Raw genomic sequence first — 61,501 nt, forward strand, 5'->3', positions numbered from 1 at the left:
CATATAACGTACTGTGATATCCGTCTAACTTACTGAATTTTAAATACATATATTCTGTGTAATGAAAGTGTGCAGACATCAGCAACATTTTGCTAATTTAATTTTGTTAATACCATTGTGCTGACCAGTACCCTGGAACATTTGTATCCATTTAGGTAAATGAATGCCTTTGTATCTCATCAATCTGTCAACATGAATTACTTTACCTTGTGCCACTGTTGATTTTTTAATCATGTATACAAGGTCGTCTATCTTTTTAGTGAGCACATATGGGCATTTCCACTGAGGAGACAGTTTGCTACATATAACAGGACGGCGTGTGGTGTCGTGCAACCATACAGGGTCACCAATGTTGAAGGGTCGAACTTTTTCATGCAAGTCATAATGACGCTTGCGATAATTAACTTTGCTTTTAAGACATTTTCTGGCTAGATTGTGAATTGTTATGAGATTATCATGAAGATCCGTTACGTATGTATCAGGTTGATCGAATGCATTGTACTGAGGCATCAAACCAATATGTGCATGTCAAGGCTAGATTATTTCATGACCGAAAACCATCCGGTTCGGTGTTTGACCAGTGCTGGAATTATCAGAGAACGGTATGCGCTCATAACTTGAGGGAGGAAGGTATCCCATTACCTTTGGTTTGAAGTACAATACATTGTCAATATTGTCTCAAGTGTTCGATTAAAACGTTCAACCATGCCATTCGATTGTGGATGAAGAGCAGTTGAAGTTGTGTGCTTTATTTGAAGCAAGGTACACATATCGTTGAACAAGGAGAAAGTTAAATTGCTACCTTGGTCGGATACATAAGTATCTACAAAAGCCTTTGCAATGGTTTGCGCTGCTTGGTTGGGCAATGCCACAGCTTAAGTCCAACGTGTAAAACAATCACAGATGACCAGAACAAACATATTACCGGATTCTGATCTTGGGGGTGGTCGATAAATGGCAACAAAAACACGTTCAAGTGGACCGAACACAACCGAATTACCCAGAGGTGACTTTCCTGGTTCGCTTGTTTTACAAGCTGCACATTTTGTACACTGAGTGCAATATTTTTCAACAACCTCCTTTGTAGCTGGCCAATAACAAGTTTGACGCACTTTGGTTAGTGTCTTGTCAGCACCTAAATGACCACCAGATGGTAAATCATGAAAATAGTGAACAACATATTTTTAACGATTTGCTGGAACAACAAACTGCATTTGATGTTTATCATCGCTTTCGAACCAAGTACGACAAAGAAGACTCTGCGACACACTCAGTCTATCCCACATGCGTCACAACGTTTAAATTGTAGATGACTTGTCTCTGACTGCTTGCCATTGCGGTTGGTCTTCAGACTGTTGCAGTAGTTGAATGATAAATTGAAGGTCAGGGCTATGAAGTTGATCAGTTTTAATGCTGAATAATGACCGGAACTACGTCCCCAATAACCCCACGGTGAGCCTCAATTTTCATTCATGGGAGACTGCTCTACTTGAACCTGAAACACAAATTTACCTCCCTTATACATAATTATTTCGTCCGCTAAACTCTTAACAACAATAGATGAATTGGAAAACAATGAAATAAATCTTATTTTCTAAAATATCTTTGACTTAGATTACTTTTTTAATAAAATTAATGAACAAGATAATGACAGCGCTTCAAAATCGCAAGAAACCACATCAGCAGCACCAACAGAAGGAGCCGGAACATCAGCACCACCACCACTGGCACCAGCATCAACACAGGAAGAAAAAAGAACAAAACCTAACATCAACACCAACAAGGAATATCAGATCTGTAAGTGTGGATAGCTATCTGCTTGAAAACGAAAATTTAAATACAAGAAAGAAAACCGACAATTACATCAGACTTTTCAAAACTTTCCGAAACAATCACAAAAATTAGGCAAGAAATATTGAGAATATACCTCCTCAGGAATTTAACCGTCTGGTCTTCGAGTTTTTGTTGGGTGTGACTAAAAAAGATGAATCAGAGTATGCACCTACATCTTTGAGGGCATTTTTAAGCTCAATGCAAATGAACTACAAACACTATTTGATAAATGATTCTGCATTGAGGAAAGAATTAAAAAGTAAGCAAAAAGCTCTTAAACAACAATTTTATGGAAATAAACCGCATCAAGCATAGGCATTAACAAATATCGAAACTATGTACGCAGCTAAAACTGTGGGAGAATCGAGCCCAAGAGCTCTATTACACTCACTGTGGCTAATATGTACAACCCATTTTGGGAGGAGAACCGGAAAGGAAATTCACACACTTTGCTGGGGTGATGTCAGCCTTGAAGTGGATTATGAAACTTGTGAAGAATTCATCACCTTCGACACTGAGCGTAAGACGAAAACCCGTACTGGTGAAAATTCTAGGGATATAAGGTGATTTTCCTACTTAAATTTCTTTGGAAAAATCTGAATTGATCATTTATATAAAAACTGGCACCGTTTATAAAATATATAATGGATTTTTTCTTTAGTCAACATAATACAAACATGGAGGATATTTGTTGGTTTCGGTAGAATATCGATTTTATTTCACAAGTGATCATAGACATTATTATTTTCACGAGTGGCGAAGCCAGGAGTGAAAATATATTTTTTCTATGATCACGAGTGAAATAATAGATATTTTACAGAATAATTCTAATTTGTATTAGTATACAGTATACTTCACTTTTGGTGGAATATTATTTAAACAAAACATTTCATGCAACACACATTTTTACTATTCATATGAACGTCAAGCCAAGGGCATATGCAGTTCCCGAACAACCTGACAGAGACCCGGTGCATCTCTACAAGCTATATGCCGACAAACGCTCTGTTTACATGATGACATAAGACAGCCCCTTCTTCTTAACTCCTGGCAACAAGACACAGCAATGCTGGGTCAGGAAGTCAGCCATGGGAATAAACAAGTTGCACAGCATAATGACCGAGATGAAAACAGATGATGGTATTCAAGAGCCAAGAATCACCCCATACAGGTTGAAACCCTATATACTACTGGCATAACAAGACTAAAATATATAATAAAAGTTTTATTAAATAGCTTTTGTTTGTCCAATTTACATGCTAAAAAACTTAATTCATAAAATCCCCTGTACTCTACTACTCCTGTACTTTCCGGTTCAATTACATCCAGTACTTGACAGATTACAGTATATTTATTGAAGCGTTTCAAGAGCACACAAAACAATTACAACTTATATCTTGTGTAATATGCCATGTTTACAGTTGAAATGTGATTTTATTTTTTACCTTAGAAATACCCTTTTTTAGTGCAAGAAAGCACTTGATATAGAAGATGAATGACGAGAATGTTCCTGCTCATCAAATAATACAGATTTCAGGGCACATTAATATAAGCAGCTTAAATAATTACAGCCGTTTGAACAAGGAACAGTAAAAAAATATTTCAAAAATACTTTCTAATTCAAACCAGTCAGTTGAAAAGCACAACCGCACTGCGACTGCGTCAGCCACACCTGCATCAAGTGATTTTCCGATGGCATGAGAATTTGTTGTCAACTCACATTTCCAGGGCAATGTAACATTTAATTTTCACAACTCTAAATCTCACATGGGTCTTTCCCAGACGCAGAACGTAGTCAATCAACAGAGGCAATCTCCTACCCGTACACCGGCGGTAACCGTACATTCCCCTTTACAGCGACGCTAGAAGCGAGTCCGTCTTATTGCAGACAGTGACAGTGATTGATATCGAAACCATTTAGCCCAAGAACACTGTTGAAATATGTTTGCGTCCCTATTTCAATCCAGTTATGTGTTATTAATCTAACCAATTGGAAAAGTGGTGTTCAAAACGGCGAGCACTTTCGTAACTTTGAGTTTAGTTGAATACACAAATCACTACGGTAGTATATGATACACTATTAATTTCATAATAATTTAAATTGAACTGGTGTTTGTTCTGAAATTGAATGTATAAAAAAATGTTATTTGAAATAGAAATTGAAATAAAAGATATATGTTGAATAAAACATTGATGTAAATACACTTAGATATTAACTATTTTCTTGTGTAGCTAGTTCTTTGTGCGTTCTAAAAATTGCGGCACCCCACGTGGAAACTTTATTAGGCAAATTGGGAAAATTAACAAATCTACAAGAATAAGCATAAAATAAAAAGAAAATTTGTTGGTTTTGGTAGCATATCGAATTTAATTCACTCGTTATCATATAAAACAAGATATGTGTTTGTCAGAAACACTTTGTACCCTTTTGCGCCGCTTTGCAGCTATATATTTGACCTTTGACCTTGAAGGATGACCTTGACCTTTCACCACTCAAAATGTGCAGCTCTATGAGATACACATGCATGCTAAATATCAAGTTGCTATCTCCAATATTGCAAAAGTAATAGCAAAATGTTAAAGTTGGAGCAAAAAAACACACAAACCAACCAACCAACCAACAGACAGGGCCAAAACAATATGTCCCCCACTATAGTGGTGGGGGACATAAAAATTCACTCGTGGCGTGAATTCAATTTTATATGCTAACGAAACCAACAAATATCCTCTATTTATTGCTTAGTTACATTTTTCAACATATAGGTACGTCTAGTTCTGAAATGCAGAATGTTGTAAGTTAATATCTTCATTTAAGCACACATCTTCTGCTGTATTAAAAGACCCATTCATTGTGTTACTATTTCACTCATCAAAGGCAGAACCGAAATATACGGAATTAATACACGACTCGTACTCATTACACGAAAATCATTCGTACCTTGGGCTTGGGAACATTAATATGATTTCTCCATGGTCCCAAATGCACATACATCAATACAAGGTCAATTATCACAATGAATACCCTTTTTATAACCCTCTAAACGATTAGAACGTAAATACATTTACATATGTGTTAAGGTTACTGCTAAACAAAATCAAGGATTTTCTGAAAAAGTCAATAGCCATTTTACCGCGTGTTTAAGGTAAAGTTGGAATCATTGATTTTTCAAGGTGAAACCTTTCATCGAGGACTTTCCAAGGTCTGTACCAACCTTGTTTTTCTCTCATCGCATGACTATAATAATTTACGTAATTGACACTATGTGTGTAACAAATGAAACAGACAAATTACATATTTTGGTATCACTAGGTTGTTTCGTTATGAAAAGAAACAACAACGACAGAACGTTTGGCATCACTCTCTTTATGTTTTCCCTTGATTTGCACAACTGTTAATTAGCTGCCATTCAATGTAATAATCAACTCTGTATGTGTATCACGAGCAGTTCTGTATAGCTGCCATATTGTATCGCCTTTGACCCAGCACAGTTTAACTGCAGGTTTCCCATTGCAACTCACTGTCGAACGGACACGAAGCTACACGATTACCGTATTATGATGTCAATACACTAGAGTACAATATTCAACATTTTATGGAATAGGGATACACACCTTTCTCTATGAAAACTTGCAAATCTATTTTAAAGTATAGACAACTTAGCATAAGTTGGGAGGGGGGATCATCACCCATTTGAGACTTGATTAACACTATGAATACCCTAACTTTTTCACCAAAAGTAACCCTGTATCTTGAAAATAACCCCACACCCCTGGACAATAGAAAAAACACCACTTGCTTATATGAGCAAACACATGTCAAGTCGACTGTTGGACTAAGCTAGCTAGCTCTTCAAACCAAAACCAGTTTGATTAATTTGGAAGGAACCTGACATAAACTGAACCGAATTTCGTTATACACCCTTTCAGTTATTCGCTTTTACTAGTGTTAGAGTTGTGTCCCTTAGCCGGATGTGACGTCAACGGGGGATAGAAATTCGCCAGAGAAAATAAAATTTTACTGTGTCGCTGAAGAAATCAACGTCTTTAGCACAATATATGCGTAAGTTGCACACATGTTTTATTTTTATTATTTTATTGACGCATATAAAAGCTATCGCTTGTTGTATATTTACTTTTAAGTACGATGAAGTGAGAAAAAATGCATTAAACATTCCGTTTTGTCAAGACACATTTCATGTTCGTACATATACCATTACACCTGGATTGGAACCTAAAAGTAAATATTGTATAAAAATGCCAAATTTTGAAAGCAAAGCGTATTACGAGTTATTTTCAGAAAGTTTATATTTGTAATCATGATTTTATCATAGGAATTATATGATTTCGGGGCTTTTTTTATTCTTAAATAGAACTAGAAAGTAGAAGAATGTGAATGAAAACCAATCAGGAGAACGGGTCATTTAACTTTCATGTTTTTTACACCAAAATCTCTATATTTATAAACTTTCAAAACCGAAACTATCCTTTGTTTCTTTGAGTGTTTGACTGAAGATTCAAGTGTTGAAATAATATAAAAATCAGCTGCAAAAAAAGCATTATATGTGGGTTTTTTTCAGGAATCATCCCAAATGCTATGTTCAGAAACAGTGAAGTACCATGGCTGAACCAGATCCTGTAACAGAAAAGAAAGTACAACAGTACACGACTGTGATTGTCATAAGGTTTGTTTTTTTGTTTAAAATGTGAATTCACTATAATAAATACTCCTAAGTTTATTATTAATATAATTATGCAAATACATACACATTGGTGGCATGAATATATCCGGACATAGTCATGTACCATAAATACACTCTAATAAATATTGACTCGGTACAGAGACCCAACATGAAAGCATACAAGTTCAGCTGTCAGGTTTTAAGCATTATTGCCACTTAAAAAAAAAACATGTAACTTACACTACATTCAGTATCAATCATATTTATTTCAAACCATTTTCTAAAAAAATAATATGATGAATTTTGTATGTTGTATAAGTAACATGATTTTTTTCTAAAGAAGCAATAATGCTTAAAACCTGCCTTTTTATTTTTTGTAGCTGTATGCCAAGGATGTCCCTGGCGCTGTTTTACCGCAACTTCAACCAGAAAGATGCAAAGTTACAGAGTTGCGAATATGGTTGAAATGCCGGGGACAAGCTGTGAAATCGAATGAGACAAAAGCCGAACTTTGCTTGAGGTACTTATTTTATATCGCCTTTTCAGGCCTTTTCCTGGTGTATCTACGGGTCAGTTAAACGGACCCATTCCCTAACCTAAATTGTAATTTGAAAAAAATAATTTTTTAAAAAGAAAGAAGAGGTTATGATTATTTTAACTCAATTATATGTAAATGACATCTAACAAAGTACATTACCATGAATAATATGATTTTTCATCTAATTTGAATGATTGTGAAGGGTTATTTTATAATAGTTTTTCCCAAATCAGTTGATTTTTGGCACGAAAAATTCACGATCCTGCAATTGCTTTTTTCCCAAAATGGCCAGGAAAAAGCCTGCTTTTTATATTAAAAACGCACATTCATGTTGTGAATTTTTTTCTATGTTTCTGTCAACCAGTCTGTTAAAAATAAGTTTTATCTGTTTAGTCAGCCTGACTCGACCACACAGCATATAGTACTTTACAATGTATAACATGCATAGTGGCACACAGCTTTCTGCTTCAATTAAAATCCCTGACATAATAAGTTACATTACTCTCTTAAGTCTGCATTAGAAATTGGATGCCACTAGTTAAATTGTCTTTATACATTTTTTGGTCACAAAGAAGGTAGGGGTGGCGTTTATTAGGTGGAAAACAAGTATCTGAAACAGACTCTGGAGTAGTGCTTTTTTTGTAACACCTTAAATCTTAATGTTCTGTTACAAAGTTTAAATCTTTACTTTTATATATTTTCCAGGGTAAAGAAATTCAGTGACAACCAGGATAACATCCTAATTGTGGATCCTTATCCAGACCAGCCATTTGCAGCTAAGCAGAAGTCGTCCTGTATGAACTGTCAAGGACAATCAACAGTGTCAACAGCGGAAGAACATCTTAATTTGGAAGAATGCACATGGACCCAAAGCACCAGACCGATCTTCAAAGACTTTTCGTACATGAACATTCTGGAATGGACCAAAAGTTCTGGTAAAGGTTCAAAACTGGGTGTTGAAAAGCCTATTCAACGAGGCTATGTGTTTTTTCATGACGGTTATGTATTCGACACATGGACATCTGAACGTAACAGTTCAACAATTGTTAGATGCAAGTGTTTCCGCTCCATGAAAAACCGGTAATCAGAAATAAAGAGTATTGAAATAATCTAAATTATATTTGAAAGTATTCAATTTTGTGTTATTTTAGTGTCAGTATTTGTGAGATTCACCTCAAATCACATTTATTCATTCAATATAATCATAGGATCTCAGCTCATTTTGGTGCAATACCTGTATCTGCATGTTTGTAATTTTCAGATTGTGTTTCCTTAAATTAGTTTATGATTTCTAGCTTTCACATGTTGTCTTTCATCATTAATCTTACAATTAATGATACTTCATACTGTTTTGTGATGAACTATGCTACTCAAATGTGCTTATCTTGCATTATTTCTGTTGTAATAAAGCTTATATCATTGATTACAAAGTGTTTTTACTCAAAGGATTACGCAAATCTGTAGCAGAGTCTTAGTGAAATAGTTGCTATGGTGTCTGCTAAGCAATCTGGAGCAACCAGTTTTGATCCCCATTGAGAATCAGTAATGGTTCTTCCCAGGAAACGAACTTAAGTACTGATTTGTCTCAATATGCATTGGACTTTCTTAGTTTTACCTAATATTTCCCAAAAAAAACTAAAATTTCTATTAACAAAATTATTTATTCAGTAGTCATACAATCAAAACAAATTAACAAACATGATTAAAAAGATGAATATACAATTTTTATGTAAAGGCCACACACCTTATTTGGCATAGTAAATTTAAGTATGAGTGACATATTTTATCTATGCCAATTAGAATATATCTGGTGGTTACAAGGTAGAAATCCATCTTTTTTGCACTTTACAACTTAAAAATAATCGCGTTTGTCGAAATGGATGTGTACGTCTGGAAATCCTACTTTCGGTTTTAAAAGCAGTACTGTTTGAAAAAAAAAATAACTTGCTATTAAACTAGGCTATAGATTTAATTTTATTATGCCAACTAGAATATATCTGGTGGTAACAAGGTAGAAAGCCATCTTTTTTTGCGCTTTAAAAAGTTAAAAATAATCGTGTTTAATATAGAAATCCTTCTTTCAGTTTTAAAAGCAGTTATTCCTGTTTGAAAAATAATTAATTACCTGCTAACTAGACTATAGATTTAATGAATATTTTGCACACTTTCAAATTGCATCTATATGAACATGTACTTTATTTCAAGGTGTGTAGCTTTAAGTACTCTTTAAGCATTAATCTGTAACTAAATCAATGCTTATATCAAGATAATTATCAAAAACTTTATACAAAGCCAAAAAATGTACAAATATTACATGAACAGCCAATGGTTTTTCATAAGCCTACATGTAGTATGATGTACACGAACAACAAATGTTCATATAAATGGTATGTATGTTAAACACCAGGACATGGTATAATTGGGTCTTGGAAAAGAGTGAGCAATGAGCAAACTGTCCAAATTTGATTAATTATCCCAAACAGAGAAACCAGAATGACCTGATCAAATATGTGAAAACTTTTAATCTTGTTAATTGCACGTTCCACTTGAATTCGCTTCAACAGATGTGGTTTGTCCTTCCAGCAGTCGAATAGTGTAGGGATGGCTCCTGGTTTTAGATACCTCCGCTTAGCAAATCCAGATTCATCAAGACAGTCACGTTCAAAATGGAGAAAACAGACAACCGTATTGTGACTTATCTGAAAGAAAAAAAAAGAATAAATAAATATGTGTGCTTTTTTTGAATCACATCAACACTATTTTTCTGACATGAAAATGTATAGTACTTAAAGGGATCTTTTCACGCTTTGGTAAATTGACAAAATTGAAAAAAGTTGTTTCAGATTCGCAAATTTTCGTTTTAGTTATGATATTTGCGAGGAAACAGTAATACTGAACATTTACCATGGTCTAATATAGCCATTATATGCATCTTTTGACGATTTTAAAACCTAAAAATTATAAAGCGTTGCAACGCGAAACGATTGAATAATTTGGAGAGTTCTGTTTTTGTCGTTAAATTTTGTGAAACTACGAAGATTGCTTATATAAGGTATAAAATACATTAAGCATGTGTACTCGGCGGAATAGCTCAGTAGGCTAAAGCGTTTTTACTTCAGGACTCTGGCAGGACTCCAGGGGTCACTGGTTCGAAACCTGGTCCGGGCAATGTTCTTTTCCTTTTTTAATTTTATTCTTGATTTTTTACTGGAGCTTTTACGATCCAATGTTTACATTTATCGATATAAAGCATTTAATGAATAAGTTAAAAAAATGCCAAAATCTGTGAAAAGGCCCCTTTAACATGTTTTATTTTTCTTTATACAAAATCATTTAAAGTTTTACTGAAACCACTAACAACTGACCTTAAAATGTCTGTCTTCATCTCTTCGTATTTTATTCAACCAAACAGCTTGAACTGGATCATCTTCAGCTGGAAATGCATGATAGCTGGGCTTTCCATGGCCTTCTAACAATCCTTAGCCAGTGGTGTGACATTTGGGCACACAGCAGATCCTGTTAGACTGAAATTTTATGAAGATCAACTAATAATATTTAAAAAAATCAAGTGAATAACAACTTTACCAATTATTTTGGATCATTAAAATCAGTATAACAAAGTCCACAAACGTGGTTAACAAATAATAAGATGTGTTTTTATCCTATTGGTTAAGAATTTCATTTTATTTGTATTGATATTAATTATTATATGTCTATAAATGTTTTATTCCCAAATGTTATTTAAACAAATCAATTGACTAAACAATTTAATTTACCTTCAACTTCTTCTCGAGTGATACAGTAATGTCTTGAATCTGTTTTCCATCCGGTTTTGAGTCGAATACTGGTGTTGCTGTGTAAAACTGGACAGCATAGTCGTGGTCATTAATCTGTTGAACAAAATTCTGTTTCATAACATTCATGATAACTGATTCATTGTACTTTACACAGTAATACACATTACGCCGGGTATAGCTTAGTACAAGCTCTAATCAAACAAATAGCTTTTTAACAAACCATATGTTGCATTGGATGCCGTTGGCTTTCAATTTAAAAAAAATGGTCAATTGGTACAAAAGCACGGTATGACTAAGACCAGTACAAGCGTCCTTTAGTTGCTTCAAAATATAAATGCCAACGAGTGTTCATACTTTGACGAATACGAAATGTCCTTAGATAAAACAAGTCAATATTTCCACCTATTTAATCTATATCAACATTTCTGAACAGGATTTATTTCAGTAAAAAATCCTTCGTTTGAACGTTTCGTCCTCGCGAAAACATATAACAGACAAAAACAATACCGCTGCTTTATCAGCATTATAAACCGAATATCAAAATTGCATAAGAAAATAATAAATTATTAATAATAAGGTCAGTACAAACCTTTTCGTTCATATTTTAAGTCCATTTACACCGTTGAAAACACACATTGTCAAACAGACATCTCTTTGTTTGCTTACAGTCGATAATCGGGTATCCCCGGATGACGTCATTCAGGGGAGGTAATTATAATCAGTTAATAACTGAAAGGGTGTATAGAACAATTTTAATTAAATATAATGATTAAGCATTAAACAAGGAAATAATATTCCGAAGACAACTGTTCAGCTGTTCGTCTGCAAGTGTGGCGAATATGGTTAACTGTTTGTGGTGTTGACGTTTTGCTTGCAGACAACAATATTTGTTATGTTAATGTGCTTTATAAAATTAGAGCTTTGTTCAATCAGATAAACTTTGATGCACAGGCAGCAGTATCATACAAAAATTGCCCCCCCCCCCCCCCCCGGACCATACCCCCCCCCCCCCCCCGGACCATACCCCCCCCCCCCCCCGAGCTTACCCCAGGGGTTCCAGATTCTTAAATGGACACCTATTATGTATGGTTTAACTTTCCAACAACAAATATTGACAAAAAATAACAGTTTTAAAAAATACCCCTCTTATAGGTATTATATATACACAAGGTATGAAACGCACTATATGCCTATTGCTGAAAGATTGTGGAACACTGGACGTGAACTTTTTCATCGAAAACACACATGTTTCCATGCACTTGCCGGACAAAGGCAATTGGATTCAATAAATGACATTAAAAGCTTCGTAATTACACACCTTACCGATCATCTCTTCGGCAAATAACCTTAATGTTCAATTAAATTTGACTTTCTCTCTATATGTCTCTCGGTGTTTTATCAACACATGTACACCATTTTAATTTTATAACGCGTCATCTGGTTGGTTGTTCTCATTGTGTTGGCCAATGATATGGCGTTTTAGAACCGAGTATTCGATCGACAAAATATGACAGCAAAACACAGACATGTAGCGAGAAAGTCGAATTTAATTGAATATTAAAGTTATTAGCCGAGCAGGAGAACGGTTAATAGTGTAATCTCGTTTCTTTTACTGTCTTCTAACGAATCCAGTTGGATTTTGTCGGCAACTGCACGGGAACATGTGTGTTTTCGATGAAAAAGGTCACGTCCAGTGTTCCACAATCTTTCAGCAATAGGCATATAGTGCGTTTCATACCTTGTGTATATATAATACCTATAAGAGGGGTATTTTTTTAAACTGTTATTTTTTGTTATTATTCGATGTTGGAAAGTTAAACCATACACAATAGGTGTACATTTAACAATCTGGAACCCCTGGAGTAAGCTCGGGGGGGGGGGGGGGGGTATGGTCCGGGGGGGGGCATTTTTTTATGATACTGCTGCCTGTGCTTTGATGAAAACAAGAATAAACGGTTAGAATAAGTAATTCCAGAACATCAACGAAACAAGAATTTTACAGAATTTCAGTTTTTGAATAATAAAACATTCATTCGTGTATAGCTAGCCAATATCAACATTGAACTTACCTTATGCATTAACATATTGAAGTAACGTTACTAGGAATACATGTGGATTGATTTAAGCGTACGGCACAAAGTTAACTTTTAATATTGTCCATTGTATACGTGTAAAACGCGCACGAACGAACCGAATGTAAACATAGGAAACATTCCAAGCTTTTAAGGTATGCCAATGGATTTCACAAGTGCAAGGTCAATGTTATCGAGCTATACAAAAGACATGTATATCTTTTTCGGAAATTTCCAGTTTCTGTGTAGATTTGTCTCATTTTAGATTCGTTACAACGAAGGCAAAAGAGTCGGTATTGGCATAAATTTAATCGTGATGAATTTCATTGAAATAAAATATTTTATATACGATATATTATACCAATAAAAGATCATTATTTTAATTTAACATTAATTCTTCAAATCCATACGCTGGCTTAAAATTTTAAAAATAAAATATTGGTATATAAATCGCATATAATCACTGTAATGTTTGTGAATAATGAATACATTTAATACTTAAATGTGTCTGCCAAAATATCATGCATACGTCAAACAAAGTTAACTTCTATACAAAGCCTCACGCTTAATTAACAACAATATTGAGGTGTATTGTTTTGTGTTATTTCTATGGTTTATATGCATTATGTAACAATGTGAACGCAAAAGAATAACATTATGATTCTTATCTTTGCATAATTTTCTTCTTGACATTATTTTTGTTTATGAAGTTAAAGCGTGCGTCTGTAGACCGTTTATATTTTCCATCTACAATAAGGCATACATTATATGATATTTAAGCACAATATCACTAAAAATAATGAAAACAGCATATAACAACAACAATAACAAAAACAAACAAAAGCAAACAAAAAGTATCTTGCTTTCAATAATGAATATAAAAATACTTCTGACTTAGAGGACTGTATTTTTTACTTGATAAAAGAGGAAGCAAACTATTAATCATTATGAAATTGATAAATAGTGTGAAAATGTAATATTTTTAATTAAAAGATTTTAATCCACCACAGAAAATAAATGAAGTTCTCGTCATTTTGCAAATAATAAACGTATTTAATAAATGAAAGTCAACATCGTAAAGGTTTTGGTAAAACATTGCACACAACTTGATGTATGAAATGAAGGGCGGGATTTTGAATTTTCGGATTAGCTATCTAAAATTGGTTTTCACTTCTTTCGATAATTATATATGTAGCATAAACTCTTATTTCAAAAAAATTGCGCAAATATGATTGATTAAGCGAATGCACAATTACAACCACAATTATGTGTATATCAACAATTTTACATATGTTTGGAGATTAAGTTGCATAGTTGTTTACATTTGCCATTCAAATAGATTAACAGAAGTATAATTGAAATGTATACTGACTATACTTAAGAAAGTCCGTCGTTTTATGGTAACAATGTTATATTCCTCCACAGGAAGACTCTGTCATTAAGCTTATATTAACGACACGCTTTTTTATAATTCACGGGTAGTGAGGTATTGTACCATGTATAGGTTGTCTCAAATATTCATATAAATAGTTCTCATCGTTAATTGTGAAATTATAAATAAAAATATCATTCTCAATCATTTTCAAGATTATTCATCGTGCTTAGCATCCATAAACATATTATCATTTTTTTTTGAGACAGTGTTTAATGTATTAAATTTGCCAGACAATAAATGAAACAAGTATGCCCTACAAATAACGTACTGTTTTTTTCCAACACGTTTTATTACAAAACTGAAAAAAAAGATGCATATATAAATACATATGCAACACAATATACCATAAATGTAGAGTCAGCGACATACAAAAAAATACATATGCAATAAATCTAAAGTCATACGCAAGTAGAATAGAAGGTGGACTAAATCCCTTACTTTACCATATGAGAAAGAATGACTTACACATAATACACAGAATTTAGAGTTAATGCTTAATGTCTTAGTCCATGTTTAATTTTGTATTTAAATATTCTACAACATCAAATCATTTCCATTATGCATTATACTCTTAAGGGTGTAAATATTACTTTTGCTTATAAACAAAATTAAAAATGTCTTTGTTAGCGACTACATACCAAATAATTATAAGGAAAAAAGCACAGCTTCATGTCAACAGACATTTAAAGTTTACAAACTGAAAAGAATGCTGTAAGTATAAGACAGTTGTATGCAAGTTTGTGTTGGAAAAACTTTTACAAGTATTTATAAACAAGAGTTGTGTTTGTCAGAAACACAATGCCCCCTAATGCGCCGCTTTGAATTTTTTTTACCTTTGACCTTGAAGTATGACCTTGACCTTTCACCACTCAAAATGTGCAGCTCCATGAGATACACATGCATGCCAAATATCAAGTTGCTACGTTCAATATTGCAAAAATTATGAAGAAGGTTAAAGTTTTGGTTAAAGTTTTGGGACACACGGACACATACAATGACAGACAGGCCAAAAACAATATAACCCCGATCTTTCGATCCGGGGGCATAAAAAACAAAAGTAAACAACTAGATGTTCCAGTATATATACGTTTTAAAAGTGTGTATAAATTCTAATAAACACATAGTATCTGCATATGAAGATGAATACAAAGCAATAAAAAGCAATACTAGTGACATTTTCAAAATAAAGACATTTTCCAGGATGTATGTATAAATTGTAGTAAGCAACTAGTATCTGTATATTCAAATAAAAAGGCATAGACAAAAAACAGGTACATGTTAATGTGATTTATGACTCATAGGTACTACCTATAATTTCTTCAAGGATTTCAACTTGGTTCTTGGAGTTCATGTTTTATACAAATTTGTGAAGAACTACAATATTTATTAAATTCAACTAATACGTTTGTTCTACAATGGTTGTAAACAATTCCCATTCAATGTTAAAACATTCTGAATTATTTTTTTAAATTGATATTTTTCTTAGGTTATCATATTCCTACTTTATGTAGTTGTTGGCTCCTGTAATGTTTGGGACGTACTGTTAATTTAGTTTTCATTGATGAATACATCAGATGGTATATTATTGCATAATAGTATTATTAATATTTACAGTGTAATACACATGATTACACCCATTAAGAGAACCGCATAATGATTTCAATTCTACTATTACCACAAGCGATGTTTCACTTTTTATTGGCTAATTTGATATCTGCATTCTTAAGAGGTGTAGTTAACATCATCATATTTGAAATATGCTATAAACATGTTCAAATCATGAATATATGTCCCACTTCCACCAAGGCAAATAAAACATGCTGTTTGTTTCCATTCATATCTACAAAACATATGGTAGTTAGGTCTGACAAACTGTGTTTCGTTACTTTTTTATTATGCAATATACAATATATATTCCTACTCATTTAATTATGTTAAATGACACATTTACTTATGCAACATTTATTTTGTGTCTTATGTTAAAGTTAATTTCGCGAATGAAGAATACAGAAAATATAAATAAACAAAAACAAACTTGGAATACGAAAAGACGAATGTTCACTGTCAGTACGAACTATTAGAATCGGTTGGGATAGTGGAAACAACCGACTGTTTTTACTCCCAAATAAAATTTAAGTTAATGCAAATTTGTCCGCATGTTATATATTTACGACGAAAATGTCATAGATATTAACCATTTCGATGCCGATTCAAAAACAAGTCTTCTTTATGTTCCATTTGTCAACATTAAGCAGAAATGGCTTGTGCTATTTACTTATTAAAATTATAAAGTTGTAAATCTTATATTTGTCATGTTTGGTGTTAAGTATGTGATATTCATTGTCCCAACTACTTGATTATTTATTAACGCATCTTGTTAAATATATCCTGAAATTGATAAAAACAACTAATCAACATGCTATCTTTATTGTGTCAACATATAAATTATTTTTCACAGCTACATCTATATATCTAAATTATTTTACCGTAAAACTAAACAAACGCATACTCATCAGTTGTGATCTAAAACTATCCATTTTGGAGGAAAATATTCCGGATAGACGAATTGCTTACTAAGAGGCGATCCATTTCCGGCCTGCTGCTTAGAGATGATCGTTGTTCCTCCCGCCAGCCAGGCTGCGCACCAACCAAAAGTCCCCGTGGAGACAATTCTATGGTCACACAAACTCAGAACGGCCATATCCACGGCGGCAGAGTTTCCTTCCAAGAAAGCTACCTTCCAGTTGTTGCTGTTGTTATAAAAGTTTTCTTTTACCCACTCGATACCATTAGAACAAAATACGAAAATGGTCTCGTTTCCAAACATTTTAGTGCTCAACTGAATTGCACGAGTAATACATTCTTTTGTTACATGGTAATGACCGAACTCTATTTCCCCTTTCTCAAGGAAATCGCCTCTTCGGACATGTACACCGATAAATGTGAAAAGTATTCCTGTGACATTAAACTGTTTCGAAATGTCATGTTTAATTCTCCTTGCCTCTGACAAGGTACTGGGAACAAATGCAAATTCGTGTTTAATATGTTTCTCAATATTGCGAAAATACATCCATGATAGTAGGTATCCGTTTACGAGGATATCCTCTGTGTAATTGAACTTGGTAAGCCGTTTTTCAAAACCACAACAGAGAAGTTCATTTATAATTCTCCCCTTGGTAGATACGCAAGTAAATGTGACTTTGTTGTCAGACAGTTGAAATGAGGTCAAAAGATCATTTCCACCTTCTATGACAATCTGTGTGAAATTCATCATGTCGACTAGTCCAAGTATTGAAGGATATTGGAACATCTGATTTCCTAGTCGACTTTTCAATTTAAGACTCAAAGTTCCGATGTGACTTACCGTGTTTCTTTTGGATTGTCGGTACGCAAACATCTGAACTAGGACAAACAGTATGATACACAGAAACACCCATCGTTTTGGTCTGAAAAAAACAAAAACAAAAAAACCCATTGAGGATGTTCTTTTCTCACTAACATGGTTATATTGCTCTTACCATTAATTATTCGAAAAACACAACATGCATCTTATTTATCGTTAATAATTAAAAAACACATATAACATAATTACCTATTTTTTCATACTTACGTGGCATTTCCGTTGTTTAATATCGGAATATTTCTACATATTTCATTCATTTTATTGCATACAATCCTCGGAGCTTGTACAAGCATTTGCTTTAAACCGTCATCTGTAAATTAAGTTCATGTCAAAATGTACATAAGTGAATAGCAACGAAAACGTAACAGTAAGAATAATTTCTACCTTTGTGTATTGTGCAAAAAACTGAATGCGTAAATTTCATTGTAATCTAAAACAATCAAACAGTACTGTATAAATAGTCTTTTCCTAAAACAGGCAATGCGATAACATGACAAGTATTTTCCTGCAATAAAAGCTACATGTGATAGTATAATAGAATATGCATTTATGTCGATAATACAAATAGTTGTTTCTGGCAGTGACTTCGAGCATTGATTGATAATAAAACGATAATATACCATAGAGTTGACGTTCGCGTAAGGACTAAACAATCAACGTAAAGCAATAAAGCAATAAACTATTTGAGTAACATTCACACACATTTTGGCATGTATTAAAGTGTGTGTGTGTGAATGTCAGAGTTTATTTACAGGTCTCGCTGCGTCTTCACGACTACCTTATGTGCTGACCTGCCCCTGTTACCTTTCAGCGGAAAATATTTTAATTTTGAACCAAAGTAGGTCAAATTTACCCCAACTGCTCGGGTTATTTTTTTATACAAATACATCAGTGCACGGTGGCCAATGAGACCTTGTCGTTCACTGGTATTAAAAAAAATAGAAAAAAAAGAAGAATTATATTACAATGATAAAAAACGTTAATCATAGTAGATCCGTTATATTATAAAATAGATAAATGATAACATGTAGGTATATCTTTCGTTAAGTGTACAAGTTTTGTCCTATTATAACCATAATCAGTATTGTTATCATCATCATCATTAACTCCAACATCATAATCATCACTAACATTAACATAAACAACCATTCTCATCATAACCATTCTTATCACCACCAGTATTATTATCATTATTATAATTATTACCATTTATGAATTTTTGTTTATAGTTTGTTTACTAAATTGAGTGTGATTTTATTAAGCTCTCCACCCTAGCAGAGGTGTTAGTAGGGGTTCGAGCGGGATACAGGAAACGCCCCATTTCCAGAAGCGTTCCTGGTTCTTTTGAGTGCCCGGTGTAGAGCACCGATACACTGCATCCCCGTTTAACGTCCCTCGCGGATGACATGTTAGTCAGATAGGTTAGTGTTAACAGTATTAGTTAAATCAATGTAAACACACACAATAATAACCAGATATATGAGCAGTGAGTGAGAATCTAGCAAATTGCAGAGTAGGTATAGAGCTTCCTTCCTAAATTAGACTGTTTACTCGTCGCCCATATATATCAAATATCATGCACTATAAACAAAATAATATGGAGAATATAAGAGAGCATGCGAGAGACAAGAGAAAAAACCTCCACCGTTGGTTTTATGCTTGCGTTTGGTTTGCATTCATGGGTTAATTAGAATTTCCTAACTTATTCATTTAACACTCCTGTCATATAATGGGCACCATGCACTGTTTACACTACACTACGGGAAAGCATCATCTACACTACAGTAGGGAGAACAACAAAAAAAAGCGTCACCATTCTTTTTTTGGTCATGATTGGTGGGTCATTTCAACAGAGCCATAGTGCACGGACGAGATGGTATTTCGCCAAGCGTGCCCTACTAGCCCTGCCGACAAGCTCCACCCAACATGTTTTAATAGTGTGCATATGGGAAAAATTATTTACTTATCATATTTATTTACAACATTATTTACAACTATATGGGTTGCACTGTGAGTAAATGCGATTTGCCCACGTGCGCACTTAATATCTTCCGATACTGCGTGGAAGTATGTTGTCTGTGTGCTTTCCCCTGCCTTCGTAGTCGGTAGCTGTTTACAGCTTGAGAGAAGGAAAAAGAGGGTCTCGCGGAACCCTGGGTTTTGTTATCTAGAGCTATATTTGGTTTTAAAAGAAGGATTAGAGCTTATCCATAGTGGTCGAAAAAGGCCGAGTGACATATGTATTAAGGGGAACGTACCCTCCCGTCGTAAAAAGGCTGAGTGACCTGCGTGAAAAACGCACCCTTCCGTCGTTTTAGCATTGTGGGTTGTTGATGTTGTACTGAGATTCTTAATTCTCATTTGAATTTATTTCAGCTAATATGTATATGGTTTCCATTTTGTGGGGGCTATACTGTAGCCTGATGATCACAATGTGATATCGTAATCCTCACAAAAATCTATTCCAGTCATTTGGTAGTGGTATTCAGTATATGAATCATACATTGCTAATTATCATGTTTAATTGAATCATCTCCAGCTAATATGTAGATGTCTGGTTTCAATTATATGTGAGGGCTATACTGTAGCCTGATGATCACAGTGTGATATCGTAATTATCACAAAAATTTATTCCAGACATTTGATAGTGTTGTTCTGGGTTATAATTAGACAATATACAGGTTATATTAGTCTATGACTGTTTTGTCCCTAAATTCCTAAATGTATATTTATCCTGATTACCTATTTACCGGGGTTGTAGTTAGTCGAGGTGTGTCTACATAGTTTGAGTTTTATTTAGTAAGTCATTGGAGAACGAGTGGCACGGGCTCGCGGTTTATAATCACGCTTTGCAGGGTACACGTTTTGTCTATATACGTATTTTTGATATTCCGTTAAGCTTACGGGAGGTAATTTATTCAAGTAAACGCGAGATTTTTAGAATGCCTTTTTATATAGCTCATTTCATTGCATGTATTGAAGTTTCTCATTAAATGCTTTATATTGATAAATGTAAACATTGGATCTAAAACGCTCCAATAAAAAAACAAGAATAAAATTTAATAAAGAAAAAAGTAACCCTCAACTGGGCTCGAACCACTGACCCCTGAATTAAAAGTCTATAGCTATATTCCACTCGGCCATCCGTGCTCATTACAATGGGCGATGTATTTTATACTATGTATAAGAAACCCTCGTAATATCACAAAATATAACGGTAACAACGGATCACTCCAAATTATTCAATTGTTACGCGTTGCAACGCTTTATAATTTTCAGGCTTTTAAATCGTCAAAAGATGCATATAATGGATATTTAAGAGAATGGTAAATGTTCTGTATTACTGTTTCCTCACAAATAACATAACTACAACGAAGATTTGCAAGTCTGAAAGATTTTATTTAGTTTTGTCAATTTACCAAAACGTGAAAAGACCCCTTTAAACTTTTGAACGTTGCTAGTTTGATTCTTTAAGCTAAATATTAAGTATGTAAAATATAATTTAGGTTTTTCTTAATTACCACCGTCTACAGTATAGGTCTAATTTTTGCTTGTGATTTAGCAAGTATATAGTTATGATGAAACTTCAGAAACTTTTCCAGGTCAACAATTCTAATTAACATCCTCTTGTCTATAATTTAAGACAAGTGACCAATAGCGTGTTCAATACAGGCCAATACATACAACATGACCTAACATATAAAAAAGTAAAGGTGGGGGTCACCGATTTAGAACAATCATTGTAAATCTTTGGGAGTTTAAACCGGTTGAGATGAATGACAAACCTAACACTTAGCCTTAAAATATTTTTAAAAAACACACAAGTGTAGAAAGTTTTCCAACCATGTCACAAACTTACATTTCTGTTTGAATTATGTTAAATTCCGTTACTGTTACAACACAAAAATGTATCAATTAGTGTTTTTTTTGTTAAAGTCTAAATAGATAAAAGCACAATCGCAGCAAAATCTGCGAAAAGCAAGGATATTATGTAAAATATATAATAAGAGTCACGTATTCCTAATTCCTGAATCTTTTTTTGTGTAAAAGTACCACTGGTTCATTTATAAACAGAGAAAAAAATGGTAGAACGTGTTATGTCCCACTTTCTGGTACCTATATTATTGGCAAATAACAGGTGACCCATTTTCAGTCCTTGAACACGATTTTAAATTTGCATACAATTTAATAAGAATACGCCAAATATTACATTTATACCGATTCGTTCTAAACATACAACCAGCTCTTTATAAAATCCACATAAATACAATTAAAGCGCCCACCTCGTTGTCAAAGATACTTTTGTATAAAAACTTTTAATAATAATAATAAGTCAACAGTTAAATAACCACGTATAAAGGCTGCGTGAAATTCGTGAATTGTATCATTCATTTCAGCCCACTTGTAAATGCTGTAATGAAACATCCGTGTACACAAGTGTCCATAATTAAAATTAGAGATATGTCTTGATAATTACAAGTTTTGTAATGTGAAACTGATTGTTGGATACGGAAATTATTACTTTTCGCACCAGCATTTAATGACTACAACCGTTATAATTACAACGTTTAAAATATTGCATATAATCGGAACTTCAAGTGACTGCGCAAGCTTAGAAAACTAAATTCCTATTTATTGTCAACACAACAACTGTTTTCCGTGGGTAAGACTTTAATAGATGTTTCAGTTTCATTGACACTAGAGCTCTCTGTTAAGCATTTAGTTATTATCATATTCAGATTAAGGTGGCTGTTGATAAACTGTTGATAATATCGATGGCATTACTACCAAACAACGAACTACAAAAGCATGCAAACCATGTTTTATAATTTATAATTGTTCCTATTGTCATAATTGCTAGCTCAAGGTGATTTTTACAACGTCCACGTCATTCGTGGAGTTGTTGTTTTTAAATTATCGAATTTAATAATTTAATTCTATTTACAATTTGTTGTTATAATTTCTTACTATGATATGTGCTCTTTCTTCTTATCTTTATTTGCTCACAACCATCATCCCACATCAGATCATCTGATGGTACAAAGTCTAAATCGGTTAAGTCAGGACATTTAAATCTCCAGCTAAGTAAAAACTATTAACATGATACTGTCAATATTATGTTACAGTATTAATATGCCATTTTATTTAAATTACTATTATTTTTTGTATTTATTATAAAATGGACATCTTTCGGTTGAAACATGTGTTTCACTTATGTAAAACATAGTTGAACATGTTATAAATAACATGCTTAAACTATAATGCGATATTGATAATTTCATAATATGCGTCACAACGTTGTACGTACAATGCTTAGCCTAGACGTTTCCTTTCACAAATTAGAACTAACAATACACTTAACGTCACGACACATTTTTATTTGTTTTGTATTATTATATATATGGTCAATACAAAACACAGCCTATCTCGTGCTTTTCATAACTGCATATTGTTTCAGGACTTTGCCAACGCATTTTGAAAAGTCAATTTTGAGCGATAATTAAATAGACAATTCGAGTTTTCATTTTTATGTTCATATGGCCGCATTCGTGTCCGTGTAAATAGAATACGGAAGCACATTTCCTTATGCTAGCATTTGAAAATGGTAGCACTATTCTTACTACAATATACATTTAGGATGTGCTGTTGTTTTGCATGTGAATATTCGAACAAATATGCACCCATTCTCTTATTCATGTTCCATTCTTTTCGGTGGTTGTGGAACAGTTTTGGCACGTAAATTTTCGACATCATCCATGATTCAACAATTACAATAAGGATTATTATATTGTAAAAGTAAGGTCATATAGGTTTTGAGTTATTCGTGAGTTCGATATTTGAAGTAACTTTTTAAAATTATATATGTATACAGTATACATAAACAGTGTACAGTTTTAATAAGCTTAAAATGTCTGTATATTTAAAGGCAAGGCTGTCGGTAAAAGCATAAATAAAACGAATTAATCTCTGGATACGTGTTTTGTGCATGAACTCCACTTATGCTGATGAATCGGCTTTTGCTTTGTTATTCGGAGGTTGATTTTGGCGCTTTACAGGGTCTACTGAGGGGGGGTGGGATGATAGACTCACTTGGACGGACTTTATAGAAACGAAACGACCTCCTAAAATCGACTGTGAATGCCCAACCGGGAACAGGGACCTGCAGATGCGGAAACATACACCGTCTTCGAATTAATCAAGGAAAATCTGGATGTAAACGTGTGAAGCCGCGAATACAGCACTTAGTTGCATTGACTAGTGAGACGCAGTAGTACCCCAGTCGGGAGTCAACCCAAAGTACTAGACAACGCACGATGTCTTCCGGGAACCAGAAGTGGATGAAGAGGACCTCCTTACGGAGATACTTGAGCTCGACCGCAGTCAGGTAACGTTGGAATGATATGAGAAGCAAAGGTAAGTAAGAAAGTCTTCACAGTCTTTAGGCTCGACCTCGCCAATGCATATGGTTCCATCCCTCAACAGCTGATTTACACAGCGTTCCAACACTACCCTGTTCTAGCCAGTACCCAGAAAATAACCACGAGCTACCAGGATGGTAACAAACTCCGATTTTCCGTAATTCCTGGGTATTAATCTTCTGATCGATTCAGCCCTCAGTGATACACGCAAATCAGACGAAATCAGGGATCTACCAGCCACACAGTCGAGGCTTCATGGATAACCTCACTCTCACCACTACTACACATGTACGATATTGACTGGCCGGACAGACATCGCTTCATGGGTCAGGATGAAATACAAGGCAGTAAAGTCAAGATCTTTGATCAACAAGAAGGGCAAACCGACATATAGATTCACCCTCCAAGTACAGAACGAGGAGATACCATCCATAATGAAGTGCCCAATCACATTTTTTGGGAAATGGTTTTACACAAGCCTACAGGACGAACTGGCAACCGAGATAGAAGAGAAACTGAAGAAGATGGACCGCAGCAACCTTCCTAGGAAGTTCAAAGACTTGGTATACCACCATGCCTTACTACCATACTATCTAACTTAATATGGCCAATGATGCTGTATGAGGTATCGAGCTCAGTAATAAAAGCCTAAGAGAGCATCACAAGCCGTCACCTAAGGAAGTGGCTAGGAATGCCCCCCCCCCCCAATTTTCTCCAGCGTAGCACTGTAAGGAAAGAGCAACAAGCTTCAACTCCCACTATCCTCGCTGGTTCGAGAAATTCAAGACAGCCAAGATGAGACTGGTAGTCATCCTAAGAGACTCCCCAAATGAGCAGAGCCGAGAAGCAGGTATTGTTACCCACACCAGAAGGAAATGGTCGGCTATAGAGACTGTCAGTCAAGCTGAGAACTAGCTCAAGCACAGAGACATTGTAGAATTGACCGCTGTCGGACGTCAGGGTATTGGAGAGACAAAACATGCTTCTGTGGAGCCAAACAGACAAGAAAGAGAGGCGCACCATGATCAAGGCAGAAGTTAGAAGGGCAGAAGAAAACAAGAGACACGCCCAAGCGGTAGAAATGGAAACACATGGAGCATGGACAACATGAAAAACACTAGACAGGAAATTGACCTGGGACGACATCTGGAAGTATGACTCCATCAAAATTTCTTACCTGTTTAGGTATGTCCATGTTCTTCTACCATCTCCCGCAAACCTCTGCTGTTGGAGACTCCTAACAGATCCCAAATAAAAAATGTGTGATCGACCCGGCACTCAAGAACATGTTCTGTATTGCTGCTCTACAGCTCTGTCACATTTAAGATACTGATGGCGTCACGACAACGTCCTCAGAGAGGTGGCTGACTTGCTTGAACAAGAAAGGAAAAATGAACGCAGTAGCACCGCCTCGACAACCGATTATCAACTTCGTGAAGCGGACTGAAACCGCACAGAGACAGCCGACACAGAAAACCTCAATCCTCGACAGCGCAACCGGATGGAGCATCAAGGTCGACCTTAACAAGGAGCTGTGTTTCTAAATATCGTACAGACAAACCTCAGACCAGACATCGTACTGTGGTCAGAGGCGGGTGGGGTAACGACTCATCGTGATTGAGTTAACCGAACATTGGGAAACCAGATGGGAGGATGCCTTCGAGAGAAAAAAGGAAAAGTTCACAGAGCTTCTAGAAGCTTGCAACCGAAGAGAATACGAACTTTGTTGTTCGCCATAGATATAGGCGCTCCGGGGTTTTGTGAACAATCTTTGTGCCGGCTAATGACAGCAGCCCGGTCGACTGGCAGGGATAGACGGCGGACTATTCGGAAACTGAGCAAAGCTGCTGAGTGGTCGTCCAGCTGGTTGTGGTTGAGGCGATAAAATACAAGCCACATCCTCCCACCGAGATGTCCATGGATCAGGGGAGATACATTGACGACGGAGGGACTCCATGCTGATGATGAATATCGATCGCATTTCACAACCACAATAGCACTAGAGTCTACAGGAGATTTACGGATGGGTGTGCGAATGTACTCAACTAAGCATACATAATAAAGCTGACCCTTAAGAATTTGCAATAAAACAGCCATTGGCATCCAAGTCATCGGCGGGACAGTTGTCTGTTTTAATTGTAACAAAATAGTCATACACGTTAAATTATCAGATCAGATTAACCATACTGTCTTATTGGAGATTAAACACGTGTTAAAGGTGCCTTTTCACAGATTTTTGCATGTTTTGAAGTTTGTCATTAAATGCTTTATATTGATAAATGTAAACATTTGATCTAAAAAATCAAGAATAAAATTTAAAAAAAGGAAAAAAAGTAGCCGGCAGCAGGACTCGAACCAGTGACCCCCGGAGTCCTAGAGTAAAAACCAAAGATATAATAACAATAATGTTTAACCAGGCCCCACATCTGAAAAAATCGTGAAGTTCATTTTTAGTTTTCACATTGAATACAAGTATGAGGCTAGTTGATCAGTGTTTTTAGTTAAGATTTAGTTTGATATCTACAAACATGAGCAGTTACATTTTAACAGTGTCGAGGATGACGTGTGCCCCAATAATTAATGTTGGAAATATAAAAACATTTTGCGATACCTAAAAACTTAAAGTATATCAGCTTTCAAACATGTTATGAAATATTAAACATTTTTAAGTGTTATAAAAATGCAATGAGTCTACATTTGTACACAAGTTCATGGGATAATATGTACCACTTAAACACTTATTTTAGACACACGCACGCATGCACACACATACTGGTTTATATCACATAGAGAGGTCCTTTGTTCCGTACCAACACACCGAGGTCTTCCCCTATTTTATGAAAATATTTGAATGATAAATGAAGACGGGCAACAGTTTTGGTAACTTGAACACATGCATCGATTGTAATTTTCAATATTTTGCATTTTAAGATATGCGTATACTACATACAAGGTGAGGTACATACCTCAGGATGTCCCAGACAACCAACACATGTATCAGATTATCATTTAGAGGTACCCTCATATAATTGGTTGTTTATTACGTATTCTTCACCACACAGAGGTCTACCTCTATTAATAAAATTAGGCCTTAATTAAATAAATAATGTTTGACGTATCGCAATACAGACTTTTGGAGGTGGTTCAATCGGTTGAATTATTTTTGTTACTTTGCCTACACTTTATAGACTAAAAATGAAATCCGGGAAGGCACGAAAAATGTGGGTCGCAGTGATTTTTTGTGGGTCGGTCGCGTTACTCCAAACCAGCTATTTCTTAATTTAGGACTTTTTCAATTTTATTTAACAGTATTGTGTCTGTTGTTTTTAATGCGCATTCTTTTGTTTGTACTTATTAACGAATAAATATTTGTTTAAATCTATTAATATCTAAAACAAGTAATCCTTTAGACACGTCGGTTTATAACAGTTTATTTTTCCAACATATATTCTTCTAAAGCAAAATCATCTTGTAAGCACCATGCATTATCAAATCACCTAGGCCAATCCATGTGGTTAAGTTGCTTCATTGCCAGGTAGAGTATATGCTTTGTTAATGAAATACTCCCAAACATTTTCATCACAAAAAAGTTTCAAAGTTAGATAACATCTAGAATAATGTCAAGTTTAAACAATATCATCTGGATTAAATTATAGATACCAGTTCAATGGCTAATCTAACTTAACGCTTTGTAAAGATGTAATCACAAAATGTTCATGGATCTTCTTATATATAATATAAAATGATAAAAATGTCACATATCTTAGTTGTATATACTTTACATCTAGCTGTATTCGCTCTGCATATTTGTATTTAATATTGTCAAGACCAGCAGTTAAATAACAGCCTTAAACGATGTCAAAGGCATTTACTTTGCAGACAGATCAAGGCAGTATTCTGCTTAAGTAAAATGTGTCCTTATTGTTCGTATTTTAACTAATTTTACTTTGTTAACTAATAAGGGGCAATCTCAGGTATTGTAAATGCTATTTTTGCATTAAGTGAAATCTTATGTCATGCTTGTTATAAGCATTATACGTCTGACTTAGCTGTCGCATGAGTATTGCGTTTGCCTTGCTATAGCGGACATTCTGATCCCGCGCACGAAAATCATACTATATAGCACTTTCGTTAACGTCACCTAGCTAAAGCGACCGACGGTCAGTACATTTTACTCCGAAAACAATTTTCACCTGTCACGAGCAGTCATTTTGAAGAACGAAAAGTAAACACTCAAATCAATGTTATCTCTTACCTTTGACGACATTGCGGCTGTTGTGTTTACCCGTATTTTGCGGTTAAAAAACTGCCTTTGAGCTTTCTAGCGTACACGTCAATTTTACATGATACTATTAGCTACACCGTTAGTAACTGATACACACCTCAGTAATGTAATACCATACTCGAGCAAACACCGTCATTTACTAACGGTGCAACGATTATATCTGAACCGACTACTCGATTAATCGGGTAGTATGGAAATTACTCAGAGTGTATGAAATTCTCCATGGGCACGTGACCGCTCTAAGCCAATCGGATTAGGTCTTTTTTGTAGGAGATGAGATATAATAGTTTATCGGATAATTGTTTCATACATTATAGCAAGCACTCGACGGGAGAGGCTTAATGTTGATTGCATGAAACATGTGAAAGTAACATTAACCATGTGTATCGGTAGCAATCGACGGCCGAGGTTATAAAGCCATAGAAAGAGCCCTTGACAAATTACATAGATCTTTAGTGCTGATATGGTGGTAACAAAAACACTTTATTAGCGATTGTCGTTATTAGCAGGCGATGCAAGGATTGGTGATCGTTTATTTTGTAAAAAAAGACACGCAATTGCAACTTTTATATAAAGGTTTTACATGTATGTCATAAAATAATGTACTCATTTGACTTAATTGAATTTGATTCTGCTAATCTTTTTTTGTGGCTGTTTGAATGAAAATGCTGTTTTTGTATGTGTGTGTACAAATAACTTTTTATTAGCTTTTTGTGTCTGTTTTTTTTAAATAAGAATGATGCTATCATCTGGCCAACAATCTAAACTGTGGACCTGACTATAGCGCCCCCCCCCCCCCCTGCATACAGTGGTCACATGGCTGTAGCGACTTCCTTTGACTGGCCGCTATTCACAGGTTTGATTATACATTTAATTAACTCGTAGACCCTAAATACACGATATTAAAAGTTAAACATACCACCATTATTTGTTGTTAGTATAAAATCACATTAGCCATTAAGCTTCCGCGTATTGCGGCTAAAAATTAATAATTTGACAAATAGCATTTGTAACAAAAGTAAAACTAATGCAAGCAACAAATGCATTATCATTTTGGAAAATAATGTTTAAGTTTAAAAGTCAAGTATTAAGAAAAATATGAAGAAAGAAGTTATTTCATTGAAATAACATAAAGCTCCCTATGCGGGAGCTCTTTGTGCGGGTGAGCTCGCATTTTTTAAATAAACCCGTGTGGATAATTGAATGTCACGTGTGTGTCTGTGTATATCTTCAATGCGATTGTATTGTTCTGAGCTGTCAATTCAACGTGTTATATTGCTTTGAAATACAATCATAGTGGCCCTGAAATAAAATTCTGTCCCTTTGTTTAATGAACTCGTGTTATTGCTTATGCAACATTGATTAAAATCTCATCTTTTCCACATAAGTGCGTCATTCACGACGTAACTGAATTATTCCAGTGAACTGTCATTTACATTGATATAATAGTAACATATTATATTGTTTAACAATCATATATATGTCACGGTCTTAAATCGGTCACGTTGGGGAAGAAGTTGTGTGGCGGCCTGGTTACATGTAGCTCAGTCGGGAGGGCACTCGCCCTGTTAGCGAGGAGTCCCAGAATCGAGTCCCGGACTGGTCGCACAATTGTCTCACCCTGTGACATTTGGCGCCAAACGTGGAACCGTGACGTTACCTGGGTATACTCTTACGGAGGCCCATGGTTAATTGAATATAACCACGAATCCCTGTATACATGGACGAATACATAATCAAGTGGGGGTGTCACGTTAGTGAAGATGTTGTGTGGCGGTCTGGTTAGCTCAGTCGAGAGAGCACTCGCCCTGTTAGCGAGGAGTCCCGGGTTCGAGTCCCGGTTTGGCAGCGTGTGTATATAATGCGATTCCAAATGCCATCGTAGGCACGTGTCCCTCGTCTCCACCTTGTTGCTTCGCCCGATGAAACCGGAACTGAACAATAAAAAATACAACTGTTCCGCCCTTTGACCTATAACCAAGTCAATGATAACGTCCTCCTCCTTTAGAGAAGAATGGAAAGTTGTACAAACCTATACTGTCGAGCATACAGAACTTTCTGATCAATTGTATAAACACATTATTTCAAATCTGATTTCAAGCTCGTATCCTGGTGGCAAAATTAAACAATATTAGGCGAGCAATGAACTTCCTGGAAATGTTGATATACATTCGACCACTTACGAGACAATCAGTGTTTGAATAACTCCAATTAAGATTTGTAAGCTTACATCGCGATTATCCTTGTTTTCAGTCAGTACGATTCAGGTTTTAAATATAACATCGCGGATCTCTTGATTTCCACACTTTCATATCTGACCTAACTAAGGGCGCGAGTGTTATATAAATTTGTTACTTAAAATGACACGGATATGAAAAGCTGTTACTATTTAACGTGAAAGAGATGTAATCTTTTGTTATGTTTTGATTTTGATGTGTTTGATTTTAAAAAAAAAAGCTTATTGTTGGTAACGCGTTTGATTTTATTGTATTATTCTTAGTTATTTCAACATCACATTTGCATCATATGCATGGTCATTTTTATTATAAGAAAGTCAAATTAGGTGCAGTTTTGTGTTTGTTTTTTTTGACGTAAAATGGCGGAATTGAATGTATTTAACTTTGTGTTACTTTTGTATGGATACAAATAACACACATAAGTAGTTGTTATATGTTTACGATTAAATAAAACCTTTAAGGGTAAACTATTAAAAATAAATAATGTCCGGGTCCCGTTTGCCCTACAATCATTTTTTATACGCAGAAACTTAAGTTAAAATGGAAGTACCGTGGAAAAATACTATCACACATGTATATTTTTCAAGGCCACACTCATTATATAGTTTAGCAAAATGTAACGTTGCAATGACTATAATGAAGTAACACGGTATCGACAAGAACTATAAGCATTTATAATAGATCATAATTTCATAAATTATCACCTTAATGATTCTTTTTTTTAATGAAAGATTTTTTATAATAAGTGCCTGTGAGTATTTCGTGTATGAGTGGCTTTCGTGTGAGGCTGCATTATGTATGGACCAGTAGCCAAGTATTTCTACCTAATTTGCTTACTTTGATACGTTGCATCAATCTTTGCCATTTCGGGTCTATTTACAAGTGTTTGCTGTCTTTCGCCCAACTTCCGTAATCGCAGTATAAGTTTCAAAGCTTTCGCGTACAGGAAGCATGTTATTCTGTTCTTTATTTGTGATATAGGCCTCCGGACATATACATATATATTTTAATCCATGCAAGTTAACGGTGTGTGCACAATTGGTGGCAAAACATGTAAACATATAATCGAGTGGTGAACAATGCTTAACAGCTTGTGCAAAGGTAATTACGGAGGATCACATTATTACTTCGGTGTATCTTAAGGGCCGTTGCAGCTCATAATTTCATAACTTTTTTAAACTTTCTCAAAACAACTCTTAATAGACAAACAATACTTGTTCTACAATATTATGTCCTGCATATATTACTCTTAAAAAGTTCGTTTGTGCATATTTTATGTTTGTGGTAATTGTAATATATTTGTATACCTGACAAATTTAATAATAGCATAATTCAATCTGATTGTAATCAAGATAACGAACATAATTATCGTTGTAACACATTTGAATCGTTAAAAAGTCCTAACAAAATAATATATTCGGACAATCTTGTGGTTTCATTTCTTCACATCAGCATTTCAAATATGTTTTTACGAGAAACAATTAGAGAGAATGATTATTTATAAATGTTGATCTGAGCTCTTCGTTTATTGTACGTTAATTTTCCTGACATAGCAAACAATCAAGACCGAAGTCGGGCAAAGAAATACATGACTCGAATATCAATTAATTTTCAATTATGTACTCAAATCTAAATAATTATCAACCTAGCTTATTAATTATATTTCTCTTCCGTAATTTAGCTATAAAATCCGGACAAAAACCCTCCCGGACAAAAACACTCCCGTCATTTTCATAGGGGCGGACAAAATCCCTCCCATGAAAAAACGGGACCGGAAAAATCCCTCCCGTGAAAAAACGGGCCCGGACAAAAAACATCCCATGAAAAAACGGGGGCGGACAAAAGACCTTCCGTGAAGAAAAACTATCCAAGATGAAATGCTAGTTAATTTTAATTAGTTTAATCACATAATCAATTAAAGGCAATTAAACCCCGACAAATGTATTGCTTCGCACAATGTTGCATTCATTAATCAGATTTTTTTTTAAACAATGCTGACAACATTTGCTCAAAATATCAAACTGTGAATATGCAACATATAAAAATTAATTTGTTTTATCTATTGGTCATCTTTTTTATGTAACATTATACTGTTTAGACTTCAAGAATCTTGATTTATATATAAAACGAAATAAAGAAAGTTTGGGGAATCTTGTGTCCGCCTCTGTTATTTTTTTCACGGGAGGGCTTTTGTCCGCCCCCGTTTTTTCATGGGAGGGTTTTCGTCCGGCCCCGTTTTTTTCATGGGAGAGTTTTTGTCCGGACCATATACAACTGACGGAATGGTTTTGGCCGGGAGGGCTTATGTCCGGCATTCACATTCCTTTGTTCATCGCCTGTAGAGGACTTCTTGCGTGGACACTATATTTTTTGCTTGCCATTTACTAGTGCTTTCCTCATTAAGATCAAAGAAAATCAATTATAATTGTAACCCTTTGCAGGAATCTAGCCATGTTTGGATATTTTTTCACTGTTTACAATTAAAAAATATATATATACAATTTTCTCGTGTAAACAGCTGAACATATATATATTTTAATATCGATGTGTAAATCAATTTCTCTCAATTCTCAATGAATGAATGGATTGACATAATAATACACATTGCATTACTTTGTTTTTGTGGCAAAAAAAAGGCTGGTATTACGCACATTACCACGGAAACATTACCTTACATATGATGGTATAAAGGCTATGTAAACATGTGTCTGCACAAAGATAAGAAGGGGGTCTCAAACTCCGATTATTTTCAAAAGGGGCCCTTCCTCGCCTCATACTCGCTTCTAAGTCTACACTTGTTTGACATGTGACAATACACTGACCCTAAGCCCCTCTAATGCAAATATTGCGACATTCAATACATTCAAGCGACGTTCTCTCGACGCACGATATGACGCGCGACAATTATGCGACATTCATGATTTGAGTGTCGCATATCGCACTGAGTTTTAGAGAAAAAAAATATTGCAGAAAATCTTGACTGTCGACTGAATTGTTTTGGAACGATTTTTGTTTTTTCTGTAAATATTAAAGTATTGGCCGATTATTTTAAACAAAATAGAAAAAGATACTGGTATTACCATTATCTATGATTTTGTGTTATAACCCCCACATAACCATTATCTGTGATGTTGTGTTATAACCCCCAAATAACCATTATCTATGATTTTGTGTTGTAACTCCCAAATATTTCATAATCATTTTATTTACATTGGTTTCCTTTTTTACTGGCATCCGTGTGCAGTTTTCATTAACGGAACAAAACTGTGTAGATTTTTAAAAAATCATTCATGCTTCATTGTGTAAGCGTTATTTCATATTTTTCTCAACTTCAAGGGGAGATGATTCTGAACTTATTCTTACGTTGCTCATGTACGATAGGGGTTGAGTACTCATTGTAATGAAAACACTGTAAAAGTTTTAATGTGTTTACGAACCCCCCCCCCCCCCCCCACACACACACACACACACACTCTCTCACACATATATTTCATGGGCATAATAAAAACAAAAAATGGTTACAATAAAACAGCATATTTATTTAAACTAAAACAAAAAGTTAACATAGAACACAAATAAAATAATTTGATTTTACTGGGGCTGGAAACTTGGACCTCTCACATGTGAAGCGAGCGTGTAACCACTACACTACGGAACCGCTTGAAAAATCACATTCTAACTAAGATATTAATAAGTGACTGTAGTGTAACGGTTATCAATAAAGCAATAAATCCATATCCGTGGCCGGGGGGGAGGGGGGTGCGTTGGGTGCGTTCGCACCAAATCTTTTTGACGAGTAAAAAAAGTTGTACTATAAGTTGCACCCAACTTCATATGACGCAAAAACGGTTATTCATTTTTTCAGGAACCCAGTGAGTTTTCGTATTTAAGCGTTAAAATGTTGTATTCAATATGCAACCGACAGGTCGCCATATACTTCATATCTCGATTAAGTCATTTCCAAGATAGCGCATGATTTTTTTTACATTTTTTTTACCGTAGAATTGTTGAAATCAACAGAAGTTTTGACAGCAAAATTTGAGAAGATCTAAGAAGCCGGTCCCCCAAAATGGAATTTGAAATTTTATTATAAATGGATATTTGTTTTCTGTATAATTAAAAATTATTAACCTGGCTCTCTAATCCGTATAAAATCGATACTTATTTATGGATATTTGATACTTATTGATTGTTTTGTAACTTTTGTCATCGTTATTAATGCCTGTTAAAGCTATAACTTTCATATATATCATAACAAAATGTTGAAGCCTAATTATTGTGGGATGAAATCCCAGTCCAATAACCTTTTTTGACAATTGTCTACATGGCTTGAAAAACAATTTGATTTACTTGAAAAATAATATTATTAAAATGAAAATACATTTAATATGATTATTAAATGACTGAAATCAAAGGATACCCTTCGACTATTGCCGAAGACTAATGTGTCACTGGTTAATAACTTTGAATTATACCACGATTTATAACAATTACACATTGTGCACAGCATTTCCGACAGACTGCGTTGTCTTTTTGTTATATCCCCGTACAACCATTTTCGGATCTCCTAAAGGGTTTCCAGCAACAAAAATATCAGCTGTGGTCAAGACAGGATAATTGTTTGTTGAATGACAAGAAAACAAATCATTTCAACAAAGCAATGTAGTTTTTTTGTAGTTTACCAACACTGAATGGAGTCTGTTCTGCTCAACATACATAACTTTCCACAATGTTTTAATTATGTCAAACTTGACACTAGGAATGCCCTACTCTTAAACAGTTGTTATAATGAATTTAAAACGTTATAACATTTGATCAGATGGACGTCAACGTTAAATGTTCATCAACTGTGACGGATCTTGTGCATATAATAGGCAAATAAGTACAAATTTTTCTTCAACGTCCTGGTATACATTGTTAAGGACTTTGAGACCATAGGGCCAGTAGTTTGTGGTTATAGGGTCTTAATGAAGCCTTAAGTGTTATATGTTTCTGAAATTCGTTTAGAAAAAGATAACTAATGTGTTAAAAATTATTTTAAAAAAAATTAAAGTAACCATTTGTACCATTTTGATTTCTTTTTAGTATTGATGCAGATTAGAGAGGACCCATTTTTTTAATCCGTGTTTGTTGTACAATACAATATACGCACGTTTAGAGTAATGCGATGCCTCTGATACTATCCATAGTAGCAAACAAACAATTGTTTTGGCAAAAAAGTCAAATATTTCCATTTAATTTGCTCGATTTATGAATGGTTGAATGTTGGAATGGTACAACAAACCAATTTTATCTTAGATTCCAAGATTTCAATAAACAATGATATTTTATGCCGTTCTTATTGTTGATTTAACATTCTATAAATTTGTTGTTGCATATGTAAACAAATTGTGTGCGCGCATACTAGTGTCGGGTTAAAAACCGATTAAAATGATGTGTATCCGTGACTGATAAAAAAAGGTGGTTATTGAAAAACGTGGTGGGGAATACATGTATGTTATACCATATTCATGTCAATCAGTCACTGAGTATGGTCAATGAAAGTTAAATTTCAAAAAATACTCTATAATTTCAGTCTCTAAATACAGTCAAAAAATGACCAGAATGCAGGAGTTTACGTTTCATTATCGAAATTTTCTAGGGGGAGGATCTCCAAAGCCCTATCCCGCACCCCCCTCACCCCTTCGCCGGAACAAAATTCGCACCCGCCTTTTCAAAACCCTGGCTACGGGCCTGAAACCGTGTAATCGCTGTCGTCTTGTAAAATTGAAGAAAATACGCGTTAACCAAAACTCAAACAGCAAAAGTCTGCGCTATTGTTAGAAAACCCACAAAATAAATATATTTTGAATATGTTTTGTTTTTATACAAAACCAGAAAGTTTCACCGGTTCGCGTATTTGCCCATTCCCTGTGATCTTTTATTATTGCCCAGTCCCTGTGATCAGTTATTAATTAAAAAAAATAGCTTTGCATTATTGGCAATAAATGTTGTAGTAAATGTAATAGGCACAAATGCAGTACTTTTTTACACTAATTTACACAAAAAATCACCACTATGCAAGATATTCTGACAACAAAAATATATACATTGATCCGTAAAATAACTTCTCCTCCCATAAGCGAAAAAAATCGTATTACATACGAGTCACCGCACTTCAGTGCGACGCCAATGATTATTGCCATATATTATCTTTTTAAACACGTGGAGAGGGCCAAAAAAGCGCCATTACCGTGTAAGGCTCAAGTTGGCATTTATACTCAAAAATGGGTTAACATGGGTTGCGTTATCAATGCGAACGAGTTCAAAAGCACTCACAAACACAATTGGTTAGCGTGTGGCTATGATATCAGTTAGTGAAAACATCATTTTGAATGATAAATAATCATATTATAACGAAAAATTAACTTTTCAGAAAAAAAATTATTTCACTATCAAATATATATATAACTATTTGATAGTGATAATTTTTTTTTAGAAAAGTGCTCACAAACGAAATTCTAAGCAGAAATTGCGACGCTTATATTTGAAGTAAGTGTAAGTGTAGCAACGAAACGGTTTTATAGCTCTTCAGTACCCTCTTCGTTATTTATAACCCAAAATTACGGAATATCGTGGTTACACATGAAACTCCAGAAGGCGACAATGCGATAGTGCGATAGTACGATGGCGATAGTGCGATGTCGACAATGCGATATTTCGATGGCGACAATGAGATAGTACGATGGCGACAATGCGATAGTACGATGGCGACAATGCGATAGTGCGATGGCGACAATGCGATAGTACGATGGCGACAATGCGACAACGCGATAGTACGATGGCGATAGTGCGATAGTACGATGACGACAATGCGATAAAACGATGACGACAGTACGATAACGCGATAGTATGATGGCGACAATGCGATAGTCATATCATACTGTCGCCATCATACTATCACATTGTCGCTATCGTACTATTGCGTTATTGTAGTGTCGTCATCGTAGTATCGCATTGTCGCCATCGTACTATCGCACGGTCGCCATCGTATTGTCGCACTGTCGCATTGTCGTCATCGTACTGTCGCATTGTCGTCTATCGACTTCTGGTACACATACGCACATTTCCTAGATTACGGAATACCGTGGTAACATTAAAATCCAGAGGGCGACAATGCTATAGTGCGATAGTGTGATGGCGACAATGCGATAGAACGATGGCGACATTGCGACAACTCGATAGTACGATGGCGACAATGCGACAGTACGATGGCGACAATGCGACAACGCGATAGTGTGATGGCGACAATGCGACATCTATCGAACTATCGCAATGTCGCCATTGTACTATCGCATTATCACATTGTCTGGATTTTAATGTGTAATCACGATGGCACTAACGGTATTCCGTACAAAATGCTACCTCTCCGTTGCAGTACAAGTTGCTCTCACTTTTTAACTTATTTAGGCATATGTACGTACATGTAAGCATATGTAACCTCTCCGTATTTGAAATTGGTGTCTTCTCCGCTTGTCACAGCTTTTATTTCTATGACCAATACTTTCGAAAAAACAATGTTTATTCATGATAAATATTATTTTGTCATTATGTACGAGTTCCAGGGTATTATTTTATACACAATGCATCTTTTTTAGAATGAGCTTCTATCTTTCATAGATGAATAAATGTTAAGCACAAAATTGAGACTGATTAAAATAAAATTAAATTTCATTGATTAAGCATATTGTATTTCAGAAATATTTAATTTTCAAGTCGAAGTTAAACTTCCCAAAATATATTTTCAACACACTCCAATACAATGTAAACACAAGTTTTGATTTGCCATGCTATTCTTCAACAAGCCTCGTTGAATAAAAATCTAGAATACGTTAGTTTTTGTTTTTAATTCAGATCGACTAGAGTAAAAAGGTACATCAAATATGATAAGATATGTAGCAGTTACTAACGTCTCATCGTGATCTGTATATTTTGAAAATAAGTATAAACATAGTGCGAACATGTTTATGTCATTTTTACGTGTTGCGTATTACATGATACTGGAATTATTTATAAAGACAGTTTATTTTTACATTAATAATTTAGCCTTTCGTTATTAATAAGGCACTTCAATTAAACTGTCTCGAAGTTTTACCAGAATGACACAAACATTTACCCATGTCTTACGTAAAGCGTTGAATTGAAAATATGTTACATTATGTATTCTTATAAAAAAAAAAGTTCTGATACACCGAAACAATTACAGTTATAAATTTGTATTAAGAGATAATTGAATCAACATGATATACGCAAACAAGTCTGTTCAAGTGTATAGTATACATGTTTCTTTAACGAACGTACTTCTGTTGCTATATACGAATTACGTACTAACATGCAACGCACAACAACTGGATCATCGTTATTAAACCTACTTAAATAAGCGCTTCCCAAACTGCTAATCTAATCATTCAATAGTTAATATTTCCTAAGGCGCAGATATACTTTTGCACATGTTCTTGTTCAAGTTTGATACTCATAAAGCATTTGTATTTGAACCTTTCGTCGGTATACCTCATCATGTCTTTATTTAAACGCATTTTCACAAATAGATCTGCTATATCTCCATATCACTAGTTGAATGAATTTTTTTTGTGATACGTTAGACGTTACACAAAGTTGATAAAGTTTCCACTAAAATTGAAGCAAAGGATATGTAACAATGAAAATCTAAATTCAATAAGAGGGTGAATACCGAGGAACAATAGGAAAGTGCATTACATACACATTTCAGAGCCTTTAACGCATAACACAAATTTCAAATGTAAATATGTACGGTTGAAGACTTCCTTAAATTGTGTCCTTTCTTATTATTCATTATTGCAAATAAACAAAGAAAGTTTTCCATTGAGGAATCTGAACAGCTTTTGCACTGTGAACAAAATACACATTAAAAACTTGTTAGCAACTTTTAGACACGTGAAAAAAGGGTTTTATTATCACAAATATGTAATTGGAAAGCAAATGTTAAAATACAACACCGATTCGCAAGTTTATGACGTTTCTTCAAACTGGCGTGTGGGGTTGTAATAAATGTCTCATATACATTAAGTTGTTTCATCTTGTGCATTGATTTACTATCAACTTGAATATTGAATGACTTTAGACCAATATTTTTATGTTTGAATTTTTTGGAAGTATTCAGTTGTCGGAATGAAGAAAGTCAATAAAAATAAAACATTTTTCAAATATAGAAAAACACACTAAAAGATTCATTCATGCTACTAAATGTAACTATCGCATTAGCAATTACATCATTAAAACGTTATGGTTTTCAAACTAAATTTCTGTAAAAAATCAAACTAAAATAAATGTTTGAGGAAGAAGATATCGCTGTATAGTTGTCAAATACTATGCATGTGTCACGAATTAAAAATCTGACTCACATATCATATATCATTTTATTAAATCAATAAGAACTTTAAGAAACCCAATCATTTTAATATGGGTAGAAAAGGTTGCAATATAATATGTGCTGCAACAGCAAAAACAGTTTGAGCTCGAGATGCATGATTTACAATCTCAATCCTATAATTAGTAACATTATAAACCATAAAATTGTAACTATCACAGACATTATCTTGATCTTTTTCTAACTTACCCCAACTTTGCAGACGCTTTTTCTTATTGAAAATTCAGCTCCTCTGTAAAGATATATATATTTTATCATGTGGAACAAATTTAACGCGAATAAAAGTATTCTATCTCTCTTCCTGAAATCACAACTGGGCAAATAACCTAAACCTTAGCCGATAACCTAAAACCAACTATCTTAGCCTATCATTTTATTACAATTGTGTTTTATGCACTATTTTGCGATAAGAAACCCTGACATCTCTTTGGTCTATATCGGAAGCGCTCAGACTTTACATGTATTAGTTAATATCAAGATTATATTAGAACCAGAGGCTTACCGTGTAAGTACATAATTGTTTTTATTGTTTATTTTATTATATTACTTTTCGTGGTTATGTTTATTTCGCGTACTTCCGTTTATAATCAATATTTACGTTTACGTTAAGTTTATGTTTAACATAATATTTAAAAAAATATGTATTAGCTTACTTAAGCATGAATTATGAAAGGTGACACTACACTTAATATTTTTTTATGTAATTCAATATAAAAACGACAACTTAAAGCGAAAATAAAATACAAAGTTGTGCACTGAAACCATACCTTTTCTTAACGGGCAATCTAAGCTGACTTGATTTAATCAATAAAAAAGATATTTCTTGTACACATCAAGTAAAAACTCGACACAACTCAAAATCGACTGTTTTTGCCCCTTCTTTTTTCAGCTGTTTGTTTGAGTTGAACGTAAGCCATTTTAGAGAAATGTTTTACTATAATATTTCAGTGATTGAGTACTGAACACCTATGCTTACCCTTTCAATAGCTCCAAATGATACAACCAGAAAAACTTAAGTGTTAAGCATGCCTTCGAGTAAAATATATTGATATTTTTTACAGAGTACAGCCCAACAGGTCTGGAGTATATAGAATTATGTAACCTTAATACGAATATCAGCCAACTCTCTTCTAGTCTAAAAGACATGATACGGATCACCCATATAAACCAAGTGAAGGGGACGCTCTAGCGCTTTGGCGGAAAAGTTTTCAACGAAAAGCAAAAGTCGAAAAATAAACCATGAAGACGGATACACTGGGTCAAAGTACGCAAAAACACGTCGCAACGCTTTCTTCTCCATGGATGGACCATAAAAAGTCTGCGCGACGGTGGTCTGTATTTTTTGTGTGTACCCATAAGCTACCGGAGGTCACCCCGTCCCACTGCTTTAATTGACCACTTAAATTACATGTACATCTAAAGTGGTAAATAAGACGCCCGTGTTTGTATATTAAAATCGATTTGCCGTTAAACCTTGGGAAGACAACCGACGGCACGTTACCATAAATTTGAGCCGTGCTCTGTGAAAAAGGGATTTAATGCATGTGCGTAAAGTGTCGTCCCAGATTAGCCTGTGCAGTCCACACAGTCCGAAAAATATCATAAACGCGGAAAGTGTTGCCCCTGATAAACCTGTGCGGACTGCACAGACTAATCTGGGACGAAATTTTACGCACATGCATTAAACCCCGTGTTCACAGAGCACGGCTCATTTATATTTACTTGGACTTCAAAGGGATTATTAGCTATCATACGATAGACAAAGACAAGCGTTATATATTTACATCACATGCACTTGCGTTGCAGGTCAGGGGTTTACACGGGCGATGCATGGACGACTAAGGAGGCTGATTTGTGCAGCTTTAGGTAATGTATTATTTGAAATAGTATACCATGTACACATTGCAGCATCCAAACTTAGTACTTCATCATCATTTCAATCTGAATTTAACAAAAAAAAATATTGTTTTAACACAATCAAAACTAAACGTACAACAGTATCTGTTAATTCTCTGCATACATGCGGTTGAAAGGCTTCTCGGAATAATAAATTGTGCACTTTGCGGTTTGCGTCTTGTTAAGTTCAGCTCTTTGTAATAATATTACTCTTCCTGTATTCAAATCTGTCTGAGATGGGATAGTCGTGAACCAAAAGTATTTCATGTTTGGAAATTTGTTGAGCAGTGAAGCTGTCTGTCTAAAATGCATCGGGTATTGTGTTTTTTAATCTACTTTATGCGACTGCAACAGCAACAACAAAATCCAGAAGAATAACAACAAAGACTACTACTGCTTCTACTTCTACTGCTACGTTTGCTTCTGCTGCTGCATATGCTGGCATTACTACCATAACATAAATCATAATGAAACTGCCTATAAAACTATTTCTCTTATTTTTATCACTACCTCTGCACCACCTTCGATATTGACCCGGGTGTTTTGTCTATTGCAGCCGCCACAGTAGTGTTCAGTTTGATGACTTACTTCGACCCGGTTTCCTTATGATTTCATCACAAGGTTCAGGAGACCGAGATCCAGCTTACAAGCGCACAAACAGTGGGAAACGTGCATCAACCAGCGACACAGAACTGGCCGACTATTTCCAGTTCAACCCTAAACGGCATCGATTGGGATGTCGGTAAGTTAATGTTCCCTTTGTTGATAGCAAATATTTCTTCATACGTTTTAATAGTGTTAGAATCCTTAACCCATCTTCCCTTTTTCTTTTTTTTCTCTTATTTTTAAATTATCACACAATCTCTTCATACATATGTACTAACATACGTGACGAATAAAATATAATTATCAATTTAAAATTCATTGTATATCTGATAAGTAAAACTTGAATAGTTACAGATGAACCATCATTATTTAAAAAAAATGCACATTAAAGACGACAAACAAAGATATTGATGCAAAGCTTCAAAGAGGTGCCATTTAATATTTTTGTCCTGATTAGTTATTGTAAGCCGTTTTATAATACAATGTTTATGTTGTGCATTTGAAAACAAATAGTTTTGAAACAGTTAAGTACTTTTAGCAATTTGTAAAACAACCAATAATTGTTCATGGTATTTGTACGAAGTCTTGAGTTTAATATCTACTATTCAATGACAAATGAACAAAACATAACTATGTTAATTTCACTTAATTGACGTGCCTGTTTATATGATATATGATAATGTGAATAAATACAACATTACATTCATGGCACATAACAAGAAATACTATTCATTATTATCTTAAGTTCTAGTGCTCTTGTTGGAATGTGCTCATATTTGTTGAATAACGGTTACTGATATGTATGTATATTGTAATCCCTTATTATACGCAACAGCTATGGATGAGCATTTAACCCTTGTTGCAAGTTTGCTTTTCCTAAAATAAAAAAATAAATCACATTTCGGTTCGCTATTGAACTATCCCGCTGGTTACATGTACTAGGTCAAAAGTAATCTCAATCAACTTCGCCGCAAAAATAATATATTCTAACACAGAATAACCAATCAGTTATAATATATTATTTTATCAGCCTGTTATTTATACTGCAACCGAACTTGGTGTTCATTGTGTTTGCACATCGATTCTAAAATAAGTTGCAACACTCTTCTTCAATACTCTCATACTTTATCGTGGATGCCCCTTATCAGAAAGGTATCTATGCTTACATCCGAAAATTTAAATATAGACTTAGTTTAGTATGAATACCGTTTAATCGTCATTTACAGTTGAACAAGAAGTTCAACAGCAATCTACAAAAACACCATGTTCTGTATAAGTCTTTAAGGTTTATAGTGTGATTATTAATTAATAGAAACATAAATTTTACCTTCGGGCATTCGGTCAAGAAGAAGGACAACACGCGCCATGACACAATGCTAACCTTGTTCCAATAACGTACAAAAAAAAGGCAACGAATACAGTATTTATATCCGAAATCAGCATGTCTGTATAATAATCCGTTCATAGGTGATCGAAATTATTGCACACTTAAGGATGTTGCAAATAATTACAGTTTTCGAGATAAAACATCATCTCACCTTAAATATTATAAAACAAGCCACCACATTTCTTATTAGGGAAAAATAGCCCAATAATTTCTCTGCAAAACGGCAAGTATGTTGAATAATGATACCCGAGTCTGCACGTATGTTGGTCAATTATTTACAGTCACATGGATTGCTATTATTTCGCTTTTTGACTTCCTGTCTTATGAACTACTTACTCTGCGATCTAAGATTGCAAGTCTTATGAAATAGTAACTTCATGCTGTCAGCCTTTTCTGGACCAGTCCGACTGCCAGTGCTTTGTAATGCTGACTTCACTTCACAGTGTCAGACTGTAAGTCTGCTGGACTGCTTATTTTACGTTGTCAGTCGGTCTGCCTTCTAGACTCATAACTTTATGTTGTCAAATTGTCTGTCTTCTGGGCCGCTGAGTTAACGTTTTCAGACTGTCAGTCTGCTTGAATGATGACTCCACGCTGTCAGACTTTCGGTTTTTTAGACTGACGACATCACTATTTCAAAATGTTAGTCTATTGGAACGATTTCTCTACGCTGTTACACTGAGCATCGTCTGGGCTGATGCCTTCAAGTTGTTGGACTGTTAGTCTGCTGAAAAGCTGTCAGATCAGACTGTCAGTCTGCTGGACTGGTTACGTCACGTTGTCAGACTGTCTGATTGAACGATGACTTCAAACTGTTACACTTACCATCGTTTGGATGAACGTCTTCAAGCTGTTGCACTGATAGTCCGATTTAATGTTGAAGTCATGTCGTTAGACTGCTAGACTGCTGGACCTGTGGCTTCACGCTGCCACATGCCAATCATGAGAGCTGATGACTTCACAATGACACCAACTGTTGTCATGTTTGTTTGCAGGTGTACAGAGACTTGATCCAATTGTTAACAGTGAACCATGCAGTGGAACTATTAACGATTCACGTCGCACCACCTTATTCAAGGACTATGACAAGGTGCAACACTACTTAGATGGTATGTACATGAACTTAAACGTCTTACTAGTAGATAATGTTCCATTTGCCGTTGTTAACCTGCAAATTAACTAGAGTGTTGATGTATTGATGACCTAGATTCATATCACGATAGCAATATAACCAGGCATCAGGGAGACATCTTTCCGTTAGGAAAAATATATTATTTCACATAAAGAACAGTATGACTCCATTTTTTATTAATTCAATATTTTAATATTAGCAGACGACACTTGCGTCGAACGGATGTATTTCTTGCTATTAAAACCTGAGCAAATGTATGTCAAACTTCAAAATACACAATCATTTGAGTATTATTCCTAATATTCAGAAAGAGTATAAAAGTGTTATCAACACACATTTGAATTAATGGTAAGTGAACAAAATACTATGTTATTCAATACAACTGTGGTAAACCCTTGCTTTAATGAACTTATTTTCTAAAATTAATCCATTCGTAAAACACAGAAATATGTAGCGCAAAAGTGTTTCAAGATGTTACGAGTAAGTATCTGTTTAATAGACCACCGCAAAGTGCATGCTATTTCCTGACTTTGCATGGGTACTCTCAAAGGGACTTTGTTCGCTCTCGTATGGTATTTAATTACTGAGGGCGTATGTCCCATACACCATGAGTTACTAACAGTGTAACTAATACTACAACAAAGGGACAATGATGCTCCTTGAACGCTTAACTGGGAAACGGTTGCTGAGTGTTGTAATACTCGACACCCCGAGGGTTTAGTGTTAATTGAACGACAAAGGAACACTTTGAACGTTTCTTGCTATGTCAGTTATATTGTATGTTTCACAACAACACAATGGTCAGGACAATTTTGACCTCATAGGCTTAATTTGATACAACTTAGTAGAGGATTCTAAAAGGATTTAAAGAAACAAATGATACACCTTTGGGTCGTGTCTTTCGATTTGTCTGGTAATTAAGTCCATATTCAAAATGTTGCACTTATGGTATGGCCAGATATTACCCCAGTGAAATAATGTTAACAAACATTGTACAGTACCATTGTTTGACGCCACATATTCAATATCAAGCTCTGCAAATTGTTGTTGCAAAGAAGATATTTAAAGTTATTTTGATACATGCCCATATAAAAATGTGGCATCTAGGGCGCGTTCTGCTTTGACCCAATGATAATGATTATGAACGTACGTTATATACCGAAGCATGAAATGGGCTTTTCCAGTTCAGTCAGGATGATTTTTGTCAAAGATACTACATAAATCTTTTTAAAACTGGTTGCCATATTGCGAGGCCTTTTATGACCCCATAGTCATAATTTGAGAATACGTCGTAGTGAACATCTAGATGATGCTCCATTTTTAATACGAAAGCCATGAGCTTCGTAATTTCAAATAAAAAGATTTTTCAGATATTCCCTATATCAGTAAAAATTAAACGTTGTGACCCCAGGGCGTGGTAAGTTAAAATCCAATGATAATACTTTTAAAACTTGTAGAAGAGGACCTCTACATAATGCCAAATACCTAATACGAAATGCTTACGGTTTCAGAAAAGAAGACTTTTAAACGTTTTTCTTACAAACAAAACCTTGGAACCTCCGGGGCGAGGCAAGTTTTTATCCAAAGGACATGATTTAAACACAATTTGTATACGACCTTAAGATTATAGATAAGAATATTTCTTATGCTCCATGCAAATCTATGTCAACATGATGACCCTTATGGCGGAACCAGATTGAACATCAGGGGCATAATTTGAACAAACTTTTTAGAGCAAATTTAGATCATTCTACATACTTATACGAAAGCTTTTGGCTTTGCGGTTTAAGACAAAACTATTTTTAAAGGTGTTTCAAATATAAATCTATGAAAAACTGGGGATACCCGGGGAATGGCCAGTTCTGATTGCAAAGGTCTTCTTAAAAACAAAGTTTGTAGAGAACCTCCAGATGATGCAACATATTAATTCTCTGGCTATGTAAAAGGGGTAACCCCTTCCTTTGTTCGAGTCCAGTTTGTGCCCGATTGGGATGGTTTGAAAACAATGTGTAGAGAACCTCTAGATGATGTAAGACATCAAATACGAAAAACATGGGCTTTGCAGTTTGAAACAAAATTTACATACAAGTAAATGTAAAAGCTGTGATCGTCGGGGCGTGGCTTTTTTACATAACGGTACAAACACTTTGTGGAGATCCTATTGATAACTAAGCGAAGGCAACATTGACCCCAGAAGCATTAGTTGAACGGACAATTGTAGAAAACATCCTTGTATGAAACTGCATACCAACTATGAACACAATTGTAGACAAAAAGATTGTAAGAGTTTTCCATATATGCGTAAACATAAATCTGGAATTTTCCAGGCGGATCCAGTTTTTACATGAAGGGCATAATTTAAACTAAATTAGTAGAGGATCTCTAGATAATGTCACACACCAAATATGAAAGCCTTTGTGGTTTCAAACAAAATATTTAAAAAGTTATTCCCTATATCAGTCTATGTAAAACTGGTGACGTCTGGGGCTGGGCTAGTTTGGACCCATGTGACATAATTTGAATAAACTTGATAAAGGGCAACAATACGATGCTACGAACGAAATATTTCATCTCTGTGCCTAAGTTTCAGAGGACAAGATTTTTGATATTTTCATTTAAAAATATTTAAACTAAAAATATATAACAGTAACGATGGGCATTTGTTATGCGCTGGATTTATGATCCTTGATCGAGCCTATAAAAGACTGTTTTAATAGTAAGATTTCAAAAACAGACCGAGGTAAAATTCAAAAAATATTTTTCGAAATCAAGCGAAGCGGTTTTCTTCTGTTTGTTTGTTCCTTCCTTTATGTTTAATTTTATGCGAATGAGTCGTGAATATCGATTTGGTGTAATGTCTTTGATGATCCCTTATGTGGAACAATTCAACACTTTGAGATTAATAAACAACTTGCATAAATGTGTAAAAGTTTTTGGATTATGACGGATTCGCTTTGAGGAAATGTTACACAGGACGCGAATGATTGTATGAGTTCTTGTAGAGATCACAACGTTGAGAATCTTATGGTCATTGGCACATGGTTAGTTAACATGCTTAATGACATTGTCACTTTTCATTTGTTAAATACCACATATAGTACATGCACTAGACTGCATTATTATCATAAGTCGTTGACTATGCAAAGTGTCATTGCGTTTCGAAGACGAAGTAATTTCCAAAATGGTAGTCCATTCCAAAATCAACTATCTGTTAATTACACATGTAGGGATAGTAACTTATATACAATTATATATACAATGAAAAATCGTAATAACTTTCAATGTTTTCCCCATTTTTTAAACATTTTGTCATTTCGATGATGATCTATCATAATTGGGTTGTAACGATAAGGCTGAGTTTCTTTATATTGTAATCGCTATGCACCGAATCGATTTATATACCCATATACCCATATACCATTATACTAAGTTATCATAATAATCATCAGTAGCATCTCTTACGTCACGAACATCATTAGTCTTCAAATATCATTAAAATATTCACCATCATAAAAGCAATAACCATCATCAAACACCTGATGAAAATCCCCTTTAGTAAACAGAAATTGAAAGTTGTCCATCCTATAGAGATACCGAAATTAAAGTTTGATACAATTTGTAACATTGGTTCCTGATAGGCTAGCGAAACGAACAATCCATTAGAAAATGATATATACCAAATGACAATAACTCTATTTAAACATTTCGACAGGAGCATCATCGAAATATGCATGTACATTGTGCTAGGGTAAAGTTTAATCAAACTCCGATCGATACAAATTCTCGCGTGGAAACAAAAGAATCAATAACATAATGTCGTGCTATTAATCAAAGACCTATGGCATCTTAAAAAGTCATCAGGGATCTGGTGTAAAAAGCATAAATTCTAAAAGAGCAATATTTTTTATAAAAAATCTTTGTGGACTACAACTTCCTGACATGATCATGTCCACTGTATAATAGAACCACATATCACATTTCAACACTATTTCGTAGGTTCAGTAGGTATGGAGCGGAAACAAACAACTACAACAAAAAACAAATCATTACCAAGTGTCATAGTATAAATCAAATGACAATAAATCCATCAACAAATTATTCGAGCAGAAAATGGAAAATGCATATCCATCCTATAGGGAAGCTGCCGAGAACGTTACACTTTATTCGGATAATTAGTTTCTGTAATCATACGCTTACACGCAATATTATTCAATGGGTATTATCTCCCTCAAAAGTGATTGATAGTGAACGACCTGTAAGGATATCGTTATTTAAACAGTTTCATCAAAGTCGTATCATTAGTTTTTGAGATCTCGCGCTGAAATGATAATTTCTTTAAAAACATGTCACATTGTTATTCAAAGTCAATAATTCACTGACATCATAAGAGTGGAATGAACGAACAATTCGCGCACGTTTTACTTATATATATGCTAGATATGAAGATTCATCAAATTCAGATAATCAGTGTCTAAAATGTTGCGCGGAAACGAAGTATGCGACGGACGGACGACCGGAAGGACATTTGTACCTGAAGAATGTCTATTCTGTCATAAAACGAACTTGCTGTTATACGTCCATCTAACCAAATGACCGCTGATTATTTACGGTTAACTAACCGAATCGTACATAAAATGCCGTTCGATCCGGCTCAGTCGCTTTTCGGATCACACAGTACTGTCACGCATGATTTATTTGCAGACTTTTTCGTTAGCATGGCAGACATTAACGCGCTTCCCACGGACGCAGATCCGGTGTTCTTAACCGGTGTTTCGTCCAATCACTTTCGAGAGTCCATGGATATGTTTAACAACTTCAACTCTGTGGTGCGCAAGATGAAACCGAATTTGCGGATGATTTTCTTTGACTTAGGTCTGCAGGCCGGCGAACCAGACCAAGTAAGATTATCCCACATTTTCTTACAATCCCACATTTTCTAATGCCACAAGTTCACAATAACATTGGAGACGCTGACACAATAAAACCGCCATTTTAAAACTTATAAATATAGTCCCGCTAACAATTGAGATTAGTGTGCTTCTCTGCAAACATAGCGTGTCGAGGAAGATGGCAGGTAAACCGAAAGCAATCAGCTCGCAGATATATCGATCGCTGATTTGTCTATCGATATTTAAATACGATAATAGCTTGCTTCGCAGGTGGCGTGACGTTCATAGTTCATACTTTCTTTCTTGTATTTGTCTTATATCAAATAATAATAATATGTGTAGTACAACGTGTTTTCATATTAGTTTCTTGCATTTTTTATAGTGGTAATATTTTATAAAGTCTAGTCGGGATAATTTTAGACGAAGTATTTATTTAGTTTGTAATTTATGTAAAATTCAATAAATGTTGTTTTTTTGCAATATCATTTCAGATAAAAGCAATTTGTCAGTGCGAATACAGGCTGTTTCCGTTTGAAAAATTCCCGGCGTATGTAAAGGAGCTAAAAGGGTATGCGTGGAAACCGTTGTCAATAATGGTAAGAATGCTCAAAAGTTATATTAGGTAAATGTGTTCCAAGCCACCGTTCACTAATGTTTATTTTACAAGTACAATGTACAAAAAAGTTTAAATTAACAACATGCTAATACTAATTTTGCTAATAATACTATTGCTTATTTCAACGTACCCATAATTTTCGATCATTAAGATTTTGAAAAGCCTTTGGTCCAAGATAACAGAGATATAGTTTAGCTCCATTTGTTATCGTTTGATTTAGCCATGTTATTTCATTGTCTCTGAACGGGGAAGCATGGAGTCGCCGATTTTGGCACGTTTGCAAAAATCTATTAAATCAGCTGTATCGTATATCAAATGCATGTAACGACCATTAGACCAGATACTAATATAAGATCATTGATTCGACAGTTAATTTGTATCTCATGTTTCGGAAGAAGAATTTTATGTTGATTTTGGAACGTATGTTGTTATTTATCACTTAAACCAAAATCAGTCAATGTACTCCTTGATTGACAAGAAGCGATCTGTGATTTGTTTCAGTCGGTTATTCGTTCTGTCTTTTTTAGTGGAATTATTTCTATTTATTCGTAAAAAATTACTTAAATTGTTTAAGTTATGGGAAACGTATGACTCAATATCAACTATATCTAATGTGCAACATCAATTGTCTTTCATTACAAAATACAATCTTAAAGCAATGGATGCATATATGGTTAAATATTTTGTGCAAAGAGCAAATGCTCGCATATTGTCAGACCAAACAGGTTTAATGATTTATGCCCAATTTACTGCCTTGTTACAATTTCATGATTTTTATTTTTTTATTTTAGCTCTTAATTTAATTACCTTATATTCTGATTCTCATTTATTGTTTTACCATTTCATTAATCGGTTTAAATCAGCTAAGAAACTGGTTCCTTTTTCCTTATTCAACGGCGAAAAAATTAACTTGGTTATCGTTCAATTAAAGTCACTTGAAATGTATTGAATATTTTTAATATCCAACAACATACACTCACGATGATTTTGATTTATATATTGTTCATTTCTTTTATTTTAATTAATTGTTTAAGTAAGAAAATTATATTCCATTACCCCCCGCAAAAAATAACGTCAGTATAATTAAACACAAATAAGTAGAATTGTTATAGAATGCATTTAAATATCATTTCTAAATATAAAAAACAATAAATAGGTTTTACGTTCGGTTGTTGCGAAGTTATAATTCGAAGAAGAAAACATGCAGATTCATGCAAACAGCACATACTTTTCAAGCGCGTAGAAGAAACATCAAAATTAATAGTTATACGTTAAGTCAATGCTCTAGTTACATGACAAACAATTGTACTTGTCGAAAAGATGTCTCTTTAATATTAAACGAATGCTATTTGGCCATTCAGTTACAAAGCCACGGTTGCTTATTCGAGTTCAAAAAGTTTCGTATGCCTTATTCGTTAATTAATTAATTAATTAAATGAGGTTTGGGTTTGTTTCCATTTACTTAAGAAATATATGTATCTTTTATTTTTTAAATCTGATATCAAATATGTTAAGCTTGAGTAAGAAATAAGGGAAGGGACAAGGAGCCAATTTATTCTCCATTCATTTCAGATGGTTTTGAAAGAGTATCCGTTCGCCGTGTGGATGGACTCATCCATCCGCTCTAAAACAAGTAACATATCTGGTCTGCTCGACATAGCTCGTCGTCTGGACGTTATCTGCACAGTCGGAAGCGGATCCGTCGCTCTTCGGACACTTCCGGTGACGTTCGGATTTTTCCGAGAGAAAGCATGCACATTCCGGAAACTTTCCGAAATACAGGCGGGGTTTTTTATTGCGCGGACAACGCCCTTTGTTGTCCAGAATATACTCAAGCCTTGGATTGCCTGCGCCCTTGTAATTGACTGTATGGTACCACACGATGGTTGGCAGAAGTATATTGAGTGCGGCCTTCACGGTAACGTGTATGGGGATTGTCACAGATATGAACAGTCCGTATTGGCTATCTTGCTATATCGCGCGTACGGCTATGACATATATAAACGAATGCATAGATACGGAGGGGATTATTATACCTTTTCGTATAAAGCATAGAATTTCTTGAGAATGCACAAACCCCTAGTCGTCCATGTTTGGGCAGTGTAGTCTTGTGAAACATCAGGCTGCTGATTCGACTTACTATTCAAAAAGTCCCTCTATTCCCACCATAATTTAAATATTATAAAGTCTAATTTATAAATTCAGATACAAAATACATTGACATTGTTCAATTCGACCATTTGACAAAATTTGACAATCAGAACAAGCAAAAACAGCAAAAAAACCTGATTAACAAAATAACATCATTAAGCTTGTAGTTGATATCATACTGTGATTCCGATTGTGTTGGAAAACAATATGGACTATCAATACTAAAAACGCTAGATTACCGCAAGCAACTCCGGAAGGTACATACTGTTTAAACAGTCTTAAAAAGTTTGTTTCCACAAATATGAAAGGGAAAGTTTTATCTTGTTTAACGTTTACAAGAACGCAGTATATGATTGAGCAAACACTGTCGAATAACAAATTACAGTCTGAAATACACCGTCTTTTCAGGAATCGTCGCGGTTTGTTTCGCTTAATTGTGTAACATCACACGCACTTTTCATACAAAAGGAATCCCGCCCGGGCATTAACATCAGTTAATGCGTATTATAATATAACATATTGTTGTGTTCAAAGAACAAAAATCTTAATGATATTTACTAGTGCTTTTAAATCTGTTCCATTTTAATTTTGTTTCAAAGATGTGGTAACACTCCGTAACTTGTTAGGCGAAGACTGAATGTACTATCAATAAACGCCATGTGTTGATAACACCGCACCAGGTTACAGGATCACGTGACTTTGTGGGATTCTGAATTAAACGTTTATGGATGTAAAAACACCGGTTAGTGCAGGTTTTTTTCCCAAATAACTGTTTAAATAGTTTTTCTTAAGAATTTCAATTAGTGCATAAAATGACTGTGTTTTAATGCTGCTTTTGGCAATATGAACTAATAAAGAATTAATTGATTTAATAAGCCTGTGGTATTGGCCAAAATGTTGATGTGTACCGCATTTATGTACACAGTTATGCTGCACGCAACGTGATATATTGGCACCAATTTCAGACGTATTCAGGGATAAAGTCTTAAATTTTAAGAATGCGGCACAAACTGCATGTTAAACTTTCTTGTATGCACTAAAGATTTTAATAAATGTATTCCTAATAACTTGAGATATTTGCATAGTAAAGTTCTTAACGGTGTGTTTACATTCTGTCACGTCCGTGTTTAAACCACTGTAAACCCCGTTGATCCTGCACCATGAGTATTGCTTTCAAGATATCAAATAACACGGATCTTAGGGAAAGAATGATAAAAAGTATCGGTAAATGCCATTTGTCGTCTATTTTGAGACAAAACTTCCGAAATAGTATAGTATCCATGAGATAAGGGAAATCATTTAATTATCTAGCCACACATGTGTGACGAACGCGGTCAATGTCTGAAAATCTTTCCTGCAAGCCAAAAGAGGCTACCGTAATTTGCCAGTTTGCTATTAATAACACAGCGTGGCTTCAATTTTCTATCGGAAAGTATCGTGGTCTGATGTTTCATTAACAAGACGTAAATTAATTTTTAAAGACCCGCGTCATGTGAAAATGGGTCTTGTGCAAAATGCTGCCAGCGATATATATCCGCGCAGTCTTGTCAGGATATGCATTCCGTGGAGGATACTCATGCGATAACACGAAACATTGCATGCTTTGTTTATAGCGGAGAGAGCAGTCCTCTAACAGAGTGCGCAGGCTGGGCTTGAGCTACGCTTACCGCATATGCCATAAGACCAATTTTCGCATGTCGCAGATGTTACAGTGTAATTTGAATGTGTAGAAAGAACTCTGTGTGTTTATCAAATATCAACCATATGTTTCGATATAACTCCTAATGAAGGACTTGACGGCTATGATCTTACATTTCTTCTACTACTAAAAGCATGTTCAAATTTCATTCTTATGAACTTCAATACCATGTTTATTGTGAGGATTTGGGTTCTCAAATGCCGATGATACCAGAGGTCGTAGATTATTTTAAGGAGTTTTAAAATAAGTGCAGCTAATTCAGCAGAATGCTGGTAACTGAGCGATATCCGTTATATATAACTCGTATTACTATGTATAAAGCAATTTTTAAATTATTTTGTACAACGGTTATATGTTATACTATGCATATTGTACATTACTATTAGTCCACTGTTATACGCGTAAAACAAGGCTAAAACTTGTGTTACGATTGCTCATTACTGTGTACGGAAGCTTAACCTTCACGAAACTTGTTTTAATGAAATCCGGGGCTATCCATATTCACATAATTTTGGTTTTCTTTTCTAAATTTTTCATACATCTTTTAAATTGAACTCCCTGATAATAAGTTAATCATCTTTTCTAAACATACTTATGTACACGGCTTATAAATGATGTTTTTGTACGATTCTATTAACAAATATGACTATGAAAATAAATGACCAAAAAAGTAAATGCATGAATATTTTTTTTAAATTAACATAACAAGTAGATAGAATCCCCACCTAGAGGGAAAATTTAATAATAATAGTAAGCATATAGTAAAGAAATAATATTTTGTCAATTTTGAATCGCCGTTTTATTGAACTAAAGATTAGTGACATCACAAAGCACCGCGTTACTTTATATTTAGGAACGGGATGCTATAAACTCGAAAGTAGGGGGGGGGGGTGTATGCTCGCTATGTGTTGTTATACTTTCCAGAGCAGAATTCCACACCTAGGTGATAAAAATCCTGCTTCTCGGCCGATGGCGGATTCTGCTGCTAGTTATGAAAAATTTGATGAAAAATTTATCTCAGAAGATATTATGAATAATATAGATTTTATAGCAGATGTGCATAATACTGTTTAAAGATTCGAACAGAGTTTACGTTTACAAAACCATATTAATATGTCTTATTCAGAACTGTGTACTTCCATTAAAGGTGAAATATTTGATAAGTTGAATTTTAAATATGTGAATGTACGTTTTATAACTTCAAATAAAAGAAAAATAGTTGGTAAACCTTGGTGTAGTGAGCGCCTATCTTCCCTATTGTCTAAAATGTGTGGAGCTGAAGGGAACTGGCTGAAATGCAAAGATGGTTCGAGAAAGAAATTATTAAAACCCTTGTTTGTTGCAGCTAAAAAAGCTTTTGATAAGGAAGTACAAAGCAGTAAGAGAACATATTGAATGTCCTTTCAAAACATTTTGTTGTCTGACTGCGATGATAATAATACCGAGTTTTGGAAGACCATTGGTAAGGTTGGCGTTTCTCAATCAAGGTCGAAGACTATACCTTTAGAAGTGCAACTAATACATGGGTCTGTATCTACAGATATAGAGCAAGTTTTGTCTAAATGGAAGAAAGATTTACGTCAATTATTTGTATCTAAAGGCTCTGTGCCTAGTGACAGTAATTCAGCATTTACTACAGTTGATTTTAACCAAGATACATGTCAAATACTAGATGAAAGTATTACTTTTGATGAAGTAAGAAAAGCTATATTGAAAGCTAAGAAAGGAAAAGCTTGTGGTATTGAAAATATACCGGTTGAGATTTTACAAAATTATTGTTCTATGTCATTTGTACAAGTTTTATATAATGTATGTTTTAATGATGGTATTATAAAATGATTATTCATCCTATTCCTAAAAATAATACGTCAGATCCAAGGGATCCTTTATCTTATCGAGGTATTGCACTTTCTTGCGTAATGTATAAATTATATGTTCGATTTTGAATGACAGATTATCAAAATGGGTTGAAAATGAAAATATTATAATTGATGAACAAAATGGTTTTCGTAAAAAGAAAAGCACAATTGATCGGGTTTCTATCCTTACTTATATTATTGGGACAAGAAAGAAGTTAAAGTCATCAACGTTCTGTGCTTTTATTGATTTCGTACTATCACACTATCGCATTGTCGCCCTCGGGGTTTTAATGTGTAACCACGATGGCTTTAACGGTCTTCCGTAAATAATAGTTCAACCAAAACAACATAATCTTTTTCAATCCAGAGTCAGATTCTTTACTCTAGTTCTGAAAATGCAGAATGGTCTAAGTTAATATCTTCATTTAAACACAAATCTTTGATACCGTATTAAAAAAACAAACATTCATTTTGTTACTATTTCACGCATCAAAGGCAGAACTACAACATACGGAAGTAATACAAGACTCGTACTCATTACACGAAATCAAAACGGTAGATTCGTACCTAAGGAACATTAATATGATTGTTCTATGGTCCCAATGAACATACATAAATACATGGTCAATTATCACAATGAACACCCCATTTTAAAGGGACTGTCCACCGCGATTTACGAAAAAAGAAAAGTTTTGAAATACCGTATTCTTTTACAATTATTAGTTTATATTGATTAAAATATCACGACTGTTATATTACATCACTTGAACAAAGTTCATATTTTCAGTATATTCGGTAATAAAATTTCGAGATGTGAAATCGAAAGTACATCGCGAATATAGGTGACATAACGATATACACACTATAAATAACGCAAGTAGATTTATCATTGTATATATAAAATATATAGAGAATACTAGGTCGGTGCCGAATAAAGCGAGGCTTAGAAAATCTGAACCATGAGCCTTGGCGAGTGGTTCAGATTTTCGTGCCGAGCAAAATAAACTTTGCTTTATTCGGCACCATCCTAGTATTCGATTTATCCCATCAATTTTCTTAGTCGTAAATTATTTCTTTAAAAATAGAATAGGAAAATCGAACTACACGGAAAATTCCAAAGTTATTTTAAGCAAACATTGTTTCATTATTTTAATCGTGCCGAGCCTAATACATTACAAAAAGATCAGTAACTAACCTGTTTTTCTGTTTATCATACCTCTACGTCCCCGATTTTTAAGAAATAATGAAAAAAACTCACTAAACAACTGCAGCTTTAGCGTGAAAGGACATGCATTGTGTCGTATGACGTGTTAATAATGACGTCACGAGTACGCGCACTTAATATTTGTAAATAATGTTTTTTTGCTTTTTGAGTTGCATTATTTGTTAAAAATATATTACATCTTGGTATCGAATTGTTTGTTTTGTTGAATCTGATTCGATTTTACTAAAAATGATTTCTTTATAGTTGATTCCGAGTAATATGACCATTCTCTGTCGCGCGTGACAGCTATATTTCAGCACTGCCGAAATAGAGAAAAATTTATTCCACAGTGGTTTATTTCGACAATGCACGTCTGATGATGGGATAAATACAATTCACTACGCATGCATAATTTGCATTCCTGGGTTTACCACGTGACGATAATGATCAATCTACTTGCGTTATTTATAGTTAACTGGTAGTTACCTGGTAGACATACCCAGTAAAAATTATTACCGAATAGACTGAAAATATGAAAACTTAAGAACTTTTTATCAAGTAATTTAATATACCAGTCGTGATATTTTAATAAATATAAGCTAATAATTTAAAAAAAAATACGGTATTTTAGAACTTTTCTTTTTTCGTCAATCGCGGTTGACAGTCCCTTTAAACCGTTTAAACGATTTGAACGTATATACATTTACATATTTGATAATGTTACTGCTGAACGAAATCAAGATTTTTCTGAAAAAGTAAATAGCCTTTTTACAATTTTTTCAAGGTAAAGTTGGAATAATTGATTTTTCAAGGTGAAACCTGTCCTCGAGGACTTTCCAAGGTCAGTACGAATTTTGTGTTGCTCTCAACGCATGACGTAAATAATTTTCGTAATTGACACTATGTGTGTAACAAATGAAAAAGACATAAAAGCATTTTTGGTAAAACTAGGTTGTTACTTTACGAAAAGAAACAACAAAGACAGAACGTTTGGTATCACTCTCTTGATGATCAGTGTTTTCCCGTGATTTGCACAACTTTTAATTAGCTGGCCACTCAATAATAAGCAACACGGTTACCGTATTATGATGTCAATACACTTGAGTTCAATATTCAACATTTTGTGGAATAAGGATAGACACCTTCCTGAATGAAAACTTGCAAATCTTTTGTTGATGTATAGATAACTTAGCATAAGTTGCGAGGGGGATAATCATTAAGTTCAAAATGTAAATGCACCCATTTGACCTTGATTAACACTATGAATACACTATTCTAACCTTTGCACCAAAAGTAACCCAGTATCTTGAAAATAACCCCACACTCTTGGACAATAAAAAAGAACTCATGGCCAATTTGAGAAAACACATGTCAAATAGACTGTTGAACTAAGCTAGCTAGCTCTTCAAACCAAAACCAGTTTGAATAATTTGGAAGGCACCTTACATAAACTGAACCAAATTTCATTATTCACGCCGGGTATGCGGATACTTTGATAACAGATGGCACTTCGATACCAGATAACAACAAAAGCCACGCGCGAGAAATGAGTTCTTCGGCTTTTTTGCATTTATGTTCTGTTCATTCGGTTTTTAGACACGTAACATTGTTTGGTCGATTAATGGTATATTACTTTGTATTGCGGAGCAAGAAATTCGTGAAAAAACAGTGGATTATAAAAACATAGATCGAATTTCATCGATAATCATCATGAATTCGATGATCAGTACGTATTTCAACAAAATAAAAATACTTGGAAATAAATCAAGATCGTGCCAACTAATCGAAATAAAAGATCAATATGTCCATTAATGGTACAACATGTTAAATTTTAGTTAACTGACGTATTTGAGGAAATTCAAATGTTTTAAGAGTAGGATGCCAACTTTTCATGGACACGTCTTTTACCGATCATCTCAGAGACAATGGTACTTCGATTCCAGATAAATCGATACTTTTTAACAGATACAACACACTCTTTATTGAATCACAAATGCAGAATTCGCTGTGGAACACTATTATAGTAAGCAGGCAATAAATAAAAATGTATGTACTAACGTAAATTATAAACGAATTACCGAAACATGTTCTTATCCCTTTGGAATATGATAATGAAAGGGAAAGAGAAGTGTAATGGGAAGTGCTTCCTATAAGTAGAGCTCAATATAAAGGGAGTTTAACAATATTTTTTAAGTTGTGTGGCTACGCATTAATATCGTCTTCATGATGCGATTCTAATTAGCACAAATGACAACGGATTTTATGAGGTGTATTTGCCGCTTTGCTCCCCTTATCTAGAGTCTTGCAGTCGTGTTGATCCACATGATCCGTTGTATTTTCAATTCTCTTTATCTTAATTTACCACTTAAAAACAAGTTGATTACTGAACATAATTATTTTCGGTCGTCACTTGAAATATATTATTTCAGAAATAAGCATTTGAATCTTATTTAAAATTTGCACTTATAATATTAATTATATAAATTAATAGTAATAAGATTTTTGAAAACGAACAACGTCATTGGTTATATTTTACATGTTTATGTAATTACGTTATGCATAGATTCCCAATGTGTCTGGCTTGACAATGCAAATTGATTCGTACTTCAAAATGTTTGGTAAGAATAGCGATAATATACATAAATGCATTTCAGGTAGAAGATAAAACTCGGTTATCAGAGTGCCCAATTTGTTGAAAGTCTCTGTTATCCGAAGTGCCCTATATCGGGAATCAAAGTATCCGCAACTTCATAAATACCACCTATTAAAACACACTCTATCTTCGTTTATATTTTATTGAATAATATCAAAATTTCAGTATTTGAAGCAAAGTGATTACTCTACATGCTGGAATATCAAGCAATTTCTTGCAATATTTCTAAGTAGTTTTATTTTGTTGAAATGTTTACTGTTCTTCTAGTTTATGCTGTTTTCCGACCGAATTTTCTGTTTTTTGGGGAAAATTCTACCATTCTTTCGTGATTTTTTTCTTTGCAATGGAAAAGGATACACCATATATAAACTCGACCATGCGCCTTGTCTAAACAAGAGGCCCATGAGGGCCTGAATCGCGCTTCTGCTTTAAACACTGTCACTGTGACCTTGACCTTTGACCTAGCGACCTGAAAATCAAAAGGGGTCATAAGCCAGTCAAAATCAATGTACTTATGAAGTTTCATGATCCTAGGCATAAGCATTCTTGAGTTAGCATTTGGAAACCATTTTACTATTTCGAGTCACTGTGACCTTGACCTTTGACCAAGTGACCAGAAAATCAATAGGGTTTGAGTCCTCATTGATTTTTTATTTTATTTGGTAAACATATGAACATTACATAGTTACTACATAATGCAGACAATATAAAATATATTCACAGCAATATACATAGCAAACCATGGAATGCACACACAATACGAAGGATAACACAAAAAAGAGAAAAATGATTTTCACTTATTTCCATTGTGGTCCTTGTTATTGGTGGCAGTAACCATGAAACAGTCATGTATTAGATTTTAATAATGTAAATATGTATCAAATATGTACTGTTTAATAAAGTATATTACTGATTAAGAATGAATAAATATAATCACATGTTCATTATTATCACAGAAGTTGCATAAGAAAGTTACACACTGCATAGGTAGTTAATAAACACACTTTAATATAAAGACTGTGAACAACTTTGAAAAGAATCGGATGAAAACTGTGGACTTTATCGGATAAACAAGAAAAAGTAACCATTTTACTATTTCGAGTCACTGTGACCTTGACCTTTAATCTAGTGACCTGAAAATCAATAGGGGTCATCAGCCAGTCATGATCAATGTACCTATGAAGTTTCGTGATCCTAGGCCTAAGCATTCTTGAGTTAACATCTGGAAACCATTTTACTATTTCGAGTCACTATGACCTTGAC

At 34.5% G+C, this 61,501-nt stretch overlaps 3 long non-coding RNA genes across 3 annotated transcripts; 2 read left to right on the forward strand and 1 right to left on the reverse strand.

Moving 5' to 3' along the window:
- The first annotated feature begins 5,750 nt into the window (after positions 1-5,750).
- LOC127876305 (uncharacterized) lies at positions 5,751-8,473 on the forward strand. The gene is made up of 4 exons (XR_008047772.1): positions 5,751-5,893; positions 6,411-6,515; positions 6,893-7,032; positions 7,756-8,473. It is a non-coding gene; the product is annotated as an uncharacterized LOC127876305 (long non-coding RNA).
- LOC127876304 (uncharacterized) lies at positions 8,050-11,588 on the reverse strand. The gene is made up of 4 exons (XR_008047771.1): positions 11,437-11,588; positions 10,827-10,940; positions 10,416-10,574; positions 8,050-9,749 (listed from the first exon to the last, which is right to left on the reverse strand). It is a non-coding gene; the product is annotated as an uncharacterized LOC127876304 (long non-coding RNA).
- A 30,366-nt stretch (positions 11,589-41,954) lies between these two features.
- Positions 41,955-50,652, forward strand: LOC127876319 (uncharacterized). The gene is made up of 5 exons (XR_008047792.1): positions 41,955-42,012; positions 42,599-42,784; positions 45,031-45,144; positions 49,869-50,065; positions 50,548-50,652. It is a non-coding gene; the product is annotated as an uncharacterized LOC127876319 (long non-coding RNA).
- The last annotated feature ends 10,849 nt before the right edge of the window (positions 50,653-61,501 follow it).

Source organism: Dreissena polymorpha, chromosome 4 (assembly GCF_020536995.1).
Source record: "Dreissena polymorpha isolate Duluth1 chromosome 4, UMN_Dpol_1.0, whole genome shotgun sequence".
Lineage (NCBI taxonomy): Eukaryota > Metazoa > Mollusca > Bivalvia > Myida > Dreissenidae > Dreissena > Dreissena polymorpha.